Source organism: Vipera ursinii, assembly GCF_947247035.1.
Source record: "Vipera ursinii genome assembly, chromosome: 4".
Taxonomy (NCBI): domain Eukaryota; kingdom Metazoa; phylum Chordata; class Lepidosauria; order Squamata; family Viperidae; genus Vipera; species Vipera ursinii.
The window spans coordinates 64,893,405-64,965,493 of NC_139514.1; the positions used below are offsets into that span (position 1 = coordinate 64,893,405).

At 38.5% G+C, this 72,089-nt stretch overlaps 3 protein-coding genes across 5 annotated transcripts; 1 reads left to right on the forward strand and 2 right to left on the reverse strand.

Annotated features, from left to right (window-relative positions):
• Window positions 1-573: 573 nt before the first annotated feature.
• SAT1 (spermidine/spermine N1-acetyltransferase 1) lies at window positions 574-9,336 on the reverse strand. The gene is made up of 6 exons (XM_083361915.1): window positions 9,072-9,336; window positions 7,034-7,085; window positions 4,743-4,826; window positions 3,095-3,196; window positions 2,961-3,001; window positions 574-1,088 (listed from the first exon to the last, which is right to left on the reverse strand). Exons 1-6 carry the CDS (start codon window positions 9,135-9,137, stop codon window positions 918-920), a joined length of 516 nt encoding a protein of 171 aa, XP_083218041.1. The 5' UTR covers window positions 9,138-9,336; the 3' UTR covers window positions 574-917.
• A 5,706-nt stretch (window positions 9,337-15,042) lies between these two features.
• ACOT9 (acyl-CoA thioesterase 9) lies at window positions 15,043-42,179 on the forward strand. Of its 2 annotated transcripts, XM_083361986.1 has the most exons (16): window positions 15,043-15,194; window positions 17,995-18,086; window positions 18,598-18,624; window positions 21,966-22,011; window positions 22,481-22,651; window positions 22,747-22,784; window positions 24,163-24,246; window positions 24,818-24,921; window positions 25,344-25,417; window positions 26,779-26,846; window positions 27,102-27,213; window positions 28,938-29,028; window positions 32,216-32,301; window positions 36,837-36,924; window positions 38,160-38,310; window positions 39,132-42,179. In XM_083361986.1, the coding sequence occupies exons 1-16, from the start codon at window positions 15,181-15,183 to the stop codon at window positions 39,194-39,196; spliced, it is 1,311 nt and encodes a 436-aa protein (XP_083218112.1). In that variant the 5' UTR covers window positions 15,043-15,180; the 3' UTR covers window positions 39,197-42,179. The 2 variants fall into 2 exon arrangements, with proteins under 2 accessions (XP_083218112.1, XP_083218113.1); XM_083361987.1 differs by lacking the exon at window positions 18,598-18,624.
• A 5,281-nt stretch (window positions 42,180-47,460) lies between these two features.
• Window positions 47,461-55,632, reverse strand: PRDX4 (peroxiredoxin 4). Of its 2 annotated transcripts, none has more exons than XR_014492480.1 (7): window positions 55,264-55,632; window positions 53,055-53,172; window positions 52,312-52,428; window positions 51,822-51,944; window positions 51,342-51,472; window positions 49,912-50,041; window positions 47,461-47,577 (listed from the first exon to the last, which is right to left on the reverse strand). XR_014492480.1 is itself a non-coding variant. In XM_083362286.1 (7 exons), the coding sequence occupies exons 1-7, from the start codon at window positions 55,553-55,555 to the stop codon at window positions 47,527-47,529; spliced, it is 867 nt and encodes a 288-aa protein (XP_083218412.1). In that variant the 5' UTR covers window positions 55,556-55,631; the 3' UTR covers window positions 47,461-47,526. The 2 variants fall into 2 exon arrangements, 1 of the variants encoding a protein (XP_083218412.1); XM_083362286.1 differs by having other exon boundaries at window positions 49,912-49,946; window positions 55,264-55,631.
• Between the last annotated feature and the right edge of the window lie 16,457 nt (window positions 55,633-72,089).

The window sequence follows — 72,089 nt, forward strand, 5'->3', positions numbered from 1 at the left end:
CAATAGGCAAGAAAGGTTAAATGCATTATAGGATTGCAGGTTACTGTGTGTTTTGAATAATAATAACGGAAAATAATGTAGAAGAGAAACTATCAAGGTAATGAACTGCTTTGGTCAGAAGCAGTTTTCTGCCTGGCATTACAACAGGGGAAAATGTTTTAGTGGATTGCCTACAGTTGTTGAACCAATGAATCATATGTTTATCTACAACCTGATTTAAAAGCTTTTTTGAAGAGAAAGAAATCAGTGGAAAGACTTCTCCCCTAATTTATTTCATACTTTTTCCCCTTTATGTACCTTGTGTGCTCTAGTGTCAAGGTTAAAGGTCCTTAAAAAAATGCAGCACCCTACTGGAAATTTAGTTTTCCTAGGTTGACTTATCTTAAATCTGTAGGAAACTTCCCAAAGAATTAAATATCTAGCAGTACCTTGAGGGCTCTTCAAACTGGTGATGGCATAAAAGGGATACAAGGTAGTGATAATATATGTTATGAGATTGCAAAAAGGCAGCAAAACTGTAATGGATATAAACAATTAGAGAAGAATGCCAATAAATAAAAGATGATACAAGCATTTGTGATCACTAATAAGAAAACATTTATTTCATCATAAATGTCAATAATTGAAAACAAAAAAACCCATACCAGTGTGTACACTGTACACATTAGAAGGATACTTACAATGAAGTTACACATAATAGACATTTTAGGATCATAGATGTACTAACAGTAAACTGCTGCTACATTGGAATCTCAGAAGTCCACAACACAGTAACATCCACACTATTAGTATTAGAGCTTTAGGATTAAGATACATATTAACTATTTCAATATTAAAATGAAAGAAAAGCAATACGGGAATAGCAAATTGAGAAATTACACATTTAATTTGTATTTGGGTTATTGGGTTGACAACACTTATTCTTCAGTTGCCATCTTAATCAAATACTCCTTGTCTATTTTGAAGAGTCTCCATCCTTCCTCAGATGACAGATCAGAAGCTCCCCGTCTTTTGTAAAATCTAATGGAAGGTTCATTCCATTCTGCTACTAAAAAGTGCATACTGCTGCAACGGCATTTGACAGCAATCTGGGGAAAGCGAAACAGAACACGAACATAGGTAAAAGTGGTAGTATGTTTTTGGTACCTCTAAATGTTTATATTCCGAATATGTTTTTGATTGCTTTGCAACCCAAGATATGAGCATTTTATAGGTTAACCTCAATAACAATTTTTAAAAACCCTCACAATGAAGGTATAAAGTAACTGAAAAACTGGATGAACACTGCAATACACACATTTAACATACATGTCTTCCTCATTTAATGACCATTTGTTCAGCGACTGTTCAAACTTAAATATAGTGCTGAACAAATGGTAGTGGAACTACCTATACTATTTCAACAACCAGTCCTTGTATTTACAGCTGGTGCATTGTCCCCAGTCACATGATTACGATCAGGGCTTGGCACCTAGTTCACGATTGCAATGTCACAGCATCCCATGGTTACATGATTGTCACTTACAACCTTCTTTGCTGGCTTCCTTAGAAGCAGAATCAATAGGGAAGCAGGCAAATGGCAACTATGTGACTTCCCTGGTTAGATGGTTTGAAGAATGGAAATTGCAACCAAAATTTCCATTACTAAGCAGCATAGTCAAGTGGTGTTATGTTTTACAGCTGCATTACTTATCAATGGAAATCCTAGTCCCAATTGCCATAGTTAGGTGAGAACTACCTATACTATTCCAACAATAGCATTTCAATAATATTGGCTTCATGGGACTGAGAATCCCTTACTGCTTCAATTGTATTTAAAAATAATTTTACGAACAGTTTTTAGACCTATGATTCAGTGTGATACCATGAAGATCTCAAATGCAGATTGAATTAAAATCATGTAATACTTTTCTTGCTGAGGAAAGGGTATCAAACTTCAATGCAGAAATATATTTTGAATATAGCATACTGTAGTTACAGCTATCTTGCCATGAGCAAAAAAAATGTTTTTTATAGAAATGATTCTACGTAAGAATCCTAATTAAAAGTGAACCTTTAAAATGTGCACCACATTTATCGTTAAATTATTTTCAAATAACTGAACAAAAAGTAATATACAAAATTAAGTGCACATGTGTGGAAGTATGATTTACACGTTTGGAAAATATGGAGAAGTAAGGAAATGGTTTGGGGAAAAGTAGTTTTAACTATGTTTTTCTTATTTCATGCCTTTAATATTTGTTGGCTTACTATTTCTAATTTCTGTTTTATATAACTCTGCTTAGCGCAAAACGGAATTACATGTTAGTATTTATATACATCTTCTAAAATTATTTCATGGAAACATAAAGATCTTTGAAAATTGTTCTAAGAGACCCATTAGATCAGGGGTGTCAAACTCAATTTCATTGAGGGCTGCATCAGCATTATAAGGTAAAGGTTCCCCTGCACATGCGTGCTAGTCGTTTCAAACTCTAGGGGGCCGGTGCTCATCTCCGTTTCAAAGCCAAAGAGCCAGCGCTTGTCCGAGGACGTCTCCGTGGTCATGTGGCCGGCACGACTAGACACCAAAGGCGCACAGAACGCTGTTACCTTCCCATCGTAGTGGTCCCTATTTTTCTACTTGCATTTTTACGTGCTTTCGAACTGCTAGGTTGGCAGAAGCTGGGATGAGTAACAGGCGCTCACTCTGTTACGTGGCACTCGGGATTCGACCCACCAAACTGCCAACCTTCTGATCGACAAGCTCAGCATCAGCATTATGGTTGCCCTCAAAGGGCCAGGTGGGCCAGATCTGGCCCACGGGCCTTGTGTATGACATGTCTGCATTAGATAGTCATCAATGAGTAAAACAAACTATGACTGGAATAATTGATCAGATGAAATTTCCATTTGTATTGAAGATAACTGATCGATTACTTTTTTCCCTATACAATGGAAAGTCATAATCATCTACTTACTTGACTTAGATTCTTCAGAATTTCTGAACCAATACCGGAACCTAAAGATGGGAAATTTTTAATTTTATAAATCAAATCTGTATAAGGCTTATATAACATGATTCTAAAATATTAATGTTTAATATCTAAGATACCTCTGAATTCATTCATCACAAAGAAATCTTCAAGATACAGCAATTTTCCAATCCATGGATCATAAGTGAAATAATACATGGCAAAGCCCACAATACCATAACCTGCAATGAAAGTTATTTTTATTTTACATAGGTAGAATATCATTAAAACAAAACAACTTAGTGTATTTTAAGTTTTACATGCATCTGTCAGAATAGGTATTGTAATCATGCAAAATTAATTTGTTATGCTGCAAAAGTAAACATTTATAATTCAATAGATGCAATAAGAAGCAACAGTTCTATTAGAGTACAGATCCCCATCAAGTAAAAACTGGTCAAAGGAAATGTCATATTAATAAGATGCAGTTAACTGAGCTTGCACAAGCCCAGTAACTATACAGCTCAAATACACAGCCAGTTGTGTCAGTTTGTCATTAAAATTAGAATTTTTTGTTAAAAATACTCTTTTCATATCCTATTGATACCATGTTGGAACAATACAAACTTCAACAAATTCACAACGGCAGATCAGAATGCTGCAGTAATTGACTGTTCTTACATTTATGCCCACAAGATTTTTCCCAGATCAAAGCCTTTGGTATTTATCTTCTTAAAAAATTCTGAAGGTTTGTTTACAATACAAAGGTGCTTTAAAGGAGGCAACTGCATTGTTTCATCTGTGATATCTAAACATTATTAAGAGCAGCTATATTCTTCAGTTGAATTGCAGCAGCCATGCTAATTGCTACCAGTGTTTTTCACTAGCACTTGTAAAAAGGAGCAAGTGTTCACTTTTCAATTTTTGGCCCTTTCCAGTTACATCTGTATAAGACATTACTGACTCCAATTTGATTTTATATTCCCCTATGCTTCATAAATTTCTGAAAACAGAAATTACATATATGATTTCTGATCTACCGAGTGCTTTTATACTTTCTTCTTACTTGAGGTAAATGTTTGGGAATAGTATTTGTCCCTGGAGACCTTACCTCATATATCATGATCATCTACTTTATTGTGTAACGGATCTTTTAGTTACCTCCCCGCCCATCCATGTACACGGAAGGGCCATGTACATGGCGAAGCTAGAGACTGTAACCTGAAGATTGGGACAAATTAAAGAAAACGTGATTTAACAGACTTGCATTGCGATAAGTTAGGGTCAAACAAGAATAACCATGAAACCAAGTGGAATTACACTTTTTCTTCTTCTACTGTTATACCTGGTTCTCCATGGTCTTCAGGATAATTAAGCACATTTTTTTAAAAGCAACAACAAAAAAGACATCAAATTGGATTCAGAGTTTGCTCTTGCCAATAGGAGCATTCCTTAAATGAAATGCTCTGTAGAATCCAGCAAGCAGGGAAGTAGTGAGATGATTCTCCAATCGTCCCCTGTAGCCTTCCCTCCACTGTCAGCTATTCTGGATGGTCCTTAGATTCTCCAGAGTAGATATTTATGCGGATGTCTCCTCCCTTTCCCTGCCAGCAGAACTGATGAATTAAGATTTAAAAAAGAACCCTTCCATTCATGGAAGACAAGGTCTGAATCCAAGATATATTTTCATGTTTTAAGTATTAACCTTGCAATATTTATGTATAATTCTATTAAAGATGTTTAAATTTTAGTTTTTCTAATAAAGACATTACAATGTTTAAGTTTCACCTTCAGGTGCCCAGTGTTCTTTTGGCACTTCTGCAACGAGGCAGTGATAGAAAGGATGTTCTCCAAAACCATCCTCAAGAAGATCTACAGAATGAGAACATATGGATGATTTAACTACCATTTCCCAATCTCCCATGTAAATTAACCAGATTTATTCTTTTTTTAAACAAAACAAAACAAAAACAAAAACAAGTTTTATTAATTTACCAGTTTTACATCCAAATATTTAGGAAGCAGCGTGATTGGGTAATCAATAGTCCAATAACATGATCTTTTGTACATGTCTCAGGTTACATCATCAAAAATTCCCTCTCTATTTCCCTTAATTACTATATCACATTCAAGTTAGTACATTTCTAATTGTAGCACAATCAGTTAAGACATTTTATCAATATATTTTTACTTATACATATCCATGTCTTGTTTTTAAATTTTACCTAATTTCAATTACAGTGTTCCAATTTGGCCTTTAAAATCCATAATATTTAGATTTCGGGTAACCCAAATTTCCCTTATTTCATTACATAGTAGTTGTCATATCTAAAATACACATATTGCTTACTTAAATACATTATTTTATTTCACAAATATATTCTATTTCTCGTCCTAGTACATCACTTACTAATAAAGTATCCTTTATTGTCTCAATCCAACTTCCGTATTATAATTCAAAACTATATTCTAATAGCTAATTTTCATTTCCCTTGTACATCAAAGTCCTAAATATTAAATCAATTAATATCTTTTAAAGTGAAATTTTAGGCTCCTCCATTATAAATCAAGAAATCCCATTTTTTTAACTCTAAGTCTGGCTGTCTTTTTGTGCCAAGCAGGCTTCCATATCAGTACCTTTAAATCCTCAAGTGGATCTCCCTTCATTCCTACACATATTATTTGAATCAAGGGAGACCATCCAGTTGTCAATTTTTCAAAGGAACTGGCCCCTTTGTAATCATTGAATTGTTGCCCTAATAGTTCAAATCTCCATGTTTGGTTTAGTATATTTGTTGTCAATTCAATCTGGTCTTCTTCTTCCGGTTTCATCTGGCTTGGGTAAGAAGTCATGTCCAATGTTGTGGTTGTTGTTTGGTTGTCTAGATTCTCAATAAGGTGTACTTGTTGATCTTTAGCACCCTCCATCCTAGTGTTGCTTTCTTCAGCTTCTGTTGGTTTTTGAATTGTAGATTTTTTGGTTGAAATCATGGTTTGACTATCAAAGTTCTCAATAGATTGTACTTGTTGTTCTTTAAAGCTTTCTGTCTTGATATTGTTTTCTTCCTCCTCTGTTGCTTTTTGGATTGTAAGTTCATCACTTGAAATCAGGGCTTCATTTTGTAAATTTAGGCTAGCCCCTTTGTCTTTCAGTCAGGAATTCATTAGCTCAGTAGCTTCAAGGATTTTTTCAAGTATAACCTTATAATTATGTTGTGGGTAGTATTCTTCCATTTCTAAGGTGTTTACAGATAGTTCTTTAGTGGAGGCTATTTTTGATAGAAGACAGTGAATTTCCACCTCCACTATTCCTAGAAGTTGTTTTCACCACCCAGCTGTTTCAAGTTTTCTTATCTTTTTTAGATAGTACCAAGGACAAATCTAGGCTGTAAGCAGGTCTCAGTAAAAAAAAAAAATCACTTGCTATACCAGGCTTTGCCACAAGATGTCCCCGATAGCATATAAAGTCTTTTTCCAAACTCAAATTAGGCTTTTATCCAGTTTATTTCCCCCCCCCCCAGCTTAACAAGTAGATAAGGTAATAGGTCCCCGTAGAAATAAGAACTTTTTGGGACTCCAAATATCCAAAAGTTGCAAGTCCAATTATTTAGTAGTTTAGTTTTCTTTTCTTTTCGAAGCTTTAATTCGCCAGGTAGGTAAACACTGCCATTCCAAAGGGGGAGGGGAGAAATAAATTTTCAAAACGCTCCCACAGGAAAGTAGTTGAAGATATAAGAAAGGTAAAGGTAAGGTCTCACCCAATTCCTCTGTGTTGCTTTCGTTGTGCTTGGTGATTTTGGCTTTCAGCTGGTAATGGCTTAGTGATCGGCCATGTTGATGGCTGATCCTTTCTTCGTCAGTCAAAAGGAGCTGCTCTGGATCAAACGGAGGGGCTGCTGCCCTTCCGCGATCAGTCGGAGGTCCTCCTCACGGTCGTCACCCCTCCAGGGCGACTTTTGACCCTTTTCAGGGTCTCCCAACAAAGGAAAACCAGGCAGTGGAGAGAGCACTCTCCCTGCCCGTCCTCTGGCGCCGCGATCGCCTAAATTAACCAGATTTATTCTAAAGTATACCATTACCTTTTTCAGTCAGTACTACTTGCTCCTCCATATCTTCGTATTTAGCAAGCTCCTGTCAAAAACAAAACATATTATGGCTAATTTTCTATTCCATTAGACTGAAAGAACAAGTTCATTTATTTTTATTTGGAAAGTTATGTTTTTTATTCTACTATCTATTTATATAAGGAAAAATTTTTATGAAAGTGTCATCTCCTGTGCAAAGTCTTAGTGACAATCTTGAGGGAATCCTCTAATAATTTCTAAAGGTACAAAGTAATCATAGTGGTATCTGAACAACTGGACACAGAACTGCATTATGAAACAGCAGTACCGTGTAAGCCTATCTGAAAGCAAGACTTATGGTGTACCATGGGACATACTTCCAAAGTAGTATTCCTGGATTTGAACTCTCTGTGGCTATTCCACAAATACTAAAAATGTCTTAAGGAAAATTATATTACTATATCATCCCATAAATTTATTTTTAATAAGGACTCAACTGAACACTAGGGTTTAGTTTTGTAGAGTAATAGATCCCAGTATCCAATTTCACATTGGATGCAGTTTCATGTATGTCTGGCTCTCAGTATCCTGTCTTAGGACAAAAGAATCCGATTAGATATTGTAGATACAGGCGTAGGCAACCTTGGCTCTTTTATGACTTGTGGACTTCCAACGCCCAGAATTCTGGGAGTTGAAGTCCACGAGTCATAAAACAGGCAAGGTTGCCTACCCCTGTAGAATCAATTGCAACTTAAGTCTTATTTTTAATTGTATCACACAGATTAATCATCATAAAGACTCCTCCTCCTCCTAAGAGGAAGGAATTCTTTGCCAACTCATGAAGGCAAAGATGTGTGTCCAAAGGGAAGAAAAGTTGTTCAGGGTTGTCAAAACAATCTCCACCCCCACCCTAGGACTTTGCTCCTAACTGAAATGCTAGATTTAACTTGTTTTCCTTTTTAAAAAAACGTACTGTAGCATATCGCTTTAGGGCAAAGGTAAATCTACTTCAGGTGGAGATTGTTCAATCTCTGTGGAAGTAAAATATCGTCTGCTCTATTACTTTATTGCATTAAAAACATCAGTTTGATTTCACCTTAAGCACAAATACATCTATAATTAAATTATTGTCATAATCCACATTATCTCAAAACCTACCTTTTCGAACAAGCTGGCCTAGCCTGATGGGATGGGGTTGGGTTTTACTAATCTGTTTTAACCTACTTTTAAATGTGTTTTAACTTATTCGTGGGCATTTTGTTTAATCGTTTTTAATTTTTGTATCTTGTTTTTTTTAATATGTATTGCCCTGTTCATCGCCCTGAGTCCTTCGGGAGAAGGGCGGTATACAAATAAAATTAATAATAATAATAATAATAATAATAATAATAATAATAATAATAATAATAATAATAACAACCACCGAAAAGGGAATAATATGATAAAATATATCTAGTTTCATAGTTGGAACAGGGGGAAAAAAACCCAGCAAAAGCTGGAGGGAAATTAAACAGAACATAAATACAATACACATTATCTATAATTAATCACTACAACTTTAATTGTATAACACATGAAAGGCAAAAAGCTGAAGCTTTTGTCGAGTTCAGCACGTGAAAACGTGGCATAACCAAAATGTCGAGCCTTAAAAGGCCAGGAAACCTCGTTTTCTTAAAAAGAAGAAATTGCACGTAAAGAAGAGCGAGACAAACGGTAGTCAGGACCCTGGGTATTAATGCTACTCTAGTGGGTTTTTGCTGTCGCCCTTGTTGATGTCTCCTGACAGTCTCATGGCCTCTGGAAGGCCGTTGATAAAAGTAGCCGGGATCCGTGGGGAACCGCACCGCCTTTCTGGTTCCTGCGATAACCCTTCGCTCTTTCCCCGTATTTTATATTAGGCAAAACTTTTTATGGCTGCTTAAATCAGAACAAAAGGAGGCGAACCGGACGGCATTGGAGTTCAACTTTATTAAGGTTTTTCCACAACAGGCGGGGCTGGGTGCGGCGGCCGGGCGAGTCTCCGGGGCCGGCACGAAGCGAGGTACAAGTATACCTTTATGAGGCGCAGAATATCAGCGCAGTCCTCGGGCCGCGCGGCTCGGATATGGAAGGAGGCCATTTTCGGCGACGTTTTCCCTTGCGTCTCCCGCCTCTCGCGAGTCCCCGATAGTTGAAGAGCAAGAGAAGAAGTTTCTTCATTCGCGTCCCGGGCGCGGCGTTGGCGGCACAGTCAGGCAGGCAGCATTCCCTTGGGCACCGAGAACAAAGCAAAGGCCGAAGGAAGAGCGCACGTAGCACTTTCTGCCTAGGTCTCTTCCGTCTAGCCTCTATTTATAGCCCAGCGCAGCCCTCTCGGCCAATCAGAAACGCCACTTGACGCATCGTCCCTCCCTTTCATCCTCCTACAGATTACCTCATCTTTTTAGGAAATGATGCCCTGAGGCTGCCTAAACAATGACTCAGGCAAGCTTTGGGCTGCGCTGAGAGCACCATCTCATGGAGCAGCTCATTTTTTCGTGGGAACGAGCACCTAGGACAGGGGTCGTCAAACTTGGCCCTTTGATGACTTGTGGACTTCAGCTCCCAGAATTCCTCAGTCAGCGTGCCTAGCTAAGGAATTCTGGGAGTTGAAGTCCACAAGTCATCAAAGGGCCAGGTTTGAAGACCCCTGACCTAGGATATCTAGATGCTTTTGGAGTTCGGTTCTGATCAGTTCCAAGCAGTTTGGAAATGTGGATCAGTCCAAAACGTCTGGACGGAAACCAGGCTGCTTATCTTTACCGTAAACCATTCTACTGTAATCCTCTTTCAAACAATCTCTTTCAATTCTGTAGCAGATGTTCTTTCAAAAGGTCCCCATACTTAGGGCAACTGCAAGCCAGTTTTTATTTTGCAGCATCAGAATGGGGCACGGATCAGGGAAATAACGAAAACCGATGCTCAGTGCAGAGGCTGCCACATCAGCTTGTAATGTATTATAGAAGAGGTTTGCAAATTAACTCCCCACTCCATATGCCAATTCCTCAAACAAACAAAAACTCCTGTTAGCACTGCTCCAAAGCAGAAATACCATAAGGAGGAATTTCCAGAAAAACTGCCTTCCATCATGGGTTTCTGAGAGGCCACATTTGAATCAGGAGGAACGTATATATAATAACTTTTAAAACAATATAAAGAATTGCTCAACAGTGAGACAGGTGGCAAATAACTTGAATATACTGTATAAAGTAACTAGTGCTGCCTCTGCAGCTTACCTTTATGTGCAGCAGCAATAAAGGTGGGCAGTGTTGTATTCTTTCACAAATTAATTTGAAGGTAGTTATTGGTACATTTCCTGCCACCCTTTCTCCTTCCATCCAGCATCATCAGTCCAATCAGGGGTTATAGCTTTCATTATAATTAATTTATCTATCCTTAATTTGTATTATTGACTGTGCTGACAGGACTGACAGTTGATACCCTTATATAACAATTTTACATAAACTCATATTTTCAGATATGGTAGCACCTATTAAATACTTTAATACAACTGTTGATTCCCTTGGACAGCAAAAGTCCTGTCAGATGTAGATCACTATATACCCACCAGACCTCGTAGCTTCTGCTGGCCAGCCTTCTGATTCTTAGCCAGTCACCCTGTATGAACATCAAGTGAAAGCTCTATTGAAGGCTGTGAATCCCAGCAAAGCTGCAGGCCCAGATGGGGTGCTGGGGATACTGGTGCAGGGGTCCTGACAAGGATCTTTAACATCTCCTTGCAAACTGCCTGTGTACCATCACGTTTGATAGCAGCTACCATTGTCCCAGTCCCGAAGAAAACAGCAATTAATTGCCTAAACGACTACAGACCTATTGCATTAACGTCTGTAGTGATGAAATGCTTTGAAAGACTGATTTTCCAACATCTTAGGATATGCCTCCCACTGGACTTTGACAAACATCAGTTTGCCTACAGAGGGAATAGGTCGACAGAGAATGCCATAGCTACCGCTTTACACTCTGTAGCAAGCCATCTGGAGAAACCTGGAAGCTATGTCAGGATGCTTTTCATTCAACACTATTCTGCCGAGCATCCTTATTGAAAAGCTGACTTGAATTTCCCCCCCTCCATCTGTGATTGGATTAAAGACTTTCTTAGGGACCAGCTATAAACAGGTTGGGTCTGTTTCATCCACCTCTCTGAAGCTTTGCACTGGCTCACCACAGGGCTGCGTGCTTAGCCCTTACCTGTATTCACTGTACACATGATTGTGTATTGTCCGACCCATCCGGTGCGATCATTAAGTTCGCAGATGATACCACTGTAGTGGGTCTTATTACAGGTGGAGACGAAACAGTGTACAGGGGGGAGGTACAAAAACTACCCTCATGGTGTCTAGAGAACAACTTGCACGTGAACATCAGCAAGACAAAGAAGATGCTGGTAGACTTCCGGAGGAAAAGAGAGGAACCTGCCCCACTTTACATCGGGGGAGGGGGCTGTGTGGAGAGTGTTTCCTCCTTTAAATTCCTGGGAGTCTACCTCTGTGAAGATCTTACCTGGAAAATCAATACAACCCAGGTAGCCAGAAAGGCCCAATAGAGACTCCACTTCCTCAGGGTCTTGCGGAAGAACAGGATAGAACAACGACTAATGACCTTTTACTGGTCTACTATAGAAAGCGTCCTCTCACACTGTATTGTGGTTTGGTATGCTGGTTTGACAGCCGTGGATAGAAAGATATTACAGAGGGTGGTGAGCATAGCACAAAACGTTGTGGGCTGTGTCCTGACAACACTGGATGACATCACCAGGGCCTGCTGCCTTGGAAGAGTGAGGAAAATTCTCATGGATGACTCACACCATGGTTGGTACCTTTTTATTCTCCTACCATTGGGTAGGAGATATAGAAGTATAGCCAGCCACAGCAACAGTTTCTATCCATGGGCTGTCAGGCTCTTGAACGGGAAATAACTCTATGTATGATAGACTTGCAAGGTCAGCGCGTTGTGCAATTATCTCACATGCTATAACAAGATGGTGGGTTTGTTGTCACTGCGAGTTGCGGTGGTGGGGGCTCAAAGGGAGGCTCAGCCAATCTCATTGTATACATGTTGTGCTTTGATAATAAAGGATCATTCATTAGCTCCTCTCAGTTTCTTTTTGGACTTTCTCATTACTCTTGCTATATCAACTTTCACTCATGGTCCCTATTGATGCAGAACCAATTTGAACTTCTAGCCTTGGTAATTCTCCCCAAGGCCCTGGTAGAAGTTTTTCTCTGTGGCCAATGCTTGACCATTTGGCAGAACTTGAAATTCTTCTTGGCTTGCTCACTGCTGGACATATGGTGAGTATAGGACTCTCCTGGTGGTGCCTTTTTAGTCAGTGTTGTGGATTACCCTCAAATGTGTCTCAGTTCATTCTTGAATTTTTCTGAGACTTTCTTTCTCTGATCTTCCAGCAGCTTCCACAAGTTTGGGATTGAAGCAAAGAACCTGCCTCCTGCTCCTCCAATCTTTCTTTTTGTTCTGTACCAGCCTGCTACCGGCCCTGCAGAAAAGGCAGGGACAACCCCTTTACAAACGGCAAGAGGCTGGAATAAAGCCTGCCAAATTTATTAACATAAAACAGACACCAACCATGAAATAGGAGCTATGAAACAGGAGCTATGAAACAGGAGCTATGAAACAGGAGCTATGAAACAGGAGCTATCCAAGCAGTTGCCTTCAGCACACCAGCCCTCCCACACATTCCCCTTAAATACAGCTCAGGGCATGGCCTCTCTCTGCCTCCTTCTGAGGTGCCCCATTGCCTTCCTCTGTTTACTCCTGATTGACTGCCTCCTGCGTGGGGCGTCCTTGAACAGGGCCAGCTGTGGGTCATCTTCATCCACGCTGTCAGGCTCACACAGCTGGGTCTCCACCAGGTGGGAGGGGCCTGGCTGAGGGCTCTGCGGAGCCTCAAAGCCATCATCAGCAAGCTCTTCAACACCCCCCTCCTCCTCCGAGTCGTCCGACCCAACTGCCGAACCCACAGGCTGACCCTGAATCACAACACTTTTCTATCCTTCTATCCTATGCAGGATTCCTGGCTAACAGATGTATTGGGATTTGGATGAAGATAAAAAAGACTAATTATCTACGCTGTCACAGCCAAAACCAAAATGCTTTGGTTGATTAAAAAAAAAGCAGCTTCTGTACTTGTGGGAAAACACTGGGAAGAAACATCCAGCTGGGTTGTTTTGTTTTATGAGTCTTATAGTACAGTATCAGGCCTTTCTAGTCTAGCATCGTGGCACCGAATGCACTGTGAAACTCACAAACCTCAATTGGAAAAGGATACCCTCCATCCCAGTTATACTTAAGGTATATTGTCTCTGACAGACTTTTTCAAACAATGCTCCATAAAATGCATGGTTCCAAGAGAACTCGATTAATTTCTGCGAGTGACTAATGAGACACACACACACACACACACACTCACGTAAACACAGCCAACATGGGTCCTGAGATTTTTTTTGTTCTTAAGCTAACAGGATCTGAAAAAATTGGAAAGCCCCTAGATTATGATTCAGGAAATGCCAGTCAGAAAGCCAAAAGTTGGGGCATACTTAACCTGTTTGATTGTTAGAAGTTATGCATGACTAAGTGTTGTTCATGAGTAATAAGATATTTTGTTTTTATATCTCCAATTGAATGTAGCCTGCAAAACAAATTAATGAAGTAGTGAAACCAATTTTCACATTGATCCTTCTTCCAAATGAAAATGATCAATACATAATTGTGAAAAATGAGTTTATTTTAACATTTTGTTTGAAAACAAGGTGAGTTTTGTGGACAAATTTATAAGATGAGAGCAATCAGTGATTGTGGGCTGCAACCTTGTCGCATCCTTTTTGTAGCCTCCTCCCAAATCTCCCCCAAGTAAACAAGGCCAGTTTTACTTACTTATGTTCTTTCTGAGGTATCGAAGGTAAAAATAGATGCCTTAAATCTCATAAAAGTTGTGAGAATTCTTAGAGACACTTTGTAATGACCAAGCCCCCACCCCACCCCAAAGACTTGACCTTTTGCAAGGCTTAAAGACATTTCATCCCCTAAAATATTTGTCCCACTTTCCCATGACATCATGCCAGTATCAGCCTCTGCCCTCCCCCTGTTTGGTTCTTCCCCCCCCCCCCATCTAAAACCTTTTGTCCATCGCTGAGTTTCACACAGCAATTTATTACATCTACTTAATTTGGCTGTCTTTGACACTTTCTTCCCATTAAATGGGTTAGCTGGCTGATGATTGGCAGTTTTTTCTGAGAATCTATGTTTACCCCACACAGTAATTATAGTTACATCAAGGATACCATCCCCCTCGATTATGCGTGCAGCAGGCAGATGCTTTTTGGATAGGAGATTTTAAAGCAGGGGGTCTTCAAACTTGGCCCTTTTATGACTTGTGGACTTCAACTCCCAGAATTCTTCAGCCAGCAAAGCTGGCTGAGGAATTCTGGGAGTTGAAGTCCACAAGTCATAAAAGGGCCAAGTTTGAAGACCCCCTGTTTTAAAGACTAGCGGTTTGCAAAAAGGAAACCGAGGCCAGTCATCGGAGACGATCATTCCTCCCCCGTAACGGCTTGTGCAGCTGAAGCACGACTGATGAGGAATTCTGGGAGTTGAAGTCCACAAGTCATAAAAGGGCCAAGTTTGAAGACCCCCTGTTTTAAAGACTAGCGGTTTGCAAAAAGGAAACCGAGGCCAGTCATCGGAGACGATCATTCCTCCCCCGTAACGGCTTGTGCAGCTGAAGCACGACTGATGAAAAAGAGCTGTTTTTTCCCCCCACGCAGTGATTTCCCCCCCCCCGCGCCCCATTTGATCAAAGATCACTGGGCAGTCGATCAATGAAATCAAGAGCTGGGCTTCGAAATTCGAGTAAGAACCGAGCGCAGCTTCCTTGTAGGAAAGGGGCGCGCCAATATATCTGGGAGGCGGGAAAGACCACTGAAGCCTTCCTGAAGAATTGGGAAAGTCTGAGCCAGTCTAGCCAGCACAGCCGAGTTCCTGTTCCAGGCGTGGTCGTTTGGCAGGCGGCACAAGCGACTTAGCCGTGAGGCTGTAACGGAGCGGGGCCGAAGCAAGCGGTTTTTTAAGTCTCGGCGCCAGGCGTTTTAGCGATCTCTGGGAACAAAATGCTGTCGCGCGGGTAAGTGATTTATAGCAACTTCAGCCCTTTTCCCCGATCCTGCCTTTGCAACAAGCTACGTGGGCCCTGAGTGGCAAAAAAAAAAAGAGAGAGTAACGAGTCAGGAGCGGAACAGGCTTCTGTTGGTTGAGGCGGGTACTGTGTAGGGCAGGGGTAGGCAACCTCGGCTCTTTTATGACTCATGGACTTCAACTCCCAGAATGCCTGAGCAGCTGGCTCAGGCATTCTGGGAGTTGAAGTCCATGAGTCATAAAAGAGCCGAGGTTGCCTACCCCTGGTGTAGGGAATTTAAGGCGCCGGTTTTCTTTCTACAATCGCCTCGCGAAACGAATCCTTTCCTAAGGGCAAAGCCCGCCCTCTCTCTGCTCCCTGGGCCTAGAGCCTTTCGACTTGCGCAGTGTGAGGGGAAAAAAAAAGACTTGGGTGGAGACAAGCCACCGCCTGGATTTGAACTGTTGCTGTTTTGGGTCTGCGCTTTCTTTTCGCCCACCGATAAGCTCAGCACAACAGCAGGATTCGCTGCATGCTGGAGAGTTAGATTTGTGGCTGCCCCGTCCGCCAATGAAGATCGTACTCTGCAACGTCGCTTCCCCCAGTCTTGCTTCCTTGAGTTGTAGGAAGCTTTCCCGTCTCTGTGCAATCGGATATAATTCCGTAAACTATGGTTTACAGCCCACTGTGTGGCCAAGGCAATACCAAACAGCCACATAAAGCCTTAAGTGTATTGGGTGAATCGGGGGTTTTATGTGAAACTCCAGCGCAGTTGATTTATTTTGGATTAGCACAGTTTGTTACTTAAGAGTTTAGTGTGTTCTGGGATATTTAGAAACGTTTTTCCATATTTGGAAATGAAAGTTGCAAATTTTCCTTTGCTTACCATGCTGCTTTCGAAGTAAAGCTGCAAGGCCCTGGGTAGCAGAAAATAGGAACGATGTATTTCAGACAAGATACTGGTCTTTTGTAGTTTAATTTCACATCCTATATCCCAGTGCCCCACTTTGACCACAAAGAGAGAGCCTTAGTCAGATCCCAACCCAATATGGAACCAGTCTGCTATCATCATTCTATTCTATTCTATTCTATTCTATTCTATTCTATTCTATTCTATTCTATTCTATTCTATTCTATTCTATTCTATTCTATTCTATTCTATTCTATTCTATTCTATTCTTCTATTCTATTCTTCTATTCTATTCTATTCTATTCTATTCTATTCTATTCTATTCTATTCTATTCTATTCTATTCTATTCTATTCTATTCTATTCTATTCTATTCTATTCTATTCTATTCTCCTGAAACCTCAGACAAGAGTCCTACTGTAGACAACTGAGTGTATTAATATTTGCTAGCTTTCATCCTCTTTTAAAGGGATCAAGTGACCAGCCTCTGCATGTTGACATAAATGTCAGATGTATTTAGAAGATTAACCATGCCCCAAACTTTTGGTCACTGTTCAACTCCACCACTGTTATTTTTCTTTTGATTGTTGCCCTTCTCTAAAAAGTGATGATTTTACAAAGTGATTAATGTAGGGATAGGCTTAGAGAAATATTTAAAAATGCCCAAGCCTCTTTGTACATTTTAATAGTTTTCTTCATTGCAATCTATCAAGTTTCAACTTTCAACTAAATACTCTTTAAAAATATCTCATACTACACTCTTCAAAAGTAACCTTAGGAAAAGGAGAGAAGAATTGAAGGAGAAATGGACTTGTTTAAAGACCGACATGGGATCAGGGTAAATAAAGCAGCTCTAATTTTACTTGTTACAGAATCCTGATTTTTACATATTTTTCTCAAGCTATGAGGCTGATAGAATAGATGGATGACAACACCACAGAGAAAGAGAGGCAAATGGAATGGCATATAAGCATACTGACTAGTGAGGACAACAATGTTTGGCACAAAGCCACCATAGATATTACAGGACCAGCATGGAGGAAATAATTTGGAAAAATTTGGAATGGCAATATTTTTGGTCAACTCAAGGAAGATAGGCTAAGATTTAATCCAATAGTGGAAAATAGCTACAAAATGGCATATGGCTAGTGGAAATAAATAGTCAAAGTTTATACCTTATTCAACTATGTCGATTGCTTTGGGCTAACAGTCTTAAATACTGGAATGAAGTTTGATGTCAGATGAAATCTTAGAGCAGGCTTATTTATAATCATTCTGGAAAGAGTAATGCACAAGTTCCTAGGAGTACTCTGGAAACAGCCTCTTTTTGCAAAGATTCTTGTAAATTCCAAGCATGTGTCATATGAAGCTAGGGAGACACAGCCCTGTGCAATATGCTGTCTCATTTCTTTCTCCATTTGCAAATGAAAAAATGATTTTGATATGTTCAATAATTATTCTTGCCTGGATAACTTTGGAAATATTTCCCCCCTCTTTGGAAAGCAAATTCTTTGTACATATGATTATATGTGGATGTAGATTAAATAGATTATGGGATTCTGCATAAGTGTGAGGATGATCACCCTTTTGAAACTGTTATGCTATTGTATAGGATGTGTTTGTTTATTGATATCTCATCTTTATTATTTTTATAAATAACTCAAGGCAGCAAGCAGACACAATTCATATCTGTTTTATGGCAACTTATTTTGCATATTGCCAGTTTAAGGCATTCCAGGGGTGACTCTGGATAAGAATTTTGGGGCTATAACCCTAACATATCTGGAAGACATTAAAATAGAGGAAGATAGTCCATTCAATGTATTGACCTTGAATATAGGATTAAGGAGTTCAATGCTACGCTGTATTATTGACAATTCTGTATTTTCTTTTGATACAGATGGTTTTCATTAAGCAAGGCCCATCCTATCCTGTTTAGGATGCTGACATCATCCAGCAGTGGCTCCCAGGTTATTCAGAACATGGAAGAAGGTAATGTAACTACTGTAATAGTAAATTCAGAAATCTATAATTGTCTGTGTTGTTCTTTTTCCTCAGGAATAAAACTAGCAATATATTGGGTTTAGTGATTTGTCTATTTTTTAGAAGCTGTAGAATTAATTAGAAGAGTAAAATAATCAGGATTCTTTTTTAGTTTTCTGTGAGTGGCAAAGCTTTTTATACCAAATATATTTTGGGCACATCTTACTGCGTAATTAAAAACTTTTTCCCCCAACAGAGATCTAGATGAAACAAATAAATAAATATGGGAATATGAAACTGAAGGAAAAAAACTCATCCACTTTGATCTTCTGCCATGCTGTATTTGGCTGGAAAATTAATTAATTTTAATTTGGGGGCAGAAGTAGGTTATCAGTACTGCAGAATATATGTACTTGAGCATACCATCTTGTGTGATTGACTTGAAAAATAATACAGTTATTTTTCCTTTCCCCTTTTTATAAAAGTTTCCCTGATAGTCTAATTGTTTTTTCTTTCACAGGACATTTCCCCATTCATGTGAATAATGGTGTGTTGTGGTAACCTGTATGCTTTTTAATATGACTGTCTGCTCTGTTATGCTTCTTCTGTCTTTATTGGAGGTTTAATGAAAAACTTAAGTTCATATTTTGGGGCATTTCTGACATTCCTCTTAATGATACTAAATGGGTTTATATTATTAAGCAAATGAAATCCGTCTTACTATCCAAAATGCAAATTATATGTGTGTGCTGTTTTTCATAATTAACCTTTAGCTAGTTAATCATCTGCACTTTTATATCCTCCTTGCCTTCTTGGCCTATGCTTGCAATTTATTTATTTATTACATTTATATTTCTATCTCTGAGCACTCCAAAAGCTATGTCCTCCTTACTTTCTTCTGGGCTAAAAAAAGGTGGCTGTCCCAAAATATCGTATTTAGATGGGAACTTGAACTCTAAATCTTAGTACCCTGGTTTGTCATCCATCCAAAGTTCTTAGGCACTTACCTGCTTTCTGCCAGTGGAATTCATTCCCTTGTTTGCTGACCAATCTAAGCAAATGACAGACCCTCTCTGGCAGGTATGAAATGTTCGGAAATAAATGTAAGGCCAACAGTATATTATTTCATCCATCCATCTTATTTGTACTTTCTTTAGATCAGGGGTGTCAAACTCAATGTCATTGAGGGCCGCATCAGCATTGCGGTTGCCCTCAGGGGCCCGGGTGGGTATGGCCTAGGTGGGCGTGGCCTACTGGGTGGGTGTGGCTAGAATGTGTCTGGCCTACTGGGTGGGCGTGGCCAGCTCTACATCGTTCGCATCAAGGGTGCCTATGGGGGCCTGGGCAGGAGTGGGACAGATCTGAGGGTCTCTAGCAGAAGGAGGGTCTCTGGGCCAGGGCCAGGGCAGTGGGGGCCGTTCCCTCACTGTTTCCAGGATGGCTTTGCGGGCCACATGAAACCACTTTGCGGGCCGGATCCGGCCCCCGGGCCTTGTGTTTGACATGTCTGCTTTAGATGATTTATTCCACTTCTTACCTTGGTCTTATTTTCTTTTTTTCTTCCTCAGTACATCTTATATCTCACTCATGTTTTTGGCCAAAGCAAAGCAGCCAAGGGTGCTTCCAAAAAAGGGCCTTATCCTCTACTTGCCCTTCTTCATCAGTGTTAACGGGGAGATCAGATAATTTCATTTTCCATTTGAAATATTCTTGTATTTCTCCACAGTAAAAATATTAAGGCTATGCAATGCTTTATATTGAAAGGAAAATAGGTGCTTCAGGTACATCTACATGTAGCATCTATCACAAATACCTTAAACAGAGTGCTTTTCTTGCACAGTCCTTGGAAAGATGCAGCTGCTTTAAGTAGGTGCCCACAATTGCTACATGGGTGTTTACAATTCCTACTATTGCTCGCTTCCACAGTCTCAGTGAGAGGGTTGCTGCCTCCACTATTTTTCAATAGAGAAAACTCTTTTTTATTGAAAAGTTTTATAAAAGTTACAATATAATCCCCAAAACCAACCCATCCTAAAAAAAACCCTCTCCCTCCCCCACTTCCCAGAGCTGAGTACAGTGTTACAAATATAATAATCATAATCTAACTAACATTAACCAACTATATAAATAACCAAGTTCATAATGCGCTTTAACTCCCCTTTAACATAAATACAAGCAAAATAAAAGTAAACATAATAATAGTAAAAACATAAACAAATTAATATCCAAGTTATTAAACATTACAATATCCAAGAGAAAACTCTTTTTGTATTTTTACTTGGAAAAGATCGGTGAAACACATTTTTAGCATTCTGTAAGGAACAGAGTGATAGGTTACAGTCATTTTCAGAAAGAGACTGTAGATTTCAGAATAGTGTAGAAGTTTATTATGCATTTATTTTCAGTCATACTTATTTTACATACTTTTTACATTTGCTATATTTTTATGATTTATTTTATACCTATCTTATTTGCTCAGTGCTGAATGACCATTTTTCATATTTATAACCATTGCAGCATCCCCCTAGTCCCCATGTTTCTACTTTGAAGGTGCTTCTGACACAAATGAAGAATTATGCAATTAATGTTAAGGAGTTAATTGAGACCTGAAGACAGTAATATAAAGGAAAAGAAAATCTGACAGAACCTTTGGGTTTAACCCAGTTATCTTCTAGGTGTGATGTTTGTGTGTGCATGTATGCACAGGTGCACACACAGACACACAGTGCAGGTAGAATGAAATAGGACTCAAGGTACAAAGAAATAATTTGGATCAATCTACAGGTAGTTCTCACTTATGACCACAATCGAGCCCAACATTTCTGTTGCTAAGCAAGACATTTGTTAAGTGAGTTTCCCCCCATTTTATGACCTTTCTTGCCACACTTGTTAAGTGAAATTAATGATTGTTAAGTGAATCTGCCTTCTCCATTGACTTTGCTTGTTAGAAAGTTGCAAAAGGAGATCACATGATCCCAGGACACTGCAATCGTCCTAAATAAGAGTCAGCTGCCAAGCATCCAAATTTTGATGACTATGGGGATGCTGCAATGGTCATAAATGTGAAAAATGGTCATAAGTCACTTTTTTCAATACTGTTGTAACTTCAAATGGTCACTAACTGAACTGTGGAAGTCAAGGACTATCTGTATAATATAATTTTTTTAAAAAAAGATTCCAACTCTCATCTAACTCCACATTTCCATAGGTGCTATTCCCGTCATCAATTTGTAACGTTCCTTTTCTATTGGAGTGTGACATTTTGGCTAAAGCACAAATGCTGATGGCTATGATTGAGATGTGTCAGAAAATGCATCTGGTTTGTTTACAGAATCTAGATGTGAATTTTCAGATGTGTATTGGTGTCCTATTAGTTATGTAAAGGTAAACCTGCTCCTTGTTTAAATTTTCCTTGCAGTTTTAGGACAACTGAGTATGGATATGTACATACAGTGACCTGATTTGAATATTTATTTTGGAATGTCAAACCTGTCTTGCTGGGTAACACTCAAGAGTAGGCCACGATATCCAAATATTCTTGTATGATCCTTCATAGTTTTTAATGGTATTGTTTTGTTCTTTTTGAATTCCTGTATGCCATTCAGGGTTGTGAAGGAGTAGGCAGCCTGAAATTTAAATTTAAATTTAAATTCAAAAGAAATGAATAAGTCTCCTAGATAACTGGATTTTTTGAAAATTAAAATGTTATAGAAACGAGAAAGCATGCCATTCATTGGAATCTCAGTGAACCTGACCAGCTTTTGCTTTTCAGTCATTTTTTGCATGCCTTCTGCTTACAATTCTGCTTTTCAAAAGTGCAATACTGTAGAGGTCCTTGGTCAGATTTATCCCTTTAAATACTTCTGACTGGGTTTTATTTTGTTTCAGTGCGAAATAAATTGAGAGAGATAGTGGGAGCATCCACCAATTGGAGGTATGGTGCTATATATATATATAAACCATGGTACAGCTGCATTTCTTAGAGGTGAAAGAGGGCATTACAATATATTCTTGCAGATTAATAATGGCCTGTAGCTGCTTAATAGAGTAAACCTATAATTTAACTGACTAATGGGGGAAAGATAGTGTGTGAGACTAGAATGCCAATTAAGTACAAATGAGATTTTATACATGCCTAAACTATCAATTGGATTTTGTCCATTGCATCTGAAGTCTGATAAACTGAGGTTTGGAGGTGGACGTGATCATACATATATTATTTTCTAAATAAATCACATGTCTTTGGGAAAACCCAGCATTGTTGCTATCATCCTTAAAAAACATCCTGAAATTGCCATTGGCAAAGATTAACTATTATTTCTCAGCACCTTCATCTGGTCAGGTTTAACGTTCTGATTTTTACCCATATGGCATAATCTGATTTTGCTTTTTCCTTCCTCCAGAGACCATGTGCAAGCAATGAATGAAAGAAAAGCCTTACATACACTCCTTGCTAAAACCCAAGCTGACCTGCCCCCTAGGAAAATGAAAGACAGCTATATAGAAGTCATCTTGCCTTTAGGAAGTCAGCCCGAAATAAGAGAAAAATATCTCAATATGCAAAACACTGTCAGGTAAAGGTAGACTACTTTTATTGTTCAGTAAAATAAAACACTTGGTTGTTCGTGCTGTAACATGCATACAGGTTAATTGCTGTATAATATTTTAGGTTTGGTCGAATTCTTGAAGACCTTGACAGCTTAGGAGGTATGTGGTACTTATATAATTTCATTTTCTTCTAGTGATCTAATAGGTTGGAAACATTTAAACACATTTGGATTATATAGTTATATAATTATATATTTATATATAATTATATATTTATAACATCTATATCATTGTTAATTAAACATATTGCATAGGGATAGCTTTAAAACTGGCTACTCTCTTTTGGAACCACTGAACTGATACTACAATTAGCATTGTTCTTAATGACTGTGGTTGCTTGGGTAAGATGAAAATTGGTAATGAACTGCTTCCGTGGGATCAGTGAAGGAAGGTAGAAAAATTTGTTCATCTTTTGAATTTTTTTGTTCCCATCTATTCTGAAAGCAGTTATTATGCTTAATGAATTAAATTGAATTAATTATTTAGAACTCCTTTAAAAGTGCAGATAACGTTATTATGCCTTCCTGCTTAATGTATTTTTTGTAGCAATGAAAAATGCTTCTGGAATGTGTGTTGTCCACTGCCAGTTTTTGCTTTATTAATTCATTACTTATAAAGTTTTTATTTATATAAACTCATATAAACTGAAAACATAATATTAAGTTGTATGTAATCCAGATTAAAGAACGGTATAACCAATTAACTGTTAAAAGTTTGGCAGCAGCTTTTGTTATTTTCCTGCTATGTTATTTTAAGTCTTTCAAGGTAGTTCTTTACTAATGTACATACATATATACATATATATATATATGTATGTATGTATGTATGTATGTATGTGTATATATATAATATCTTCTCTTAGTAAAGAACTACATACATACACACATACATTTATACACATACATACATAGGGTTGAACTGTCAAGTCCTTGGTGCTTTCCGAACTTGATTGTTCATTTGTAGATGTTTCATTACCCAACTAGGTAACATCTTCAATGCTAGAAGGGAATGGGGTTTGCTTTTTGTTTATAAATAATAGCCTGACTTATCAGGGTACAGTGTACCCTAATCCCCTAAGCGAGGAACTACTAATTCAGACAATGAAGATATAAAGAACAGCCTGATCAAGAAAGTACAAAGGAGAAAACAGCCTCACCAACAGTGACAGAACAAGCCGTTGTACAATATTACATGTCAGGGCTTTTTTTCTCATAGAACGCTCAGAACGGAGTTCCGGCACCTTTTTTGGATGGAACCTTGTAGGGTAGGCAAGGCGGGTTGTATGGCATGTGTGAGTTCCAGCACCTTTTTGTTTTACAAAAAAAGCACTGCATGTTGTAGTAAATAAATAAATTACCCCTACTAGTCTTAATTTGGCAGACTGAACTCTCTTTAAGTCTATAAACTTTGTACATTTAAAAATGCCTAAGTTCTAAGAGTAATTAATATAGCATCTCTGTTTTTTATTTGTTTACAGTTCTTATTTGTTATACTCACACAAAACATGAAGCTACTTTGAAATCTCCTTTATCAATTGTTACAGCACTCGTGGATAAAATTGGTAGGTGTTTAATTATTAATGGGTTAATATCTGGGAAGTTCACACTGAAAAAACAGCTAAGATTTAAACCTGATGTTGGGGGGAAGGTGCAAAAAAGAAGACAAAGCTCTCCTGACATTTTTAGATGAACTTTTTCAGAAATAACTACATGTTCTGATGAATATACATTTGTTGCCAACATGCCATTTTTGAATCTAGCCTCTCCATTTTGCTCGAATGTCCAACTGAATAAATATATGACTTCATAGGCAAGACATTATATCCCAGACACTGTATTATAGAAACAGGAAAGACAGCCAGATGTGTTATTACTTTTTTCTGGAAAAATTAAATAATGGTGTTTAACATTTTAAAAGACCAAATTCTTGCAAGATTACCAAGAATGTCAATGTTCTTGCTTAGGTTGCCGTGGAAAATAATTGATACTATAATGTTGCATGAAGCTCCTGTTGCCTGAAAAGGTTGCTGACCCCAAATTGATCTCTTAGAAGTAGTACTGTCCGCCCTTGGATAAATGTTGATTATCCATCCTTAGAATCTGTGCTCTGACTCCTTTCTTCTACCCTTTTAGGTTTATGGAAGCAGCATATTCATCCGGATTGTGATATCAAGTTTACTGGGAATGTTTCCTGGGTTGGAAAAACTTCAATGGAAGTGAAGATACACATGCTTCAGGTTAATGACAGTGAACCTCATTTGCCCATAAGAGTTTTTGAATTTAGATTCTTACATTTGGCAAGCAATACTGCATCCTGTAACAAAATCCTGTGGCAGGTTAGCCATATAGTAAGACAGTATTTAAAAGGAGTAAGTGCAAACTGGAATGTAACATCCATGTTTATTAAAGTGTATTTTGGTCTGCTTAAAGAGAATGTGATTTTTGACTAGCAAAATTAAATTGACAAGGAGAATCTTACTTATAAACCCTTTTTAATAAATATTGGCAGTATGTATTCTACTTAAATTAACTTACTTTTTTTCTTTTTGGCATCCATAGAAAAATTAGTTGTTTTGAAACAGTGTATCAAGTTTTAATTGAATTATCACTGCATACAGATTCTAATCATGTTTTCCCCTCTCATATTCTTTTATTTTAGTTACTTGATGGAATCTATTGCCCTATGTTAGATGCAACTTTTGTCATGGTGGCCCGTGATCCAGAAAATAAAAGGTAATATTCCTAGCAGTTTATTTAAGAAATCAGTGAGGAATGGAAATGATGGTCAGAGATGATGAACATGTTGACCTTCAAGTATTGTGGATCTTCAACCACTATCAGCCCCTGGGTGCATGACCAGAGGGAAGCTGAGGGTTCTAGTTCGGCAATATCATAGGTTCTCCACTGTGTACAGTCAGATAGAGATGTTTCCATTTTTTTCTGTAACTTTCCAATTACAGGTAGTCCGCATGTAATGATCCCCATTGCAATTTTTGCTAACTAAAGTGGTTGTTAAGTGAGACATCATGTGACCACGAGTTGCAATTTCCTGCTGGCTTCCCCATTGACCTTGCTTGTTGGAATCCAACTAAGAAGGTTCCAAATGGGAACCCCTGACTGTGGGATGCTGCAACAATTGTAAATGTGCAACAGTTGCCAAGAGCCTGAATTGCGATCACATGGCCATGGAGATGCTACAACAGTTGTAACTGGGAGGACCGGTCATAAGTCATTTTTTTCAGCCCATTGTAATTTGAACAGTCACTAAGTATGTTGTTTTTAAGCGAGGATTCCCTGTATTGTGAATAGCTGTAAAGTGCAGCTCTGATTTCTGTGTCACCCATCCTCCTTCTCAGGTCCTATTTTTGCCTTTCATTCAATGTTATTGGTTTAGTTTTCTAGTTTTGAATTTGGCTTAAAGCTGTAGCAAAAAACTCTTATGTTCAAAGGTATAGGATTGCATTTTTGGTGTTAAACATACATGTGTCTGAAAATAGTTTATTGCTTATTTTATTATTTTATTTATTTGAGTCCTAGGCTCAAAGAATATGCTAGGGGTAATGACCTATTATATTAGTATTGGTGTCTTATTTGTTTACTTCGTATACTATTTATTTCGCCATAACTAGAGTCAGACTGTGTGGCTGTACGGTATTTTATATTGAAGGCAAAAAGGAGTTTTAGAGTGCACAGGTAATGAATGTAGCTCCTGTTTACAATTCCTTATAGCAGCTGGGCCTTATTGTCAATTTTTCAGCTATTGTAGGATCCATAGACATATTTAACTCCAGACAGGTGTTATGTTTTCATTTCCCTGCATGCTCTGGGGCATTTTTTGGCTTCAGATCTGAAGGGCTACGCTGTCCTAGTGGACTGCATTGACTGTCCTCTTTAGATAATTGTCTTTTCAAGTTACGTAAATCATTTGTGTTGTTGAGTAAAAATAAGAAAAAAGTTGTATTAAAACACAAAAATAGACACACAGATTTCTCGTTGCAAATGAACTTGTACATAAGTAACTGTGTTGGTTTGTAGCCCCAAACATTTCATTTTCCCTCTGTAATGTATATTGTTTTTTTAAAATATATCCTCAGACCAGCATTTGTCAATCCATTAATTGCTGAAACCCCAGAGGAGGAAAAAATCTTCAGGGAAGGAGAAAGTAAGTACTCTCCTGGTCCGCTTAAATTTTTTTTTGGGGGGAGGGAAACGATGGAGAAATATTGTTTTGTGGCCATTCCTAAATAATTGGGGGAAACATAGGTTCTTTGGGAGTGAAATAATTTGGTACCTACAGTAGCCTAAAGCATGCTTACAGATTTCAGAAAAGTATTATTCATCAGTTTTGAAAAAGGGGTGAAATACAGCTGTTGGAAGCGATTGTCATTCATTTTACATGTTTCATTCCATTGATCAGAGAACAAGGTCAGGCGTCTTGAATCTAGTAGGGCTTCCTTATTGAAGGTTGCTCCTACTGAAGATGAAAGAAACGTTATCCACAATATATTCCTGAATACTCTGGATTCAAGGTAGGCAGTTCAGTTATAAACATTTGTCACCATTTTTCAAACTTGATGCATTTCATGTATATTAGGATAACAATTTGGAGCAGAGTTCACCAACCTTTCTTGGTTGGCGGACCGGAAGAAAAGGGCGGGGGAATCATTTTATGCACGGGCATGGGCGCATGTACTTACGTGCACGGGGCTGTGAGCATGCGTGTGACGCAAATAGGGCAGGTTAGCGCTTGTGTGATACTAGTCCTGCCCCATTCTTGTGCACAGTGCCCTGTTTCTGTGTCCTGAGGTGCGGTGTTGGCCTCTTTTCGTGCACCAAGGCGTGGCAGCATCCCATTTTTGCACCCTGAGGCGTGGCATTAGCCTGTTTTTGCACAGCATGGCAGTGCAACGCCTGTTTTTGTGCCCTGTGGTGCGCTGGCATTGTTTTTGCGCCCCACAGTGCGATGGCGGCCTGTTTTTGCATCCTGTGGTGTGGTGGCTTGTTTTTGCGCCCCGAGGCACGGCGTAGGCCCCCTTTCACACCCCAAGGCGCGGTGGCATCCTGTTTTTACACCTCGAGGTGCAGCAGTGGCCCATTTTTGCACCACGTGGCATGGCGTTCTGTTTTTGTATCCTGCGGCTTGCAGCGCTAGCGTGCGTGGGGGTGTGCGCATACACGTGTGCACAGTGGCCATCCTGTCTCATGGCCCAGTGGCCAGTAGCCCATGGCCCACTACCGGGCTGCAGCCCGCAGTTTGGAGGACTCCCAGAGAGCATGGTGCAGTAGTTAAGCTGCTGGACTGTGAATAGATAGAGTCAGGTTTAAATTTATTCTCAGTAATAAGTGCACAGTAGGTAACTGTGAGCCAGTCTATCAGACTAACCTACTTCACAAGAAAGTTGTTATAGAGAAGAATTGGAGGAGGGACAGTTTGAAAACATGTTTATAGCATAGTATTGGGAAAGAATAACAAGATGTTCTTGGTGTTGTGATTCAGGGTCAGCCTGTGGGTTCGGCAGTTGGGTCGGACGACTCAGAGGAGAAGGAGGGGGGTGTTGAAGACCTTGCTGAGGGGGTTGAAGATCTTGCTGATGAGAGCCCTCAGCCAGGCCCCTCCCACTTGGTCACCACGGAGACCCAGCTGTGTGAGCCTGACAGCGTGGATGAAGATGACCCACAGCTGGCCCTGTTCAAGGACGCCCGACGCAGGAGGCAGTCAATTAGGAGTAAACAGAGGAAGGCAATAGGGCTCCTCGGAAGGAGGCAGAGAGAAGCCACGCCCTGAACTCTATATAAGGGGAATGTGTGGGAGGGCTGGTTTGCTGAAGGCAACCGCTTGGATAGTTCCTGTTTCTTAAAGCTCCTGTTTCTTGGTTCGTGTCTTGTTTGTTTTTGTAGCTATAAATTTGGCAGGCGTAATTCCAGCCTCTTGCCTTCTTGTAAAAGGGGTTGTCCCTGCCTTTTCTGCAGGGCCGGTAGCAGGCTGGTACAGAACACTTGGATTCTCCAACATCTATATCAAATATGGAGTCTCCAGATATTGTCCTGTGGTACCATCAATCCTTATCGTTGACCATCCTGCTTAGGTCTCAGAGAAGACAAGCTAAGATATGTAGGGGAACTTAAGGTCCTATTCCCATGCTCAACATGTGGACGAAGTGGTATCCATATAGTTTTAGCTAAAGGTTGAAATTCACAATATTGGAATAGAACAGTGTTCTTGACAATTTCACATGTCTTTCTTAATTTTTAGGACAGTAAGTTTTCGTAGTCGGCTATTGCCACCCAATTCAGTATGGATGGAAGACACAAAATTAAAGGGTTTGGAGATCTGTCATCCACAGGTATTTACTGAGCTATAGCTGATGTAGACTAATCCTTAGGCTTGACTCTTGCTTCAGATTGGTACACGATATGGTACTTTCTATAATAGCTATTTAGCAGTTTGGTTTCTTGATAAATATTCATAGCCATAAAGTCATGAAACATCTTCAGAAATTTAATTGCTCTGTACCCTTAATATTTAAAGAAGACTTTGCAGCTATATTCCTCAAGAAATACACACCAAATATATAACTGCCATTGCATGTTTGTGCTTGTAGCTCTGACTGGTAGCCGTTTGGAGGGAATTTTCTTTAATTTCAATTAACTGCAACAGAGCTAAACAATTTTGCAGTTTTATTAATCTATGGCCCTGAGGCATTCTCTTTTAGAATATAACAAACGTTTACATTAAAGCGGACAAGCACTTTTTATAAAACAAAATTATATACATTATATGCATCACTTCCTATATACTGCAACTTATTTGGAGCAAGCAGCATTTTTAAGCAACAGTTTTTGTGTCTTTGTGTGTGTCTTTAACTCAGGGTTGATTCCTGGTGACTGCATGGACAAGACACTGCAATTTTCTTGGCAAGGCTTCTTGGAAGTAATTTGCCATTCCAGGGCTGAGAGTGACTGGCCCAAGGTCACCCAGCTGGTTTCACACCTAAGACAGAACTAGATTCACAGTTACCCAGTTTTTAACTGGATGCTTTAACCACTATACCAAAGTGGCTCTTAAGCAATAACTTGCTTATTAGCAATAAAACAAAAAGCACTTGAATCAGGCATAGTTACTGGATCTCTGGATCTTATCAGTGATTCTTCCCTCTTCCAGAACATAATTATGTACTTCATATGCTTCCACATTGGTTTTAACAGAACTTTCTGGAAATTTGACTAAATAGCTTCTAGCTTGTTCTGTCTACAGGTGAAACTCGAAAAATTAGAATATCTTGCAAAAGTTCATTTATTTCAGTAATGCAATTTAAAAGGGGAAACTAATATATGAGATAGACTCATTACATGCAAAGCAAGATAGTTCAAGCTGTGATTTGTCATAATTATGATGATTATGGCTTACAGCTCATGAAAACCCCAAATCCACAATTTCAGAAAATTAGAATATTACATGCAATCAATAAAACAAGGAGTGTACATAGAACAATATCGGACCTCTGAAAAGTATAAGCATGCATACGTACTCAGTACTTGGTTTGGGCCCCTTTTGCAGCAATTACTGCCTCAATGAGCATGGCATTGAAGTTATCAGCCTGTGGCACTGCTGAGGTGTTACGGAAGACCAGGATGCTTCAATAGCGGCCTTCAGTTCTTCTGCATTGTTCGGTCTCATGTCTCTCATCTTTCTCTTGGCAATGCCCCATAGATTCTCTATGGGGTTCAGGTCAGGCGAGTTTGCTGGCCAATCAAGCACAGTAATCCCACGGTCATTGAACCAGGTTTTGGTGCTTTTGGCAGTGTGGGCAGTTGCCAAGTCCTGCTGGAAAATGAAGTCAGCATCCCCATAAAGCTCATCTGAGGAAGGAAGCGTGAAGTGCTCCAAAATCTCCTGGTAGATGGCTGCGTTGACCCTGGACTTAATGAAGCACAGTGGACCAACACCAGCAGATGACATGGCTCCCCAAATCAACACAGACTGTGGAAACTTCACACTGGACTTGAAGCATCTCGCAGTGTGTGCCTCTCCATTCTTCCTCCAGACTCTGGGTCCTTGGTTTCCAAATAAGATGCAAAAGTTGCTCTCATCAGAAAAGAGGACTTTGGACCACTGAGCAACAGACCAGGTCTGTTTTTCTTTAGCCCAGGTAAGACGCTTCTGACCTTGTTGCTCAGGAGCAGCTTGACAAGAGGAATACCACATTTGAAGCCCATGTCCAGGATCCGTCTGTGTGTGGTGGCTCTTGATGCACTGACTCCAGCCTCAGTCCACTCCTTGTGAAAGTCCCCAACACTTTTGAATGGCCTTTTCCTGACAATCCTCTCCAGGCTGCGGTCATCCCTGCTGCTTGTGCACCTTTTTCTTCCACACTTTTCCCTCCCACATAACTTTCTATTAATGTGCTTTGATACAGCACTTTGGGAACATCCAACTTCTTTTGCAATTACCTTTTGAGGCTTTCCCTCCTTATGGAGGGTGTCAATGATGGTTTTCTGCACAACTGTCAGGTCAGCAGTCTTCCTCACTCTGAACCAGAGTGAGAGACCATTTAAAGTCTCAGGAACCCTTTGCAGGTGTTACGGCTTAATTAGCTGATTAGAGTGGGACACTTTGAGCCTGGAATATTGCACCTTTTCACAATATTCTAATTTTCTGAGATTGTGGATTTGGGGTTTTCATGAGCTGTAAGCCATAATCATCACAATTATGACAAATCACGGCTTGAACTATCTTTCTTTGCGTGTAATGAGTCTATCTCATATATTAGTTTCCCCTTTTAAGTTGCATTACTGAAATAAATGAACTTTTGCACGATATTCTAATTTTTCGAGTTTCACCTGTATACGTTCTGCTGATTTTGGGATTCTGCACAGAGTAATGACAAATATGTAATCCTCTTATAGCAAAAGTAGCACTTCAGTGGATAGACGGAATATCTCATCTTGTTTTATAATATACAACTGGTGACTAGGTTATTGTGGTTCTGTGTTTTCAGAGAGTCCATGATTATGCACTTTGAACTTTTTCTTATGGAATATTCTAATAATACAAATTGCTCTTAATTTTAAAGGGATGAGGATGTATGCATGTAGATGTATACTAAGTCAGGATTTTTCAGTCTATGTCTTGGGATTTCTCTCTGTCTCTCTCTGTGTGTGTGTGTGTGTGTGTGTGTGTGTTGGTCGTAATAGCCGTGGGAGAGGGTGTCACTTTTTTTTTAAACTTAATCTGTTTGCACAAAGAGAATGGGAATTCTGTCAGTCTTCCCTGGGCTTTGTCTGCACCCTGTGGACAATTTCAGTTTTATAAAGTTTAAAAATGCCTTTAATACATAATTTGTAATTATTAAAAGCAAGTGGTATATTTATTTCTTGCTCAACTCTAGCCCCAATTGAAATCATATTAAGAAATATTTATCATTTTAGGGAGTAACTGTACTACAGTAGAGGTTTTGATAACTCCTGTCTTTAATAATTTCTGTATAAATGCTCAAAATTCATTAGTCCTATGGATATTTGTGAATATAGGAACGTAACATTTTCAACAGAATCTTTGGAGGCTTTCTCATGAGAAAAGCATATGAACTTGGATGGGCTACTGCCTACAGCTATGGGTAAGTACTAGGCTATGTCTCTCTTCCTGTCACTTGAAATATAACATTGCCAGAACATTAGGGAAGGGCGATGTCAATCTTCCTTCTCACCTAGCAGCTCTCTTAAAGTTCCCTTCTTCCTTTGCTTGGTCACTTTGCGCAATCTGAGCAAGAAGCCTAATGCACTTTAAATAGATGTAAGTGTAGTTATTAAATGTTTTTCTCAGTCACGTCTCATCTTTTCTCATTCTGAAACTGAATTGAACTGAACAAAAATGTACACTGTTTAAAATGTTACAAATAGTCCACAACTTACGACCACAAGCCCAAAATTTCTCTTCTTGAGACATTTGTTAGGTGAGTTTTGCCCCATTTTACGACCTTTCTTGCCACAGTTGGCAAGTGAGCTATTGCAGCAGTTAAGTTAGTAATACCGTCGTTAAGTGAATCTGGCTTCCCCATTGACATGGTTTGTCAGAAGGTCGCAAAAGGTGATCACATGACCTTGGGACACTACAACCATCATTGAATCAGCTGCCAAGCATCTGAATTTTATTTATTTATTATTTATTTATTATTTAAATTTATATACCGCCCTATTCCCATAGGACTCAGGGCGGTTTACAGGGAGAATTAAAATACATAGCATACAAAAATTAAAAGCAATTAAAAACTATACTTAAATTACAGTCCCTGAAATTAAACTAAAACCCAATTAAATTAAATTAGTTAAAACCCCTCAGTCTGGGCCAAACAGCTCGAAGAACCAGGTTTTCAAGTCCCAGCGAAATGAGGGCCGGCGCGCCCACAGAGAATGCCCTTCCCCTGGGAATAACCCGCCGGCATTCCTTAACCGGCAGTACCCTGAGAAGGCGCACAGGACGATGGGAAGTTGATGCCGGCAGCAGGTGTTCCCTTAGATAATCCGGACCCAAGCCATTTTGATCACGTGATCATGGGGGATGCTGTGAAAAATGATCATAAGTCAGTTTTTTCAAGTCCTGTTGTAACTTGGAATGGTCACTAAACGAACTATTGTAAGTTGAGGACTACCTGTAGAAGCATACAATAGAAAATGATGGAGCAGGCTGGTGGGAAGATTGGAAGCAATAGCAGGAAGATATTGGGAAGATTGGGAAGAGGGCCACTGGGCTGTATGGGAATGGGAAAATGCTGAAACCATTGGGATAGGCAAGTTGGTGGGAAGATGCTGAAAAGAGGAATGGCTAGCAAACATAGTAGCCATGGAAAGATTTTTGGAAGATTGGAACGGGGAGGGGGTGAACTTAGAACCTTTTTGCTGCTTAATTAAATAACAGCCCTGCTGTGAATGATTTTTTTCTACAGCATTCCTGCACTGGATGCAGATATATTTGGCCTAATTTTATACGTACTAATATACAAAGCATAAGCTTTGGTAGTGAGGGAAAATTTAAGATCAATCAATCAGAATAGAGCTGGAAGGGACCTTGGAAGTCTTCTAGACCAACCCCCTGCTCAAGCAGGAGACCCTATACCATTTCACACAAGTGACTGTCCAGTCTCTTCTTAAAAACCTCCAGTGATGAAGCACCCACACCGTCTGACGGCAAGCTGTTCCACTGATTAATTGTCCTCACTGTTAGGAAGTTTCTCCTTAATTCCAGGTTGCTTCTCTCCTTCATTAGTTTCCATCCATTGTTTCTGGACCTGCCCTCTGGTGCTTTGGAAAATAACTGGACCCCCTCCTCTTTGTGACAACCTCTCAAATATCGGAATACTATCATGTCCCCTCTAGTCCTTCTTTTCTCTAGACCAGCCAGATCTAAATCCTGCAACCGTTCTTCTTATGTTTGTTGTGATTCAGCGTCAGCCTGTGGTTTCGGCAGCTGAATCAGACAATTCTGAGGAGGAGGAGGGGTTTGGAGAGCCTTTGGTTGCAGATGCATCACAGAGCTCTCAGCCAGGCCCCTCCCGTCTTGTTCCTCCTCAGACCCAGCTGTGTGAGCCTGAAAGATTAGACGAAGACAATCCACAGCTGGCTTTGTTCAAGGACGCTGGAAGCAGGAGGCAGACAAGCAGAAGTGAACAAAGAAAAGCAATGAGGCACCTCAGGAGGAGGCAAAGAGAAGCCACGCCCTGAGACTGTTGTTTAAAAGGGGAATGTGTGGGAGGTGTTGGTTGCTGAAGGCAACCGTTTGCAGAGCTTCTGATATAGTCTCGGTCTGTATTTGTTTTACTCTGTTTTGAACTGTTTCATTTAGGTTTTGCAAATAAATTTGGTTGGCTTAATTCCAGCCTATTGAATATAACAAAGGGGTTGTCCCTGACATTTCTGTAGGCTGGAACAGAACAATGTTTTAGTCTCCAGACTTTTAATCATCTTAGTTGCCCTTCTTTGCCCTTTTTCTTTTTTGTAATGTGGTGACCAAAACTGGATGCAGTATTCCAGGTGTGGCCTTATGAAGGCTTTATAAAGCGGTACTAATACTTCACGTGATTTTAATTCTATGCCTGTTTATACAACCCAGGATTGTATTAGCTTTTTTGGCTGCTGCCACACACTGCTGGCTCATATTTAAGTGATCGTCCACTAAGTCTCCAAGGTCCCTCTCACAGAAAACTGTTGTTGAGCAGATGCATAGGAAAATAAATCAATAACACTTTATTAAATTATATTTACCATGCCTTTTTGGCTTTTCATTTTCACAAAAACCACTTAATTTTAAGTCACTATCTGATTATACAATTGTAACTGTATTGCCTGATATAATGTTTTCACATATTTTAGGTTGGCCCAGTGTAGTTAAGATTAATTTTTCAATACTAATTAAATGCTGTGTCAGATGACAGTGAATATGGATGTAACTTAAGAATGCAGGAACTGAGATTTTATTCATCTGTTAACCCTGTGCGGCAGAAATCAGTTTGTTGAGATAACAACCATCTCATTCTGAGTAGGATACAGACTTATGACCACAACTGAACCCAAAATTTCTACTGCTAAGCAAAACTCTTATTGCGAGTTTTACCCCATTTTCTTGCTACAGTTGTTAAGTGAATCTGGCTTCCCCATTGACTTTGCTTGTCAGAAGGTTGCAAAAAGTGATCACATGACCCTGGGACACTGCAACCGTCATAAATATATGCCAGTTGCCAAGTGTCCAAATTTTGATCACATGTCCATGGGGATGCGACAATGTTCGTTTGAAAAATGGACATAAATCACTTTTTTTCAATGCTGTTGTAACTTTGAATGGTTACTTAATGAATGGTTGTAAGACTGCCTGTATTGGGTTCACTGAGCAGTTATCGATTCAAGATTGTAGCAGCTGTAAGGAACAATATTTCTTTAATAAATAGACGTATCGTTGCACTAAATTCAAGTCAATAGCTATTGATGATGTTACTAGACAGCATGAAAGGAATAGGTATCACCAGTTCAGAGAAGAGAGGGAGAAGAAGGTGAAGAGTTTACTGCTAGCTATAGGGAGCTGCAGTAGAGAAAAGATAGGACAAAGGTTAATTTGCAGAACATGCAGTTATCCCAAGTAGGCCTTCATCAAATCTCAAAAAAGACCCAGCAGTAACTCCTCCATAACAGACCAAGAAAACAATAAACGAAGCAACGTAGTCAGTTCCATATGTTGCAGGAATATTGGAAAAGCTCAGGAGGATCTTCAACCAATAAAACGTATGTGCACACTTCAAACCCAAGAATACACTAGGGTAGGAGCTTGTCCACCCCAAGGATAAAACAACCAGACACAAACTAAGCAACGTAGTATATGCAGTACAGTGCAGTGAGCCATGTGCAGATCTGTACATTGGGGAAGCGAAACTTCATAAATGTATGGCACAACATAGGAGATCAAACACATTTTAGTTTGATTCGACGTTATCTGACAAAGTTGCAAAGATCTTGTGCTCCCTGGAGGCATTTTGGTTTTAGGTGTACCCTTTAGCACTTGTTCAAAGGAAATTATTAAGTTCATATCTGATGTTATCAGTTACCGTATGTATATTCAAATGTAGGGAGGTATGCTTTTGGCACTGGTGGAAAGGAAAAGCAGTATAAATCAAATAACATCATTTTTATTTGAAGACCATGTTACACTTGAATGGCTGTGGAATTCCACATAATAGTTAACCTTGTTCTTAAATAACAAATGTGAGTTGTTATTTTACTTGTAGTTATCTTCTAGTAATAGCTTATGAACTGTAAAATCAACTGCTTGAATGCTTGTTGATTTTAGCTTAATGCAATAATAAAGTCTTTATACTTGCTAGTGTGAGTATAGTATACTATAATAACCAGTTATGAACCTGAGTAATCAAGAGGATTCCTTAAGATTTTTTTTTACTGGATTGTCATGTACACCTGAAAATCTATATTCCAATGAGTTTGCAAAATATGCATAATTAGATTTGTTTGATATACTAATATTTTATAACATTTATTAACAAATTTCAAGATCATAAGAAGTTTCTAACATGGAATATAATTTAACATATAATCCATGTCCATCTTTTAAAAGTACATGTATGTGTAAATATGCTTTTTTTTCTTACACCAGAAACTCCAGACCTTATGTGGTAGCTGTAGATGATATTATGTTTCAAAAACCAGTTGAAATTGGATCCTTGCTATTACTTTCTTCCCAGGTAATAGACTAAAAATATTAATAGATCAAACTAATTTAAAATGTTTGGATTACTCCACCTTTGAACATTAAGAAGTTGGATAAATATTAATCTTTTAAAAATATGGGTAGTCCTTGATTTAAAATGGGAATTGGGACTGAAATTTCATTTGCTAAGTGATGTGGTTGTAAAGTGTGACTGCTTTGCTAGCAATCTCTGCAATCATGGTTGCAGTCGTTAACTAATCTGCACATAATTGTTAGGCAAGGTAACTAACTTCCTGCTGGCTTTCCATAACTAAAGTCAATGGGGAAGCCAGCAGGAAGTTGTAAATCGCAGGCTGGCTGGCTGGTAAATGACTGGGAGGTTGGGGAGGGAATAAGAATTATGGGAGAGGGTGTGTGAGGGAGCAGAGTGTGTGCAAATGGCCGGCACAATGCAAGCACAGAGGTGCTGGTAGAGACTACATGGGTGGGGAAGAATTCCCCAGTGACTTGCAACCTTCCCTGTGTCATGGTTCTGACAGGTGAAACTCTTCAAAAGAACTTCGAGGCATTGTTTTACCTTAAAAAATCTTTTATTCAAGAAACAAAGTATCGGCACTACATAGTTGAAGCCAAAAACTGAATTCCCTGGGCACTACATAGTTAAAGCCAAAAAACCCTTCCCTGGGCACAAAGTAGCAAAGCACAATTCTCTTCTCCAAATAACAGCCATAAATCACATTCCCCAATTAGCTTGAAGCGTGGGCTTTCTTCCCAGCTCTCCAGCCCGCCAAATCTTTATTAACTCTGAGTGCAATCACCTTGGATTCCCATGGCTGAGTTATTATTGTTATGACTAACTGGTCTCTCATCCACATCCCCCTCTCAGCATCAACTAACTCTAAAAGCGAGAGAGTAAAATGGCTGAATTTCCATCTGTTGTCAAAGCAAGAACATCCGATGTTAGCAGTGTTGACACCCCGATGGCTTCTCTATTGACTTCTGGATGGCAGTTACGTAATAATAAGCTTGGCAACGTGTTGGAAGTGTGAACTAGTTGCCAAGTGCCTAGATTGTGATCACATGACCAGTGGGGCGCTGGGATGGGTGGAACTTCAATGACTAGTTGTAAGCAATCCTCATAACTTTTAACCATTGCTGAACAAATTGTTGTAGATGAGGACTACCTGTAATAAAATGTCCTGCATATTTTATTCATTTTTGAATATCTATACCTGATAATCAGTTGATCCTAATTTTTAATTTTGAAAGGTATGTTATACTGAAAAAAATAACATTCAGGTTCGGGTGCACAGTGAAGTTTATGATCCAGACACCAGGGTCCACCATACAACCAATGTCTTCCATTTCACATTTATGATAGAGAGGGAAATACCAGATGTTGTTCCCAAGACATATGGTGGTGAGTAATCATTTCAATATCTCACTGTCTATGTCAATAAAAAAATAATTTGTAATGAATTCTAACATTAAAAGTAGTGATTTTTAGAAATATGAGCTTGTTTGTTGTCTCTCATAGCTTCATTTATCTGGTGCTATAGCATACTAGAGGGACGCGGTGGCTCAGTGGGTTATGACGCTGAGCTTGTCGATCAGATGGTCGGCAGTTTGGCGGGTCGAATCCCGAGTGCCGCGTAACAGAGTGAGCACCTGTTACCCGTGCCAGCTTCTGCCAACCTAGCAGTTCGAAAGCACGTAAAAATGCAAGTAGAAAAATAGGGACCACTATGGTGGGAAGGTAACAGCGTTCTGTGAGCCTTTGGCGTCTAGTCATGCCGGCCACATGACCACGGAGACGTCCTCGGACAAGCGCTGGCTCTTCGGCTTTGAAACGGAGATGAGCACCGGCCCCTAGACTTGGAAACGACTAGCACGCATGTGCGGGGGAACCTTAACTTTACTATAGCATACTAATCTATGCTATCAGTTTTCAGATTACTTTCAGTCTTTCATCTGTATCTAAATCATATTTCATGTCCTCTATTAGTACTGATCTTCAGTTTTTTGAGTTTGTATTATACAAATTATTTTAAATTAAAGAACTAATTAAGCATTCTTATGATGATGAAGACACGAACACTGGTTTTATCTATCTGGAAAAAGCAGGCTTAAAAAAAATTAAGAAAATTAAGATGTAAAGAAAATTGTGAAAAATAAAAAAGCCCTGAGCATCCAATTGATCATGTAATCCTATGAAGCTTGACATATTTGCTTTTCTTTCAGAATCTATGTTGTATTTGGATGGAAAACGGCACTTTGATTCGGTTATGAAAGAAAACACAGCATAGGATCAGCACAGAATTACAGCTTTGGATGGCCTTGGAAACTTCAAATATAATGGTTATCAGAACAAAAGTATTTTAACTCCAAAAACTTCAAAAACAGTACAGAAACATTATAAAACATTTTAGATTTCTATTCAGGTATTTTTGTTACTATTTATACAGATATTTTAATGTTCTCATTGCATATATTCTTCATACGTTTAAGCATAAAACAAATATAGAGTATCTTGCTCAGGATCCAATTATGATTGGGATGGGCAAAATATTGTGCAAATAAATAATTAGTAGGAACCAAAAAAAGCTACTTTTGAGTAGGAAATATAGAAAATAGTATGGAATAATGCTCCTGAATATCTTTCATACCTTTTAAAAACTTGTACATTATTTAAACCCATATGCAGCATATAGCGGGGACACTATATTGGGCCAATTAAGATATTTTTCTCCTTTCCCTTTGGATTCATAAAAAATCTCATTGTGCTGATTGGTAGTTGTTTTTTTAAAGTTATTTTTAATTAGAAAGTTTTGGTAAGCCTGGTTCTTTGTATTTGTACAAACCCCCTGTCCTGTGCCGGTACTGATAGTAAAATGTGATCCTTATATACAGGTGAAACTTGAAAAATTAGAATATCGTACAAAAGTTCATTTATTTCAGTAATGCAACTTAAAAGGGGAAACTAGTATATGAGATAGACTCATTACATGCAAAGCAAGATAGTTCAAGCTGTGATTTGTCATAATTGTGATGATTATGGCGTACAGCTCATGAAAACCCCAAATCCACAATCTCAGAAAATTAGAATATTACATGCAATCAATAAAACAAGGAGTGTACATAGAACAATATCGGACCTCTGAAAAGCATAAGCATGCATATGTACTCAGTACTTGGTTTGGGCCCCTTTTGCAGCAATTACTGCCTCACTGCGGCGTGGCGTGGAAGCTATCAGCCTGTGGCACTGCTGAGGTGTTATGGAAGACCAGGATGCTTCAATAGCGGCCTTCAGCTCTTCCGCATTGTTCGGTCTCATGTCTCTCATCTTTCTCTTGGCAATGCCCCATAGATTCTCTATGGGGTTCAGGTCAGGCGAGTTTGCTGGCCAATCAAGCACAGTAATCCCACAGTCACTGAACCAGTTTTTGGTGCTTTGGGCAGTGTGGGCAGGTGCCAAGTCCTGTTGGAAAATGAAGTCAGCATTTCCATAAAGCTCGTCTGCGGAAGCAAGCATCAAGTGCTCCAAAATCTCCTGGTAGACGGCTGCGTTGACCCTGGACTTAATGAAGCACAGTGGACCAACACCAGCAGATGACATGGCTCCCCAAATCAACACAGACTTTGGAAACTTCACACTGGACTTGAAGCATCTTGCAGTGTGTGCCTCTCCATTCTTCCTCCAGACTCTGGGTCCTTGGTTTCCAAATGAGATGCAAAAGTTGCTCTCATCAGAAAAGAGGACTTTGGACCACTGAGCAACAGACCAGACCTATTTTTCTTTAGCCCAGGTAAGACGTTTCTGACATTGTTCAGGAGCGGCTTGACAAGAGGAATACGACATCTGAAGCCCATGTCCAGGATCCGTCTGTGTGTGGTGGCTCTTGATGCACTGACTCCAGCCTCAGTTCATTCCTTGTGAAAGTCCCCAACACTTTTGAATGGCCTTTTCCTGACAATCCTTTCCAGGCTGTGGTCATCCTTGCTGCTTGTGCACCTTTTTCTTCCACACTTTTCCCTTCCACATAACTTTCTATTAATGTGCTTTGATACAGCACTTTAGGAACATCAAACCTCTTTTGCAATTACCTTTTGAGGCTTTCCCTCCTTATGGAGGGTGTCAATGATGGTTTTCTGCACAAGTGTCAGGTCAGCAGTCTTCCCCATGATTGTGATTCCTACTGAACCAGAGTGAGAGACCATTTAAAGTCTCAGGAACCCTTTGCAGGTGTTATGGCTTAATTAGCTGATTAGAGTGGGACACTTTGAGCCTAGAATATTGCACCTTTTCACAATATTCTAATTTTCTGAGATTGTGGATTTGGGGTTTTCATGAGCTGTTAAGCCATAATCATCACAATTATGACAAATCACGGCTTGAACTATCTTGCTTTGCATGTAATGAGTCTTATCTCATATATTAAGTTTCCCCTTTTAAGTTGCATTACTGAAATAAATGAACTTTTGCACGATATTCTAATTTTTTGAGTTTTACCTGCAAAGTGCTGATTCGTCACTGGGACAAATGAGAAAGTGAAAATAGCGTTGTTTTCATAATAATAAACTATGACCAACTCCTGCTGCCACAGGAATGTTTTTGGATTAATAACTGTCTCGTGAATCTTGTTTTTACTCCACTCCTAGAAGATACTGAAAATTATGAACAAATGTGTGTGTAAGTATGTATGTGTGTGTGTGTATCATAATAGTAAAGTTGGAAGGGACCTTGGAGGTCATCTAGTCCAACCCCCTGCTCATTAGGCAGGAAACCCTATACCATTTCAGACAAATGGCTGTCCAGTCTCTTCTTAAAAATTTCCAGTGTTTGAGCATTCACAGCTTCTGGAGGCAGGTTGTTCCACTGGTTAATTGTTCTAACTGTCAGGAAGTTTCTCCTTAGTTCTAGGTTGCTTGTCTCCTTGACTAGTTTCCATCCGTTGCTTCTTGTCCTGCCTTCAGGCGCTTTGGAGAATAGCTTGACTCCCTCTTCTTTGTGGCAGCCCCCGAGATATTGGAACACTGCTATCATGTCAACCCTCACTCTTCTCTTCATTAAACTAGACATTCCCAATTCCATTAAACTAGGGTATAGGGTTTCCTGCCTGAGCAGGGGGTTGGACTAGATGACCTCTAAGGTCCCTTCCAACTTATTATTATCAGCCGTTCCTTACATGTTTTAGCCTACATATACGTATGTATATGTATGTATATATATGTCTGTGTGTATGTATATATATTGATTGAAACAATACATTTGCTACTGGCTCACTTCTGTCCTTTCAGTTCTGTGATAATTATTTGATTAAGATGATTTTCTAATGTTCAAGGAATCTTGAAGATATTTTTGAAACTTCACAGAGTTTTCACAGGGAAAACTAACAGAAGCACATCAGCGTCTCTGAAAATCAGATTGACTTGCCATCATATTTAAATCTATCTGTAGTATGATGGTGCAGATGATGATTTGATCCCAGACAATTAGAAAACAATGATTCTGATTATTTCCTGGCATTGTTAAGAGTAGGACAAAAAAAATCACCTGAAACTTTGGAGAAGATCTAAAATATTCAGGGGCTTTCTTGAGAGAAAAATAATTACAGAAAACCGTGTCGCAAAGTTTCAAAGTTTGAAAACCATGGAATTAAACCAGACTGTGAGATCTTTCATATACTACATCATAGTAATGTTTGTAGTTTATAGGGAGATATAGACTCTGAATTTTTAAATCTGAGTTATTGATACTTTCCAGTTTCTTAAATAACCTTTTTATACTTAAAATTACCAACATTGAGTAAAATGAGTGTTTAATAAAACTTTAAACACATATTTGAATTACAGTTACTTAAGCAGGATTAAATAGGGGCACTTATTTCAGCTTTTCACCTGAACAATGTTGGCAACAAACTTGAGTGTACTTTGCTGTAAGACTGCAGCAAGCATTAATGAATTTTCGGTAGCTAGGGGTGCGCAGTTATTTATTTTGAAACATTTTGTTTCCAACTTCCTGTACAAATAGCTCTCTATGTTCACAATTTCTATTCACTTCTACTTTAGGATATTTCTCCTGTCATTAATAAAATGCTTAGTATGAATGAAATGCTTTAAAGCTAAATCCAAGTGAGACAGTGTTTATTAATTCTGCTTCTTAGATTTTTTCATGTTTCCTTGAATAATTTTAGAAAGGATTCTGATTTGTATCTGAAAACAAAACATGTTAATTAGTGGATTTTATGACAAGACTGTAATATCTTTTGTCTGAATCAAGTATACTTGATCAATCTAGGCCATAACCTCAAGTTCAGTGCAATGCTGTGTCCTTCATGAGTTGAAAGCTCCAATTAATGCAAAATGCAATTATTTATTTCTTGACTAAATGAGATCGTAATAATACATAGATCAATGGTAGACTCAAAACTATATCTGTTATAAAAAGGTCCAAATGTTAGCTTTAGCATTTAAAAATTTAGATAGCTAGGAATTAATATAATTTAGAAACCATATTCTGTCTTATTTTTCTTTTAGTTGGATTTTGAGGTCATGAAAAATGCTTCTTGATTGCACAATCATAAAAAGTACCGGTATGCTAAGTTCAAAATAATATTGGCCACAACTATACAAATTTTCAAGTGTCAATTCTCTTCTAAAAACCGCTGTGAAGATGTTGATAAGCATGTGGCATATCAAGCTTTATTTTCCAAAATTTCTACAAAACTAGTTGGGGTAGCTTTTTATTTTTATTATTATTTTTTTAATCCCATTTATATCCCGCCCTTCTCCGAAGACTCAGGGCGGCTTACAATCTGAAAAGCACAAACCAATGTGCTTAGCAATAGCCTTCATTCTATGTATATGCCTGCTTATTAGGGCTTTCGCCCCCGCCAAGCGGCATTATTACAAAGTCAGCTTATTGCCCCCAACAATCTGGGTCCTCATTTTTAGCTTAGCTTAAGTGAAAGTGTCACAGACAGAACTGATCATAAGTAAAAGGGCAACAATTCTACTGCAGACAGGTGCATCTGTGTAATTTATATGGTGGTTTATTATTCACGACAAATTATTGCTTCTTCAGGTTCTCTTAATATACTTGGTTTCTTCAGAAGCATTTCCTTGCAATATCCCACACATGATATTTGTTAAGATTTTTGCTTTTATTACAAGTTATTTCATCAGGACTTCCTAGTTAAAGCTTGCTTTCAGAAACCACGGTTGGGAAAATAAAAGTGACCTTGCACATTAGAACAGTGCTATTGAATATTCTGTATCTTCATAATAAGCTAATAAATATATAACAATCAGATACACCTTTGCTGAGAAAACTATTTGCCATCCATCTCCATTTTTATTCTGTAATTGTTTGAATTAGTTTCATTTATTAATGCTAGTTATTGTTAATTAGCATTATTAGGCCAATAGTGAAACTTTATGGTTTGGGATATTTAATTTAACTATTGCATTCTCTAAACCAAGAGAGCAACTCCCCCTGCTGGAAGGTCAGAGCATAATCATAATCCTTATGAAATGATTAATTGAAATTGAAATTTGGCATTGCCCAGAAAATCATTTGGAAATAACTCAATAGCTCAAACTACCAAGGGTCACCTAAATAATCTATATGAGATGTATGTGGTTTCCAACTGAACACTTATTTTCTGCTCACTAACACCTTAAACACTTTCAAAATTCTCAAAACAGTAAGATCCTTAAAAAGGTAAAGGTTCCCCCGCACATGCGTGCTAGTAGTTTCCGACTATAGGGGCCGGTGCTCATCTCCGTTTCAAACCCGAAGAGCCAGCGCTTGTCCGAGGACGTCTCCGTGGTCATGTGGCCGGCATGATTAGACGCCAAAGGCGCACGGAACGCTGTTACCTTCCCACTGGAGTGGTCCCTATTTTTCTACTTGCATTTTTACGTGCTTTCGAACTGCTAGGTTGGCAGAAGCTGGGACGAGTAACAGGCGCTCACTCTGTTACGCGGCACTCGGGATTCGACCCAGCAAACTGCTGACCTTCTGATTGACAAGCTCAGCGTCCTAACCCACTGAGCCACACCGCGTCCCTTAAAGATCCTTAAAAGTATTCAAATTATCTTACATATTCAAATAAAAGTTTTCAGAACAATAAGCACTAGTTATAAAATAGTGAGAATTTGAATTACATATTCTATAATCCAGTGGAAGCTTTATAAAATGTATCATTCTACTAAATTTAGGATATTTACTCCTTAAGTTAAACTGAGTGGCAAGCCTGGATTATACTGGGTGCTATAGGCATCTGACTTGTCGATTACAGATGTCTACAACAATAAAATTGCATTGCCTTTTTCATTAGTCAGGAACGCTATGCTTGTGCAGACTTTATTGCTGCTGATACTTGCACTCCACATGAGTCTTTATAGCAGCTAATATCACTACAGTATATTGTCAAAGAGAATTATTCAGAGTCTGCATAAATTGAGAGGCTGAAGGGGATTACCTAACACACATGTGTACTGAATTTCTGATTAGGGCTGCAAGGGTTTACTTTGGAATTTATTTCAGTTGGATAATCTCTTGGATTCAACCTTGGGTAATTAAGATGTCGGTCCTTGGCCTTGCACATGGCTTTTAATTAAATAGAAATAACTTAATATACCATTTCATAGTGCTTCACTATTCAGTATCATCCTTCCAGTTTAAAATGCACACATGCATTTTATAGCAGAACAACAAAAAAAAGATGGCTATTCCCTCATCATGCAGAGCTCTAAATCCTCTGGAGACTGCTTTCTTACATTCTTCTTGCAAGGAGCAACTGTACAGAGCCCTTGCAAGTGATCTCAAGCCCTCTCCTTGTCAGGAGAGGAATTACAAAAAAAAACCCAAACAAAAACAAAACAAAAATAGTCTACTTGCCAGCTCTTCATTCCATCAGTCATCAGTTTTCCTTTTAGTCGAGTTGTCCTCAATTCACCACATCCTTCCTGGTCCATCTTTTTGCTCAAACTTTGATCAAGTACTTTTAAAATGACATTCATCTACTTCCTCTTTTGATTATTTTCAGAAATTGCTTAATAGTTTTCAACTATTAAGAGCCTTTGGATCAACATGTTTTACAGCACAGGTTGAGTTTTCTTCAGTTTTTAGTGAAGGAAGTTTTAAATACAAGTTTAAGGATTTAAAAAATAGCAAAAGGATGATTAAAACTTTGATTTTGGAAAGTTGGAAACTAAGAACCCAGATGGATCTGAAATAAGACTTTGGAATTTTTTGTAAGAATCCTTCCCATGGGAAAGTGCTTTTGAACTCTCTTTAAAAAAATAGGATAAGACTTTGAAGGTTGGCTACTAGAAGGAAGCAGAAGAAACTAAAGGTTACAATTAAAGGAGAAGACGACTTAAATTTAACTCATTAATATAGAATGAAACAAAATATTTTAATACTGAACACTTTAAAGGACATTTTTAGCAATGGATCCAGAATTTAATTTTAAGAATGTTCATCTCTATAGATAGACTGTATATAAAAGATATTATGGAAGAGGAACAGGTTTTATCAAACAAGACTGAAACTGATTATGGTCTGGCTTTAAAAATAACAGGCTACAAGGATCAAATGGAAAAAGTTGCCACAATGAACATAGAAATAAAACTGGCTGATATCTTAATAATTAAAGAGAAAATACAAATATAGAGTGACCTGGATAATTTTCCACTATTGGATTTACAAAAGATACTTCTTTAAGGTTTGAAGAATTTTGTTAGACAGGACAAAGAAAAATGAAATCTAGTTCTAGGACATCATTTGGAGGGATTAAGGATTAAGATGGTTAGAAGTAAAAAGAAATAATATATACCATGTTTCCCCTAAAGGTTCAACCCTTAGTCCGGCAGCACCGAGTAGGCATGTAGGCTGGTGCTCAAGCAGTCCAAAGGCGGAGGTGTGGGCAGTTGCTTCCACCGGTGGCCATTGGTGAAGGGCCCTGGCAGGCTGACGGCGGGGCGGCACTTCAGATCTTGGCCAGCTTGCCCCATGCCAGGTTCGGCCTCCATCCACCATGTACCCTATCTGGTCTGCCAGTATGCTCTTGCTGCTGCATTGCTTCTCCACCCCATGCACAGGCCCTGCCCCATCCCTGCGTGCTTGCGGCCTACTGGTACTGGCAAAAAGTAAGCCCTCCTCGAAAGTAAAATGTAGTGCTTACTTCAGAGCCCAAAAGAAAGTAAGACCGGGTCTTACTTTCAGGGAAACACAGTAGTTATTTGATGGTTAAAATAGATACATTATCTGCGGTAACAGTTAATGAACTTTTTCCAATTAGGATTGAACAATCTTTAAAGATTTGTTTATAGATAAAAGATGGGATATGGGAAAAAGAGTTTGTCGTACTTTAAAAGAAGGTATTACTAAAATTATTGATGTGATGAAAAGAGAATATATGACTTTATACATTTTTTTTTACTATATTTCTTTCTTGCTTTCTTTTCTATATATATATTTATTCTTTTAACTTTGTTTTAGTTTATCTGTTTTAAGTATAATTTTAATAAATTATAAAAAGAAAAACAAATCCAAAGGGAATTAACAAAATTAATGGAATTTTATTTATATTTTTTAGTTGTAAGCTATCTGTTTACAAGAAAGCAGTCAGTTCATTTTACGAAAATACTTCAATTTTCCTGCAGGATCTGGAATTATCTGCAAAAGAAAAAAAAGTATTGCTATGAAAAGACAGTCTTTATATGCATGAATGATTGGTTTTGAAAACTCTATTAATCTTTAGCCTAAAATTATTGTCTTGCATTACATATTTAGAAAACATTATTTGCAGCTCTTTCTCATCACATTTTCAAAGAATTTTCAGATTGATTTAAAAACAGATACAGATATTCACATACTAATACACTACATTCTGTTGATCTTACATAAATTCTACTTTACTATAAAAAATGGAAGTCCCCTAATTAGAAATTTTGGCTCTTTGCTTTATTTAGTCCCTTCCAGCCTAACTATAAGTATCTGCAAGTATTACTTACAACCAGGGCTTTTTTTCTCACAGAACGCTCAGAACAGCGTTCCGGCACCTTTTTTTGAAAAAAAAAAATCTTTTGCACAAGCTGTACTACTACCTCTATTGGCTTTCGAAAGCCAATAGGAAATGCTGCTGAGTGCACCAAAAGACAGGGCTGGCAAATGTTGCACAGGCAAGTTGTCTGCAGCAAAGGCAAGTTGGCAGGAACTTTGCACCCCTCCCTGCTGTCCAACTACACCACCTCAACTAGGTGAGGACAAGGAGTGGGAGGTAGGTTCTGTGGAGTCCATGTGGACTCCTTCCTTGTGCTTACCCATGTCAGCCAGGCTGGTGGCCTACCCGGTGCTGGACCTGCGCCCCCGCTGCCACCTCGTCCTGCACACCTATGTGGCCACCCTGGAGCACCTGGCCCTCAACGCGATGCACACTTCCACTGTGTTTTGTTCCCTCACCTTTGTATAAATGCGTGACTGCTGATTCCCGAGTGCTGGGGGAAAAAAGAGGAATCCCTAACCTCGCATGGCTAAATGTCAATTTCGACCTTAGCATCCAGCCCACAGCTATGTCAAATGGCTGCGCTGTCAGGGTGTGGCCTTGGCACCCTCTCAGGGTCCATGATGGCAGCGGCTGCCATGAATTCCAACTAGGAGGCTGTTGCTATAGCAACAGTGCAGTGAAAAGGAGAGGGCTTGCAACTTCTGGTTGTAGTTATCCACGTTTCTGCACACTGAGATAATCGGCCACTTATACAAATATAGAGCCTATCATGCTTTTATATTTATATGGAACAGATACATTAACTGAAAATTTAGGGGAGAAAAAATTGTGGCCGATTATCTCAGTGTGCAGAAACGTGGATAACTACAACCAGAAGTTGCAAGCCCTCTCCTTTTCACTGCATGGGAATTCAGACCCAAGATGAACTTTTTGGTCAATCTCTGCTGGATCTTCCTAGGATAGGAAGGCTGAGAGGGAAATCCAGAATCTTCACAATGCCAGTATACAGGTAAGTGCACTTCTCGGCAATCTTTCCTCTTTTTGTGCTCCCAGGAAGCAATTTCACCAACTTTCTCTCAGTAAGTAGCAGAGTTGCAAACGGCACAGCACAACCAACGAGTATAAGCCAATTAAGAAATAAACATAAATAAAATTATATAAATAAAAGATTAACAAGGTGAGAGTTCTGGCACCTTTTTTTTAAAGAAAAAAAGCACTGCGTACAACATTATCTTTAAAAATAGCCACAGCCAATGCCAGTAAGGAGTTTTGTAAAAGTAAGAAATTATAACATAGGTTTTTTTTTAGATTTGAGGAAGATAGGCTGATACTGACAGAAAAAATGGCTGAAACACACTGGCCCAAATGTTTTCACAATCTATATATAACTCAAAAATCATTTTCTGTTGAAGTGCTATAGAATTTTAGAGAAAAGTTTGAATATTAATTCAATCTACAATATCAACTCTCAAGAAAATATTTATATAAGAGGTATACTTCCTTTTGAAATAGATTTTTCCAAAGAATTCAAACAATGAAAAATAAAGCATTAGAAATACAGGGAATAAATACAGTTTGCTCACTATGAATTTCTATCTTGACTGACTGAACTGAAAACTGCAATAATTTCTTGATATTGTAACCTTTGCATTTGGTGAAGGAATTACCGTACTTCTATTTGCTTCAGGCATACCTGAAAGTTCAGCATTTGAATAGATGTAAATAATTAGTAGTTCAGGTCTGACATAGGCCCTAAATGCCACTATGCCAAGCAAGATGGCAGGGTAATGAGATGTACTTAAAGTACATAAAATGTCACTGTGCAATAGCAGCAAACTTTCATTTTCATGCAGGGTAGAAAACTAGATAGTTAAATGGCACTAAAATTGCTGGCACACTGCTTTTGGCATATGGGTGACATTTTCTCATGTGACATTTTCTATTAAGACTGTGTGTGTTAATAGGTATTTTTCAAATGATAGTGCTTAAAGAATTCAACTTACTGTTTCACTGCCTGGTTTCCACCCAGCAGGACAAACTGAGAAAATAATGAAGACCAACGTTAACATGTTGGTTAAAATTTAAACAAACTTTTTTCTTCTTCTTCTTCTGTAGACTACTAAGGCCAAACACCTATTATAAAGATTAAAAAAGGTTTTCTGCAAATAAAAATTTGATTGTAAAGTCCCAATTCTAAGTACTAAGGCCTAGACTAGGCTGCGTTTTTCAGCTAACCCTTTGTATCTGGAACATATATGCGAGGATGTAGGCAGTACTAAGTAACAGTTTCATTTATTTCTTCATAAACCTGTTTAACATCAAGGGTGATATAAATAAACATGAAAGTCTAATTTTTGTTCTGCATATGTATACAAATCTTGTTTTTTTACTAGATGAATGTTTAACCAAATTCAAGTTTAGCTTCTGCATATTATGCTGTAATTCTTAAATCAATTACTTGTTTCTAGTACATATTTTTAACTTCAACATGTTGTTTGAATATTAGTAATATGTTTTATAAGCAGAAAGTACACTTTAGACAACAAAAGTAGGATATCTATAGCACTTTACAACATATTAATTTTCTCAATCAGTACAAAGTATCCCAAATTCTCTGGTGACATAGATCAGAAAGATTAAATAGTAGATACTTAAGTCATTCTGCTAATCAAATGTGAATAATCTTGATGAAGATGTGAAAAGGGTAGCACATTACACGTTTGATATAGATCCAATACCATCTGTGGCAGTATCTATCCAGTTATTATAGCAGAGTTTAATGGTATCAAAAGATAAAGGTTCCCCCGCACATGCGTGCTAGTCGTTTCCGACTGTAGGGGCCGGTGCTCATCTCCGTTTCAAAGCCGAAGAGCCAGTGTTTGTCCGAGGACATCTCCGTGGTCATGTGGCCGGCATGACTAGACACCAAAGGTGCACGGAATGCTGTTATGTTAATGGTATAGTTCTGGTTATTACAGATTTACAGTATGAATCTGAATAGGATTTTTAAAAACCTGAATAACGATATTAAGAAAGGGAACATCCACTGCTTTCCTTTTTTGTATAGTGATCGACTAATATACAGGAGAAAGATACTACAATTTCAGGATTATTCCAGCTTGGAGTTTTGAGGGAATAATGAACCATAGTCCAAGTGTTATAACTTTGTATTTAATTACTATTGCTACCAAAACATTTATTTATTAGACTTTTATCCCACTGTTATTACTTTATAAGTAACTCAAGGCAGCGAACATACATAATATTCTTTCTTCCTTCTATTTCTCCCATAACAATCCTGTTGAGGTAAGTTGGACTGAGAGAGACTGACCGGCCCAAAATCCAGCCAGTTTTCATTGTTAAAGACAGGATAGAATTCACAGTCCCTGGTTTCTAGGCCAAAACAACTGCACCAAACTGAATATAGAAGTACCTTCTCCATGTTTGTCAGTATATTGGAATGCTTGTACTAGACGAAGGCTTTCATCTACCGATCTGCCAACAGGAAGATCATTCATTGTTATTTGTCGAAGAGTTTTCTTGTCATCAATAATAAACAGACCTCTGTGAAAAGATTTTTAAAAATGAACAAGATAATTTTTCATTTTTGAAAATAGTGAAAGATGTATCTGCTACACCCTTTTTATACTGTATACTAGAACAAAATAGTTAAAAATAATTGAAAATTCTCTAAATGCTTTGTACTGTTTTTAATTTCATCATTATTTGAATACAAAGATTTTGGATAATTGAAATGATTTTAATAATTATTAACCTAATATTTAAGGGTTGCACCACTGTATTAGACATAAGATATAACAAATATTTGATTAAAAAAGTTGAAGCATTCCATATTTCTCTTATCACTGCTGCAATATATGTATTAAAAAACCCAGAACAGTTAATATTATACCTAAGAGCATGTCCTTGGTCCTCTAGATAAACTCCATAGTCTTTTGAAATCTGGTGTGTCAAATCAGAAAGAAGAGGTATCTTCACTGGTCCAAGCCCTCCTTGTTTTCGAGGTGTATTTATCCTATTACAATAAAAAGTAGCCAAATATTCAATTAAAGCATTATTTTATACTTTACACTAATCTTGTACAGATAATTAGTATCATAAACATGCTCCCAAAGCATATTTAATCACAAAAATTAGGATTACGTTCCAGTGCATAAAATTAAATGAAAAAATTCTTAATGGAAGAGTAAGGCAGCCCTGTGGTTCTCAAGCATATTGAGATAGCTCAATAATGTTACTTTAGTGACTCATACCTGCAATTAATTCAGATAAATTTAAAATTTAAAGATTATAATAAAATTTTCAGGCATCACATTTGTTTGAATTTTACAGGATTGTAAAATAATAATTTGTATAAGTAAAAAGATAGGAAAAGCACATACCATGCTAAATGAGTGAACTGTGAATCTACTGAACAAGCTACCACTTCAGCATCAATTGCTCTAAATTCTTCAATTCTGTCACTAAATGCTATTATTTCCGTTGGACACACAAATGTGCTAAAGAGAGATGAAAATTAGATATTTTAAAAACTGAAATAATAGTTTAAATGCTGTATTATTTTAAATGCTATATTGCTAATGCAAGGATATATTTTCCATAGTGTTTAAGAAAATTTCTTGAACTGTAATCTTATTATATTGGCTACCTAATATTCTATTCTGAACATTTCAGACAAGTACTATGCATGGGCATATACTTACAGTGCCAATGTAACTATGTATTTTATGACATTAAGATATTAACAAGCACTTATTTAGTAGCACAAATAAATCAATTTCACATTTTGAACTTTTTTCAATATAACTTAGTAAAATGCAGTTTTACAGTTGCAGTAAGTAAAAATGTTTGTGTATATTCTAACATCTGTATCACAGATTTATATCTTCCATTTATTATTAACTGTGCTTAAGACAACCAGCAATAATAAAATAAAGTCTTCAAAGCTGGCTGTTTTCTGTACTGTATATCCTTTCTCCCATTTTAATGTTTTCAACATGGGGGAAAAAAACCTCTAAATTCCTTTCATCTATTTTTTTGTCTACGCATGGAAATATCTATGAAATATTTCTGCTCAGCAAACATGATTTTGCAAAAACACATATGTACTAACACATTTGCTTACAAATCAAGAGGATAGAAGAAGAAAATAAGGTATTTTCCTTCAAAATCTGCTAATTTCAGTTCTTTAAACTCTCCATTGATGACAGCTGTTCCCTCCCAGTCAGGTGCTGGTTTAGAAACTAAAACAACAGCAACAAACAAAAGATGTAAACATTTAAATGAACATTTTGATTTTATTTCAAATAAATAGTAATAAATAGTGGTATCACTCAAAATGAATGGGTAATATTTTCATTCTAGTAAATGAAGAAAAATGTAATTTTGTTTCAAAAACTGAGTATTTAGTAGTCAAATTATTAAACATTAACTTTTGCATTTATTTTTTATTGCAGCAACATAGTCTTAGGAATTGTTAAACTACTAAAATCCATTAATTTTTAAAACTGATATATGTAGAAATACCACCCCAAATATTTAAGGATTGAATTAGTGCTTTTATTGTTGGGAATTATGGCTAAACTTTGTTCTGTGAGGCATTATTTGAAATGTATAAAATAAAGTTAAATTATTTTTAAATCAGTTTATTTTTTTAAATAGCATAGTAAAATATGTAAATGTAGTTGCTTATTAAAACTACTACAGACATTTATTATAAAGCACTGAGTGTCTTTAATAGCTGGCAATATTTAAAGTCTAAAATAAAATAAAAGATATTTGTGTATTAAGGCTGTGGGTGTTGCCTTTCTGTTAAGGCAATGAGTAGAAATGGATTATGTTTTCTAGTACATTGTATGCTAGGAAAAGGTAAATGTTTATATTCGTAGTGATAAAATATGCTGACATAAATTTCTGCAAAATATTATTCTTCATGATTCAGTGTACTGTAGTTATCTCTCTATAAAATAGATTATACATACACATATGTATAGATTAGATACATTTACTATACACACAGAGTATGTAAAATTACACAGAAGCAAGTACCTAATGCCACTGAAACTAAACTAAATTCAGACTGAGATCATAACCAAAATTCAGGTTAGAAAAGAAAGATTAAGTTCTTAACTGAGCAATTTTATACATATCTACTTTTTATACTGATCTGTATACTCTCAGTATATCTCTCAATATATAATACTGTATATAATATTGTAAGTTAGAAACACAACTGAAGCTGTTATTGGAACATCCTTGTACTAGAACATATGTGCGGTATGGATATTTTAAAATGTCTGATATTTCAAAATTATTTCCCAAGAAATAATTTTGGATTATTTGTAATGGATTAATAATAAATTTTAGTCTATTAAAAACAGCAGTCTAAAACCTTTGCTTATAATGCACCCAAAATATAAGGGGGAAAAAGCAGCTTTGCAAATAATTCTAATAAAACTTACAAAGAAAATCCAGTAGGCGTATGTGAGAACGAAAGAATAGTTTTGCCTGTCATGCCATTTAATTTATTATGAACTGCTAGTATAATTCATCTTTAGAATGTCCCAAGAAACTATAAATTTTTAGAAACGTATTAAGTGTAGTAATATTTTTCTACCATTTCAGGCTCTTTCTATGACTCATTACACCAGTAGTTTTTCCTGACGTGTCCTTTGTCGGAAGCTGTATTTAGCAGATATTTGGAACAACAAACAGTATTAGTGATTGCTGTTCAATTTAACCCATTTCTTCTCTGCTCATAGCAGCCTGGGAAAAGTTCACATTTAAATCCTTTTTTGAGTTTTTGAAGAAAGCCTTTTCATTATCTCCATGCTGTTGTTATTAAGGCGTCATACTATACGGGTGAGCAAGAAAAGAGACTTGGTGTGACAACTCTTTCCCTGGCATCACAATACACATCTCTTAAGCTCTACCATGGGCCTTTGTGTTACCAATGCAATACAACACAGCTTTCTCCATGGTAATAGTACTCCAGATGTGTCGGACTTCCCAAGGCCTCCCACCCTAACTGCAAACCACTCTTGGAGCCTGGCTGAGGAAGACCAGATGCTCTTAAGGGACAGGCGCTGTGCGAGAAAGATGGCCTTTCAAGCAGGGTCTCTGCAGACCAAACGGCTGCAACGACAGGAAGCCCAGCTTGCAATTAGGAAAGGTACGGCTAAGGCGACGGGGAGAAGACGGGGCCTTCGGGTCTTTCTGTCACTCCAGGACTGAAAAGACAAGGCAGAGGCTGGCTCGGGCAGCTCCGCCTCGCCCCGTCCCCTTCTCCCGGCCGCAGGGCACGGCGGCCTTTTTTTTTTTTTTGGTGCACCTACTCTTGGCCTTGCTGAGGTGGAGTGAGTGGTCTTTGACGGGCACCCGCGATGCCTCGCCAGGATACACCTCGCCCCCAGCGTAGTAATGGCACTTCTCGTCGCCGAAGCCGAAGCTCTGAGCAGCCTCAGCGGCCCCCGCCTGCTCGGACATCGTAGCCGCCAACGTCAGCAAAACCATGCAGCAGACTGCTAACGGTTCTGCCACGGGTTTCAACCGCCGGCGCCTCCCGCTCATTCTCGCCGCCTCCTGGCTTTCGCCCGGCGGCCCGCGCGCCAGCCTGCCGACTGCCATAGCCCACGGATCAGCCGCACGTCTCGCTGGCCCAGCTGGCAGAGCGCGACAGGGACAGGGACAGGCAGGCAGGCCAGGCCCGGAGGAGGAAGAACCAACCAACCGAGCTGCTTTCTGGGGCGGGGCCGACGGCCGTCCCACTCTGGGAGACGCGCAAGCACGGCAACGGCCGCGCTTCCTCCCTTCGCTTCGCAGGGACGCGCAGCTGGCCGTGGCTGTTTTTTTTTTTTTTTGGAGACGGCGGGGAGATGTTGGTTGTTGATCGGCCTTGCCCGTTCTCTTAAAGTCCTTGTTCAGGAGCTTAAAGCCTGTTCTGTTTAACACTACATGGTGCGAATCCCGTGCCTTTGAATAGATCTAAATGCTGATAGATCAGCGCTGTTGATTACATGTCATCAAGTCAGTGTCGACTCTTAGAACCGCATAGATAGATTTTCTCCGTGGCGACCTAACGCTAAGCTAAATGTAATTAAATAAATAAATAAATAAATAAATAAATAAATAAATAAATAAATAAATAAATAAATAAATAAATAAATAAATAAATAAATAAATAAATAAATAAATAAATAAGCTGGTCCTGTAGATCTTCCAACGGTGCACCTGAATCCATACGCTTTCCTACTGGTTGCCCTTCTCTTTCCTTCCAGTGTCAGCACTATAGTTGAAGAATTACTACATTTGTGATGTTTTTGCACGTTTAAACTTTCTAAACTATGATTTATGATCTATGACCTATCACTTTGTTGTTTGTACACTGAGAGCTTATGGACTGGAGACAGATTTCTTGTGTGTCCAATCACACTTGGCCAATAAAGAATATTCTATTCTATTCTATTCTATTCTATTCTATTCTATTCTATTCTATTCTATTCTATTCTATTCTATTCTATTCTATTCTATTCTATTCTATTCTATTCTATTCTGTGGGGAAAGACATTTGTCAAGTCTAACATAATGGCTATTTTAAGGGAAGATGAGCAGAACTAATGTGATATAATGCCACAAATTTCCAATTTCACAGGTAGTCCAGGTTACTGTGATCAACAGTATCAAAAGTTGCTGAGAGCACAAAAATGACAAAAACAAAAAAAACCCCACAAACCCACTGGAAACTTCAGCTAGTGCAAAATGAAGTAGCCTGAGTTCTTACTGGGTAGTCTTGTTCTTGGATGTCCTCTGCTGTGGGAACTGTACTAACTATTGTATGACTTTGATGCATTACTAGGTTCCTGTGATCACCTATAAAACTCTACATGGCTCACAGCTTGATTGTTTATGACTTCTTATCCCAGACAGTTTGCCTACTTTTCTCAGTGAGTAGAGAATTGCCTATTGAGGGGAAGGGAGGGAAGAATTTGATAAAGTAGATCACAGCCTACTTCTTTTTAAGACAGAACAGTATGGGATAATCTATATTGCTACCAGATGTATTTGCAGTTGGCTGACCAACTGCACTCAGTGTGGTCCTCAGTTGAAGCACATTTACATAGAGGGAAGTATGCAGTACCTCAAAGTTCTGTTGGGCCCAGTGTTCTTCATCATCTTTATAAATGACCTAGATAGGGAGATTGAGGGGCATTCATCAAATTTGCAGATGATACAAAGCTGTGGGGAATTGCTAATACTTTGAAAGATAGGCTCATGATCATTAGCTAGCAGTGTGCTGCAGCTGCCAACAAAGCCAGTGCAGTCCTAGGCTGCATCAACAGAGGGATAAAATTAAGCTTACAGGAAGTGATAATACTTCTCTACACTATACCTGTGAGGACACATTTGGAACACTAGTTCTAGTCATCATGATACAAAAAAAAGATACTGATGACATGGAAAGAATGCAGAGAAGAGCAACAAAGATGATAATTTAGTCTGGAGACTAAATTGTATGATGAATGGTTAAGGGAATTTGGTATGATTAGCCTAATGAAGAAAAGGTTCAGGGAAGACTTGAATACCTGAAGGCCTGTCACAGGGAAGAGGGCAAAGATTTACCTCCATAGCACCTGATTGCAGGACAAGAAGCAATAGGTGAAAGCTTGTCAGAGAGAGATTCAGCCTCAAATTAAGGAGGAATTTCTTGAAACCGAGAAGTCAATCAGCAGAACAGCTTACCTCCCAAAGTAGTAGGCATTCCATTGCTGAAGGTTTTTGAAGAAAAGAGTGGACAAACATTTCTTTGGGATGTTATAAAGACTTCTACCTTGGACTTCAACCATGGGACTAGATCAGTGGCCCTCAACATTTTGGGCACCAGGGACCAGTTCCATGGAGAGAGGTTTTTCTGCAGACTGGAGTGTGCGCTGCCAGTCAGATGGGGCTTGGCTTGTTTGTACAGCCTGGTTTCTGGCATGTCATGGACCAGTGCCAGTCCACGGACTGGGTTTTGGGGACCCCTGGATTAGATGATATCCAAGGTCCTTTCCAGCCTTATGATTCTAAGGAAGAAAGGAAGGGAGGAAAGGGAAGAAAGGAAGAGAGGAGAGGAGAGGAAAAGAAAGAGAAAGTATTTTCTATAAGGGCTCCCCTTTTTTATAATTGTTTGCTCTCAAAGCAAGGGTGATGCCCACTCTCATGAGTTTCTGAACATTTGTAAAATTTTCTCAGAAAGCCTTGTGGACATTAGACATGATTGTTATTATCTGTATCATTCTACAGTGATTCATAAAGATTTATTATTACAGTTTTATTCTGTACCAATTACATTGTTGCTGTTCCAGTTGAATCCCACAAGATTAAAGTGAGATTATATGTTAAAAATATTAAATTCAAACTTTTGAATTAATTATATGACTTTCTTCATTAAAAGTTGTGATGGGCCTAGGTAATAATTTTTACTGAATTGTTTTGGCATTAATTTGAGATGACAGAAATTCAGTTTTAATTATATAGGTGTCAGATTTTAAGCAGCTTGATGAGCATTTATGAAATTAGATTTACAGTTATATTTCAATCTTGTGTTTTTGTGTTTCTTCCAAATGTAAGCTTTTTTGTCTGAAGCTCATTTTAATCCTTCATTTGTCCTACCACCTATGTTTCTGGGGAAATATCTCTTTATTTTTTATCTCTTTTCCACAAATAGAAATGTGGAAATCCTTTTCAATATCACAGGGACATACTGTATGTCCCTGCTTGTCTTGTTAGTGAAATAATCCATATTTTCTTCAAGCCTGGCCAATTTCACTGATTCAATTAACGTTCTATGGATTCTGTTTCCATGCTGTGGTTGCACTTTCTTTTCCTTTACCTTCAACAGCCAGCTTTGATTTATGGAGTATAAATAATTCAATAATAACTCAAAAGCAGACAAGATATTGAGGAACTTGAAAAAAACTGGACTTTATCTGTTTCACTAAAAAATGGAGAAATAAGGGAAGAGGGTGAAAGTTCATTCTCCAAGCTTGAGGGTTGGTTTCTGAATGTTTCGTTACCAGGCTAACATCTTCAACAGAGTTTAGGGGATGTCAGTAGCAGCGTTCTTCTGTTTACAAGGGCTTCAGGTTTGGGTGTGTCAAGTGAGGTTTTTGTGATGGGTCAGCATTTGATGATGACAAAGGTTTCATCGATGAAGTGTGTCCAGAATTTTGGTTGAATGGTGGGTAGAGCTATGGATTTAAGTTACTGCATGACTGCTTCTGCTATAAGGCCTGATATGGGAGATCCCATATGATGGTTTCTGTTTCATGAAATTCCTGCATCTGTGCCTCAACACATACAAGTTCAACGGGAAAATGTACAAACAATACAAGGTAACCTGATGGGATCTTCCATATCTGGCCTTATAGCAGAAGCAGTCATGCGATGACTCATCATCAAACACTTCCAAATTGAAGAAATATACGACCTACTTAATAATATATTCCCTGGGATCAAATTTACACGAGAAGAGGAAACAGACAACAGACTCCCATTCCTCGACATTGACATAAGGAGACTGGACAATGAAAAACTGGAAACCCATGTCTACTGCAAACCTATGCATATAGACCAGATCCTCAGCTTCACAAGTACCCACCCTACCACACACAAAAGAAGCTGTGACCAGACCCTCTTCAGAGGGACCAGGACAAACTGCAGCACCACAACACTAAGAAAAGCAGAAGAGAAATGACTGCTTGATGTCTTTCTCTGTAATGGCTATCCAAAAAACTTCATATTCTGACACACAGCACCCAAACCACAACACACCACATAGTTGACCACCATGCAAAAACTAACCCTACCATAAGCAAAAGGGGTGTCGGAAATGATAGCCAGAATTCTCCAACCCCTAGGAATAGCACTAGCCCACAAATCCACAGCCACATTCCGCCAGGAATTATCAAGAACCAAAGACAAGATACAGAAGGATGAAAGAAACAATGTAATCTACAAAATGAACTGTAACGATTGTAACCAGTTCTATGTGGAACAAACATGTCAATTAAATACCAGGATCCACAAACGCCGCCTGGCAGTCAAATGCTATGACCCCAAATCCTTAATCTCTACCCACACCGACACCAAACAACAGCATTTTGATTGGAGCAACACTAAAACCATTGGCCACGCTACCACCCGTCACTCTTGTGAGTTCATTGAAGTCTGACACTCCATAAGCAATTCCATCAACAGACACATTGACCTACAACCAGCCGACGAACCCCTTAGAATCCAAATCAATTGCACAGGCAACCAGAGACAGTACTGATCCGCAACCAACCCATGCAAGCCTCCCCTCCCCCTCCCACCAGCAGTTCACCTCCCAAAGACCCTGACCTGATGTAACCTCCCCATCACAAAACCTATTCAATCCACAAAACCCTACAGATTTCAGCTGGTTGGTAATGGATACTCTTTTCTGTAATTAGTATTTGCTTTTTCTTAATTAAGAAGATAAAATTAGCCTAGAAGCAGACAGGAAAATTTGGCTAAATTAAAGTTTTCTCCCCCACATTCTGAGTAAAAGTAATTGAAATGATAGAGATTTTCATCAAACAGAATCTCCCAAAGAAAAGTATATTCTAAAATTCAGTAGGTAGTTTGGCAAAGTATATAGGCTGTGCATCAGAGTAGGAATATGTTGCATCAATGCATGGGAAGCACATGGGAAGCAAATTGTGAAAAGAGTTTCCTGTTGTAAGAATGAAAAGGAAATCACCAAAGGGCCGTCAACTGAATAAAGTTACAGAGAGATTTGCTTTTTGTCTAAAAAAAAGGAATATTCAGCTCATTAATAATGTAAATAACATTAACTAATTTCTGTAAAAATTCTGTAGAATAGCTCTTTGCTGGAAGTATTTATGGGATGATATGATTAAAGTTTTCTAACATTTAAAATGTAATATCTTTGTTTTCTAAAACAAATAGATCAAATTTTAATATCTGGTGCAAGGTGGGGGTACAGCCCACTATTAGACTGTGGCCTATTTGGAACTGGGCCAAGTGAGCAGTGGGCCAGCGTGCATGCACACGCAGCTTAACTTGCACAAGTTGAACTGCATGCACGTGCACACGTGCGCTGCTCAGCCGCTTGCGTGGCCCATTTCCCCTCTCCCCCCTGGCTGGATCGCCAAGCCACAAAGTTTGGGGAGCACTGGCCTATTTGAAACTGGCAAGTGTGCACGCACTTGTATGAGAGTATGAGTGGCAGGCTGGCGCACATGCACACTCAACTTGGCAAGTCAACTGTCATGCACATGCCACTCATACGGCCCCATTCCCCCCTTTCTCTCTGCTGGGCCACCAAACTGCAGAGTTGGGGACTGCTGGTGTAATGTTATTTCATGTGCCATTTTTGGGACATGAATATATATATATATGTAAATTTTTTGGATTGCTAACAAAGAATTAAAGGGAGACTGATATGCATTTCAAACTTATTTGTTCTCATCAGTTAGCCATACCCTTCTGAGATTCGAACCTGGGCTGATTGAACATTTAGCAAATTGCAGTGTGGCCCAATTAGGCAATTTGCCTAATGTGCAATGAGCCCAGGTTCGAATCTCAGAAGGGTATGGCTGACTGATGAGAACAAATAAGTTTGAAATGCATATCAGTCTTCCTTTAATTCTTTGTTAGCAATCCAAAAAAATTACATAAATATGAGCTGTCACTACTGTGACCACTGCCTGTGGATGGCCTTGGGTTAGGCTGAAACAGGAAATAAAGATTTGTCCCATGTTTGGGGCCTAGCAAGGTAATTAAATACTTAACAAACATTTCACACACACACAGAGCTAAAGGTAATCAGCTAACCACCTGTATATGTTTGTGGAATTCCTTTTTTAAAATACTTTGTAGTCCCTACACATGGCCATATTCCTCCAGTCTGTTTTATTAAAAGTTAAAACATTTATTCTCCCTTTGGTAATTTTAATCACACTCATTCTACTGATATTTTATTACCGAATATTTTTATCCTCTGGCATATTTTTCAATGTTATGTGTGTGTGTGTGTGTGTGTGTGTGAAATGTTTGTTAAGTATTTAATTACCTTGCTAGGCCCCAAACATGGGACAAATCTTTATTTCCTGTTTCAGCCTAACCCAAGGCCATCCACAGGCAGTGGTCACAGTAGTGACAGCTCATATTTATGTAATTTTTTTGGATTGCTAACAAAGAATTAAAGGAAGACTGATATGCATTTCAAACTTATTTGTTCTCATCAGTCAGCCATACCCTTCTGAGATTCGAACCTGGGCTCATTGCACATTAGGCAAATTGCCTAATTGGGCCACACTGCAATTTGCTAAATGTTCAATCAGCCCAGGTTCGAATCTCAGAAGGGTATGGCTAACTGATGAGAACAAATAAGTTTGAAATGCATATCATTTTTTTGCCACAGTTGTTAAATGAATCACTGCAGTTGATTAGTTAGTAACACCGTTGTTAAATGAATCTGGCTTCCTTATTGATTTTGCTTGGTAAAAGGTTGCAAAAGGTGATCACAAGACCTTGGGACACAGCAATGGGCATAAGTATGAACCAGTTGCCAAGCATCTGAATTTTGATCACATGATCATGGGGCTGCTTCAAAGGTTGTAAGTGTGAAAAATGGTTATGTCACTTTTTCCAGTGCTGTTGTAACTTTGAACGGTCACTAAATGAACTGTTGTAAATCAAGGACTACCTACCGTATATATAGAACAAATAAGACAATGAGGCTCCTCCTCCAAGATGGCTGCTGAATGGTAGGAACTGTAGGTAACAGGAGAATATGGGAGGTAACATGGCAAATAAGTATGGTTATTCATACTTTCCCCAATTAGATATTCAGATATTGTACTATATTTTTAGCTCTCTATGAATTACTAGGCTTCAAAATATTAATTACCGTATGTATTTTGAACTGTAACAATTAAACAAAATCTTGTCATCGCACTACAATATTACTGCATTATGTATTTTATATAGAGTTGTGCAGTAAACAATCTTCTGTTACTTTCCCTAGAGTTTAGCCAATTGTATTTAACAGGTCAGGCCTCACTGTTTCAAACTAATCTAATTTGCCAGAAGAAGCACAAAGTTCTATTTGTATTTCTAGAGGCAAAATAAAATGTAAGCTTTATCAAAATCTTAGAAGCAGAAAGAGCTACTCATTCCTTATCTTATTTTAGCAGGCAGTCAATTATACTCAGTCTTTGCCTTGTTATTCTGGACTTTTAGAATGGCTTTTCCCCCCAAAAGGCCTCACGTTAAACAAATTCTCTCAGACCTCTGCTACAGAGTTCTGATCTTCACCAATATTTTCCTTTTCTAACAGTAAAAATGAATGTTGTGGTCCTTAGTTTACTTCTATGTTAGTTTTGTTGCAAGTGATTAATATTTGTGCAAAATGAAATGCAACATTTGAACATTATTCTTCAAAAGTTACTAATTAAAAATGAAAATGCATACTTTTTAATACATTAAGCTTAAACAACATTCTACAAACATTATGACCTATTGATACAAATATAAAATTAAAAATAATTTTGTTGCTGCTGCCATGGAAGGGAGGAGCGAGATTTTATGGATTTTCATATTGTGAATTTTTAATGTAGTAAGCCATCCATTGTCGCCTATGTGTGAGTTAGACAGCCATATAAATTTGTATAATAAATAAATAAAATATTTTTAAGAGCAGCAAATATTTTCTTAGTAACAACTGGTTAATCCTGGTGATTGTTATCATCTTGAGCACTGAAAACTATTTTTGTAACTAGAGTAATTCTGGAAAAAATATTGGCAGACTAGATGGATGGACAGATGAAAAAAAACCCGTAGGCGTATAATTTAACAATATAGATCCAAAATGAGGCTGTTGTAAGAAATGCAATAATAAAGGAATTGAAAATTGCATAAAAATGGCAATCTGATAATGCTTCTTTAGCAATCTATTATATTGGGAATCCTCTGAATACTGTGTACAGTTATGATTGGCAGAAATCAAAAGGTAGAAGCCCCATTTAAGGGATAAAAATCCAGATGACATTTGTTCATTGAATCTAAATGACTGCAGGAAATGAATTATGTTGGCTTGCATTTGTCCCAGGATCTAGATCAAGGGTCTTCAAACTTGGCCCTTTTATGACTTGTGGACTTCAACTCCCAGAACTCCTCAGCCAGCGTGCCTGGCTGAGGAGTTCTGGGATTTGAAGTCCACAAGTCATAAAAGGGCCAAGTTTGAAGACCCTTGATCTAGATATTCAGAGCACAAGTCTATATACATAAAATCAATTGTCTGAAGTCTTTTCTTTTATAATAGTTTTGTAAAAATTGCATGTTTTACATTCTCTCATTCATGGTCTGAGAATTTCTAGCCAGTAGTATATTCTGTCATTATTAATCATGATATCTATATATTATCTCCAGTATCAGATACTGTCCCAGTCAGCTACTCTGTCTTGATTAAATTTCAATTTATTTAATTCACTGTAATCCATTTGTCTTTCTAAATACAGGAACATATTCTATCTCACCTTATTTAACAGTAGAAAACAGAGATGCTATCTTGAAAAAAAAGAATCCATGTCCATCTTGAGACATTAATTATCTTTATACTGTATAAACCTTGAAGAATACAGAAATAGAATAGACTTTTAGGGATCCTGTGATGTAAATGCCATAATGCTGCAGTAGTTTTGATACCACTTCTAATTACCTATGCCATTTCTAAACACCGAGATGGGAGTTAAAGCAAAGTTATACCTTTCAAATGGATAGCAGTTATTGAAGGCAATTGTGATATATTTCAAATAACTCCATGGAATAAGACATTGTTGTGTACATGTCTCTGTCTTAACATGTTGTCTTGTCCTTAAGGCTTAGATTTTTGAATTCTAGGTGGCAGGCAGATTGGAAGATTATAGATACTTACAGGCATTTAAACTCCTCATGATTGATTGTTCTGATAGTTCTTGATGTATAAATCAGAATTAAATTATGGTACTCCTCCCACAAAGGTTTTATGGTATAGGGATCTTGGTTTGTCTTCTGCATATGTGTGAGTGTGTTTCATGACTTGCTTGTGGTGCTGAGAGAGAAAAGACATTTGTATAGAATACATCCTCTAAGTAATTTGCCTTGAATGATAATTTATGAAACTTTAGCTGCTTTTGAAAAGAAATAATTCCATTCTGCTTATTATGATTTCAGATAATAAAATAAGTAGTCGTTAAGAACCACTTTAAGAAGCATGCAATATGTCACAGAAAAAGTTGCCTTTGCTCATGTATCAATTGTATTATCAAGAATAAAAACATGTGTACTCACATAAATGGATTTGATTTTTTTCAGTTAAGTGCCAGGAAGCACTTAAAACTAGCCGAAGGGGAAAATAGTTATACAACTGATGAACTGCAAAAAAATCTCATTATTTTTAACAAAGACTGTTAAAAAAACCTCTATTAATATTACCAACTATAGTTCTAGCTTTATTACATTTTAAAATGTTTGCTGTTTAGGTTTTAAAGAATTATAGTTCATTTGCTGCATTATAGTATTTAGTCAAAAAGTAAAAAAATGTTCATAGTCTTTGGTTAACAGAAAATAACTCACTATTATTTCTTTTTTTAAAAAAGGAAAGTTAGTATAGTAGCATATGGGAAAAGTCAAAAGAGTGTGGATTTATTGAACTGCATAATATCAGCTTGAGTTACTATGCTGAAAATAGCAAAGATGGCCAGACAAAAGAGCATATAATTAAATAAATAAAAAAGAAACATACCATGATTTTAGTACACATGTTAGCAGCTTCCCTATATTTCTAAAATAAATGACTTGTTATTGTAATCAAAAGCAAATTTGATTGATGTTATTCAAATATCAGTGAATTCTTTTAACCATACAGTTGTCCAATTCTTGGCGATTTTATAGACAAGTGCCCTCCATGCTACCCTGTCAAACACATCTTTGTTGGATGTTCATCTTTGTATCAATTTTGATGTTATCAACCCAGTGTGTTCTTTGCTTGCCCCTTCTTGTTCCAGTAACCATTCCTAACATTATTGACTTCTTCAATGAATTTGCATGCATGACATGGCCAAAGTAAATCAGACATAGTCTTGTGAATTTGGCTTTTAATGAATGATGTGTCTGGTTTTATACAATGCAGCACCTCTCTGTTATTCTGGATGTCCATATGCAATAATATATACAATATTTTTGTGTATATTTCTACACAATAATTTACGCTAGTACCACAGTTCAAAGGCGTCTATTTTTCTTTGATCAGGGATTCTTAGTGTCCAACTCTCACACCTATATATCATTATAGGGAATATTATTGTTCTAACTAGCCTTTTTTGTATTTTTATCAATATTTCTGCTTTTCCAGATCTTATTCATGTTAACTATTGCAGTGTGGCCCAATGTTATCCTGTGTTTGATTTCAGGAGTAGAACTGAGATCATGAACAATTTTTGACCCAAGAAGATAATTCTCAAACTAATTCAATTTTCTCCTTGATGATTTTAAACATCTAATGTCTATCTGCAGCTGTTGGCAGTATCTTTGTTTTCCTGATATTAAGACTCAGTCCTACTTTTTCACTTTCAGCCTTGATTATCCAGTACATTTTTTCCAGGTCTTCCTCATTTTTGGTTAATAGTGTTGTATTGTCTGCATACCTCAAATTATTTAAGGTTCTTCCCCCAATCTTCAATCCAACATCAGTTCCAGATTTAGTTTTTGCATGAACCAGTGAATTAGGAACACATGATCTGTAATATCTTGTATCATATGGGCTACATGTGAGGATTCTGTGATTTAGTCACAGTTTATTTCTTTAATGTCATCTTATTGTACCCCTATTTTCTTTTATAGCATTTATTGTTCTGTCAGGTACAATTGTGGTAGAGAAAGAAGGTTAATAAAAGGAAATCTGAAGGCAATAAGCTTTTTCTAGCTTAGTGCTGCTCTCCAGATATGATAGGATTACAGTTCCCAATATTTCCATCTAGCTTGGTGAACACATCTAGAGGGCATACCTAGGGAAGAGCAGATTAAGGCTTCTCATCAAGATAATGTCTTCAACAACCAGATTAGAATGAGGACAAGAATCTCAAGAACTGCTTTGAAGTGTTTAGAGATCCTACAAACTATTGCAGGCTGCATATGCCTTTGTAGAGTTTATTGTTGATTTTCACCTGTGGCTTGTACACTTCAGGGAGAGACATACATGAGCGTCTTGTGAAATTCCGTTGGCTTCCTCGTTGATTTTGCTTATGGAAAGTTGAAAGGTCTGCTACATGTATATCACACTCCCATGGCTTTATGTTCTGAGGCATTGGCTCCTGGGAATATTGTACTCTGTAGTGCTCACATGTCCACAGCTCTCTGCCTCCTGAGGCCCACTATGAACTCTCCCCTGTCCTTGATGCACTTGTGATGCACTGTGGTGACTTGGCAGCAGTGACCCTCAACAGATAAACCTGTGCCACATCATGGTGGCTTCCTACACCCCTTAAAAATCATTTTTGGAAGGGAAGTCAAAATCTAGAAAGTTAATGGCATTTTTCTTCTAAAGGCAAAATCAATTTCTTAATTGGTTTTAACACTGAAGTTATGCTGGTGGCTAGAAGAATATGGGCCTTCTGAGTATTAGCTTCATAAGGTAGATGAGACTAAGAAACCCAGGGAAGGACCTTAGGCATTTACTCAAACTAGCTTCTTGGACTGGGCTCAAGCTCAATGTCACATCATTGCCTTGGTAGTAGCTCTTCCTCCTGCCTTTACATCTAGATTGCAGTATCTAGTTTGTAATATAGCCTCCAAGAGTGGTACAGCTTGCACCCACATTAATGATTTTTGGCAGGAAAGTGATCTTGTGCATTCTTATGAATGAAAAGGTGGGGCTTCAGTCCAAACCACCACATTGACTTGTGAGCCTCTGCCAAGATGCTGCTGCTCTTGAGTTGAGTTAGATTCCTGCTGACCATACATACATACATACTTATACATGTCTTCTTTTTCTATTTTTCCAGTTAGGTCTGTAAGCCTTGGTTTTCCTGGTACTAACTCTATTCCAAGTAGCTAACCAACTCTGACATTATTTACTTTTTTTCTAATCAGCTAAATTCAGCTGGATGCTGATACTGTAAATCAAAGATAATAAACAATAACAATAACAACAAAAATCAATGCCCTATCTATTTGTATAACAATGTCATATTATCAGTAATAAAAAACCTTAAGAATCTAAGAGAATAATGTATAACCAGGCAGTCTTACTAGAATACTTAATGAGAATGCTTACTAAAAAGTACATAGGTGTCAGGATCTCCATTGTTGGGCTGGCAGCTTGCTGGGTTACTGCCATCAAAGGGGGAGGGGGGGAGGCGTTTGGGGAAATCCACACCTGTGTATCAAATGGTGGGAAATAGGGAGTGGTGGTGGGGAATGAGGAGGGGGAAGTGACAACAGAAGAAGGCAAGACATACTGGCTTGTATCAGGATCTTCAAGGTCATTTGCCCTGAGAATGGAATATTATCAGTTTCACACCTCAGAGTTTCTCTTTTTTATTGAAAAGTTTTACAATACATTTTTTTAAAAAAGACAAAACCCCTCCCAACCCCCTCCCCACTCCCCAACCCTCCCCAACACCTCTCTCCCTTCCCCCTCCCCCCTCCCCGACTTCCCAGAGCTCAATACAGGGTATAAAAATACAAGCAATCATAGTCTATCTTATGCAAACAACAATAAGATATTAAATCTATCGCACTTTAACTCTTATAAAATAACTACAAGCAATTTAAATATCACATCATTACTTATTCAAATGCTAGATGAAACTTTTTAGTCCCATATTTATTCTGGATATAATCAATCCATCTTCTCCACTCCACAATATATCTCTGTTGCGACTGGTCTTTCAAGTACGCTGAGATCTTTGCCATTTCCGCCAGATTGGAAACTTTTAAAGTCCATTCTTCTATAGTCGGCAGTTCTTCCTTCTTCCAATATTGCGCTACTAAAAGTCTCGCTGCCGTAATTAAGTTCAACATCAGCTTAGTGTCCACAACAGTAGTATCAGTAATAATGCCCAGTAAAAACAGTTGCGGACAAAACTTTATCCTTTTCTTAAATATCTTTTGCATGTTCCACCAAATTTTAATCCAAAAAGCTTTAACCTTTTTACAGGTCCACTATATATGAAAATACGTTGCATCTTCACCGCCACACCTCCAACATTTGGGCTGGCAGTTCGGATACATACTTGCTAATTTTTTAGGATCTAAGTGCCACCTATAAAACATTTTATAAAAGTTCTCTCTTAAGTTTTGAGCCTGCGTAAATTTTACATTTCTCACCCAAATCTTTTCCCAAGTATCCATTGTAATGACTTCTTGAAAGTTCTGAGCCCACTTTATCATACAGTCTTTAACAAGTTCTGTCTCTGAATAAATTTCTATCAATGCAAGATATATCCTTTTAATATGTGCTTGACCTTGATCTCTAATTTGCTTTACCAGATTTTCATCAATCATTGAAAAACCAATTTTCTGGTCTTCCTTCCACCTGGCCTGTAATTGCCCATATTGAAACCAAGTTTGTACAATCTTTTCTTCTCTTAAAATATTATATGGCTTTAATTGCCATACATTCCTTTCCAAACTTAAAATTTCCTTATATGTAGTCACATCATGTTTAAACCCAACACTTATATTTTCTATTGCGTGTTTCGGTATTGCCCATATAGGTATCTTATAATTTAACTTGTGTCTATACTTTTTCCAAACTCGCAACAGAGCATGCCTTAAAAGACATACTGGCTTGTATCAGGATCTTCAAGGTCATTTGCCCTGAGAATGGAATATTATCAGTTTCACACCTCAGAGTTTCTCAAAACATCTTACTGGCATCAAATTGGCTGGCTGGGAGACTGGTCATGGGGGAAAGGATTGGGAGTTGGAAAGAATAGTTTTGTATTATTCTGCCTGACTTTGCCCACCATTTTCTTTCAGTAAAAGTTCCTTTGCTTCAGTTAAATGGAGTCACGAGTCCTATTTTCCTGAGAGAGCAAACTGGGGCAGGTCTGACAATAGGTCTTCAAGTTTTCCAGAATTCAGGACAGATTGTATAAAGAGCAGGGGATGGAGAGGTAAAAAAATTAGTTCAAAAATAATGCCACATGTTACATCTAAGACATGTGCTTTTTGTGGTTGAAAAAATGGAACCCACGGGTAAACTGGTAGCAGTGGCGTAGCGTGGGTTGTCAGCACCCGGGGCAAGGCAAGTAATTTGCGCCCCCTAACCCGTGGATTTTAGCACTCGAGTCTCTTCCACTAGCTCAGGAATTCTGGGAGTTGAAGTCCATGAGTCATAAAAGAGCCAAGGTTGCCTACCCTTGAGTTAGGTTCAAGGCAAAAAAGGGTCTCTGGAGAAGAGGGAAAATGCTAGTTTAAAACTGAAACAAGGCAACTTTAAGGTGCCTCAGCTGTGATTTAGGATGAGACAAAGAGAGGACATGGCGTTGAAAATGGTTAATGGGGCATGTTTGTTCCACTCTTAGTGGATGTCAAGATAAACCCCACGAGAGAATGACCTTACAACAGATGTGAATAGGCTTGGACTACGTTTGTAGATTGAGTGCATACATCACATGGAGCGATGATGGGCTTCATCAAGATTTATGATCCCACAATTGGCTAGTTTTCTCCATCTTGTCCTAAACCCTGGATACCAACCACGGTTTATGGCTTAGCATGTGGTGTGGGGTGACCCAACATGTTAGGCAACAAACAATGACTTCCAACTTACAATGCCTCAGCTTCCCAAGGTTATTCCAAAGCCGGAAAAGCCAACCAACCCACCCTGCAGCTTTGCCTTCTTAGGCTGAACCCCAGGAGTTCATACTTGCTGTGGCGCCTGACCTATTTTCTGCCCAGACGCTGCTTATCCAAGCCAAGCCGCCTCCTTCTCTTTGGCACCTCGCCCCAAAGATTCGCCGGACTGGCTGGAAACTCTCGCTGCTGGCGACGTGTGTCGGGGGGGCGTCCCGATCGCCTCCTGCAGGGGGAACCAAGTGGCCACAGAGAGTCAATACGGTAGGAGGAGGAGGAGAAGGAGGAGGAGGAGGAGCAGAAAGCAGCTGCTCTCCTTTACCTCCGGGAAGGGAGACGGGGGCGGGAGCTGGGTCGGGGGGGCGGGGTTGCAGGTTGAGAGCCAAGCGGAGGAGAGCCGCGGCGGGAGAAAGAGAGGGAGGCGAGACGCCGCCAAGCCTCCCCACCCCCACCCGAGAAAGGAGGCGATCCGCAGCCACGAGAGGACAGGATCCCGCTCTGGCTGGGCACAGCGAATGCGGTTGCTTTCTATGCTCCGCCCACTCGCTCGCTCCTCCGACCCTCGGTGAAGCAGAATCGTCCCCCTCCAGCGAGCTTAATGGGCGCCCCCCCAGATGTTGCGCCCGGTGCGGCCGGCCCCCCCTGCACCCCCCACGCTACGCCACTGACTGGTAGGAAGGACACTTAAGGTTCCCAAAGGAACAGAAAGCTCTGCCTAATATCCGCAAGAGCCAAAAAGGGGAGCCAAATTAAGAAATGGCTGCGAATGCAAAAAGCGAGTAGCTGAGAGGAATACCCAGAGAATACCACAATTTGGCTGAAGTGTTCAGTGAAAGGAGCTCAGATGAACTCCCTCCTCATTGGCCCACAGACTGTGCTGTCAAGATTGTCCCCAAAGCCAAACTTCCAAAGCCTAAACTATACTCCATGATTCCCAGGGAGTTAGATGAACTGAGGCAATTCATAGATTAAAAACAGCCCCAGTGCTGTTCTGGGAGAAGAAAGATGAGTCTCTTCATCTCTGCATTGATTATAAGGGGTCTAAACGCAGTATGCGTGGAGAATGTATACCCCTTTTTATCACTCTCATGTGAACAGGGCAGCATTTTCCTGTATATGTTTTAGTCTATTCCTTCAAAGTATAAATAATTTCTTCTCCCACTAGGTGGTGCTTTAGGTTCATTTTAAAAATAATTTTCTTTTCTCGGAGGGGTGGTTTAAATCTCTGTCTTTAGCGAGAGTAATCAGTGAAATATTTTCAAAATATAATAAGCAGAAAAAGTATGTGAGT

What these genes read in the sequence shown, in the direction of transcription:
- SAT1 (XM_083361915.1), bottom strand. Translation starts at nt 9,137, where the DNA reads ATGGCCTCCTTCCATATCCGAGCCGCGCGGCCCGAGGACTGCGCTGAT. An exon ending in AGAACACTGGGCACCTGAAG is followed by an intron (nt 3,197 to 4,742) that starts GTGAAACTTAAA and finishes CTTTCATTGCAG; the next exon opens with GTTATGGTATTGTGGGCTTT. An exon ending in TGTGATGAATGAATTCAGAG is followed by an intron (nt 3,002 to 3,094) that starts GTATCTTAGATA and finishes TCCCATCTTTAG; the next exon opens with GTTCCGGTATTGGTTCAGAA.
- ACOT9 (XM_083361986.1), top strand. An exon ending in GGAGCATCCACCAATTGGAG is followed by an intron (nt 22,012 to 22,480) that starts GTATGGTGCTAT and finishes TCCTTCCTCCAG; the next exon opens with AGACCATGTGCAAGCAATGA. An exon ending in AGCACTCGTGGATAAAATTG is followed by an intron (nt 24,247 to 24,817) that starts GTAGGTGTTTAA and finishes CTACCCTTTTAG; the next exon opens with GTTTATGGAAGCAGCATATT.
- PRDX4 (XM_083362286.1), bottom strand. Translation starts at nt 55,555, where the DNA reads ATGGCAGTCGGCAGGCTGGCGCGCGGGCCGCCGGGCGAAAGCCAGGAG. An exon ending in GACCAAGGACATGCTCTTAG is followed by an intron (nt 51,473 to 51,821) that starts GTATAATATTAA and finishes ATCTTTTCACAG; the next exon opens with AGGTCTGTTTATTATTGATG. An exon ending in GGAAACCAGGCAGTGAAACA is followed by an intron (nt 47,578 to 49,911) that starts GTAAGTTGAATT and finishes TTTCTTTTGCAG; the next exon opens with ATAATTCCAGATCCTGCAGG.